The sequence below is a fragment of the Mesocricetus auratus genome, unplaced genomic scaffold (genome assembly GCF_017639785.1).
Source record: "Mesocricetus auratus isolate SY011 unplaced genomic scaffold, BCM_Maur_2.0 Super-Scaffold_100013, whole genome shotgun sequence".
Taxonomy (NCBI): domain Eukaryota; kingdom Metazoa; phylum Chordata; class Mammalia; order Rodentia; family Cricetidae; genus Mesocricetus; species Mesocricetus auratus.
Genome location: NW_024429196.1, coordinates 44,914,792 through 44,986,880, shown reverse-complemented (window position 1 = coordinate 44,986,880; position 72,089 = coordinate 44,914,792). Strand labels below are relative to the sequence as shown.

Below are 72,089 nucleotides of genomic sequence, written 5' to 3'. Positions count from 1 at the left end.
CTGGGAGGCCAGCATGGGACCGATCCAGACCCCCTGAATGTGAGAGTCAATGAGGAGGCCTGGGCTACCTATGGGGTCCTGAGCAGTGGATCAATGTTTATCCCTTGAATACTAACAGACATCGTGTGTCCATAACACAAAGAGGGTTGCTCTCTCTGCCTGGACTCTTAGGGAAGTGCCTGGACCCTACCCTGAATGAAATGATAGATTCTAGATATCCCCTATGTGGAAGGAATTGGCAATAGGGTGGGAGGATGGGGGGGGATGGGGGATACGGGAGGAGTGGAGGGAGAGGGAACTGGGATTGACATGTAAAACAAGCTATTTAAAATAAAAAAAAAGAAGAGAATGAATCACAGTTCAAAGAAAAATGATTCAAAAGAGCTGGAAAGAAAATCCCACATGATAAAATTTAGATGATACGAGATTCAAACCTAAACACATGGGACCATGGAGGACACAGTAAGAAGCTTGGGTTTTGCATGTAACAAAAAGATATTGCAGTGTTATATACACTATAACAAAATGTCGCAGGCTGAGACATTTGCAAGCATAAGAAATTTATTTCTTTAAGTTGTGACAATTCAAGATCAGAGTACAGCATCATTGTATTCTATTGTGAGACATTTTCTATGCTGCAAATTTCCACATTCTCTTCAGACACTTACACAGAAGGACGGGTTAGAGACTTCTCTCACTTCTCTCTTACCAGTACAATTATCTCACACAACAGAGCTCTGCCCCCATGCACCGATCTCCTCCCAAAGACCGTACCTTCTAATGCTGTAACCTTAGCAATTAAGGTTTCAGCACACACATTATTTGCCAAAGGCACAGGATCAGTTCATCAATAGGAGACAATTTAATAACAATGTATTTGTAAACATCACTCCAGTTGTAATTTGGAGAATGGGTGGGAAGAAACAGTCGATACAAGGATAAATACTACCATAGAAAACTAATAGAGAAATGATAATCATTCAAATTAATGTGGTACTCATGTACCCATGATGCCTCTTACCTGAGCCCTTTCTAGAATTTGGGCCAGTTGGTTGCACTTCAATGGTTCATTCTTCAAACTCATAAAGATGCATGAATGCTTAAAACTTTAGGAAACTAAATCAAATAATAAAAAGCATATATTCTAATTCATTATAAGCCTAATTAAAGATAATATTTTTCATCTAAAACATCCATTGTGCTATTTTATTTCAAATCATAGTTCTATAGATAAGCCTTTAATTTACACTTCAACCTAAATACTTGTGTTTTAAATTTTGCATGTTATAACCCTAATATAACCTTCAGTGTATTAGGAGGTGTATTTTTCAGGGTTCTTTAGAGGAACAGAACTGAATACATACATACATACATACATACATACATACATACATGCACACATGCATACATACATGCATACATGTGTGTATGTATGTGTTATGTATGTATATGGGATATATGCGGGATACATATATATACATATATGTATATGTATATATATGCATATATATATGGAATTTATTAGGACGGTTTACAGGCTGTGATCCCGCTAGTATAATTATGGCTATCTACCAACCGAAGGTCCAAGAATCCAGCAGTTGTTCAGTCCATGATGCTAAATGTCTCACCAGGTCTTCAATATATCCCAGAATCTCAAAGAAAAAGACTTTTTTGTTAGTGTTTGTTTTGTTTTTGAGACAGTCCTGGCTGTCCCGAAATTCTCTTCTTAGACCAGGCTGACCTTGAACTCACAGAGATCCACCTGCCTCTGCCTCCCAAGTGCTAGGATTAAAGGTGTGTGCAACCACTACCCAGCAAGAAGTAGGCTTTAATGCCAGTGAAGGAATGGACTTGAAAGTGAGGGTGAGAGCAAGCAGGCAAAGAAGCCAACATCCTTCTCCCATGTCTTTTCTGTAGGCTACCAGAGGATGGTGTGGCCCATATTACAGGTAGGTCTTCCCACCTCAAAAGATCCATATTAAAAGTGGTTATTCCTGTTTCAAATAATTTAATTAAGAAAAAATTCCTTATGGATTTTTGAACCTAGTTAAAACTCCCAGCAATAGTAGAAAGGATGCCTGAATTGGCCTAACCCTGTAACCAGATTGATGAATACCTTAGCTATCATCATAGAGCCCTCATTCAGTAATTGATGGAACCAGATGCAGAGATCCACAACCAAGAACCAGGCTGAGCTCCAGGAATCCAGTCAAAGAGAGGGAGGAGAGAATATCTGAGCAAGGGAGGTCAAGATCATGATGGAGAACTCTACAGAGACAGCTGAATCAAACTCTCGGAAACTCATGAACTCTAGACCTAGAACTGTGGAGACTCCAGGGAGCTAGGCCCTCCATATTGGGAGACAGTTGTGAAGCTTGGACTAGCTGAGGGGCCTCTGGCAGTAGGACCATGATACAAACCTAGTACACGAGCAAGCTTATTGGAGCCCACTCCCCATGGAGGGATGCCATGCTCAGTCTTAATGCATGGAGAGGAGCTTGGCCCTGACCAACCTATTGTGCTAAACTATGTTGACTCCTCATGGGAGCCCTTACCCGTGAGGAGGAATGGACTGGGGGTGGGCTATGGGGGAGGTGAGGGGGTGGGAGGAGGAGGGGAGTTGGAGGAGTGGTGGGAGGGAGAATTGTGGTTGGAAAGTGAAATAAAATTAAAAATGGGAAAAAGAAAAACGTTCAATCAAAAAAAAAAGAAAGAAAAGAAGAAAGAAAGAGGAAAAAACTCCTCACATGTGTACACAGCCACTTAGATTTTAGTTAGGTCCAGATGTGGTCAAGTTGATAACTAAGAACAGACATCATAGGAGGTATAGTCTTTTTTTGTTTGTTTGTTTTTGTTTTTGTTTTTTGAGACAGGGTCTCTCTGTATTGTTTTAGAGGCTGTCCTGGAACTCTCTCTGTAGACCAGGCTGACCTCGAGCTCACAGAAATCCACCTGCCTCTGCCTCCCGAGTGCTGGGATTACAAGCGTGCACCACCAACGCCCAGCAGGAGGTGTAGTCTTTAATAATTACACCATAACAGCAGAGTCCTTATGCGTGGGGTTAGTGCCTTTTAAAAACAAATAGAAAACTTTGGACTGGATAGACAGGCTAAGCAGTTAAGAGCATTTATTTGTTCTGTCATGAGGACTGGATTTCAGCTCCCAGCACCCACATTAGGCAGCTCACACACACCTATAACTCCAGCTCCAAGGGATCTATTGCCTGTTCTGAACTCTAGGGGCACCCTTGCATACATGGGCACATACCTTCATAGACTCATACATAAATGAAATAAAACAAATCTTTAAAAAATATTTGTTATTCTTACTACCATGTGAAAATACAACAAACATGCATCTGTTTATAAGTTAGGAAAGCTTTCTGTCATGGTTGCCCCTGGTCTCCCTGATCCTTGGATTCACTATTGAGATTTAGAGGAAACACAGAGCACAGTGAGTAAACAGCTGTTAAAGGTGAGAGTGAATACTATCTGATCTTAGGCTAGCTTTATATGACTTTTAAACCTCTGAAAAAAGATGCTTTCCTGAGGGACTTCATCCATCAAGAAAATTGACATGCCTATTTGCTTGAACTCCTCCAGGAGGGGCAATGATGTTGTCCTTGTTCTGACTTTTCAAAATGCCCTGTTCTGCTATTACCTACTGTAAGCCCCCATTCTATGTTTATAAAACACATTTCCACAGACAGGTCTGGTGGTGATGCACTCCGGTAATCCCAGAACTCAAGGGGTGAAGGCAGGAGAATCAGACATTCAGAACTGTCTTTGACTATAAAATAAGTTTGATTCTGGTCCAGGCTACCTGAAACTATATCTCCATACAAATTTCTTTAAATAAAAAGTGAAAATGACTGGAAGTTGCTATGGATTAACAGGTCATGCATAAAGACAATTGAATCTATAAGCACATTTGTCTTAGTTTTCTCTTTGGTGAGTTGAATTGCAAAATAACTTATTCAGGCAGTGAGTTGTACATAACTTAGAAATGAGGGGTATCTCTAATTCTGGAATGAAGCATTTATTAAGATTAGTCAAACTGATTCTTTCTTTTGTGTGATTATGTAATGGAACTATCTGTAGTTGTCTAGGAGATTGCTGAATTTGTTCCCTGGCATTAAGAATTGAGCAATCGGGAAAGACAGAAGAGAAAGTCACAGGAAAAGTATGAAATAACAGCTTAAACATTTGGAATTTGAGATGCTAAAGACTAGAAGTTGGCTAAGCAGACCCTATAATGGGCATTTTATAGGGCCCCTAGCTATTTCTTTCTCCCTGTTGGTCCTGTTTAGATCTCTGGCCTCCACCATGCCTTTCAGCCATTCTTCACACAATGTATTTGGAATAAGAAGCAGCCTTCTCAGGAAGCCCACCTTCCTAGTATAGATACACCCCTCTAACTCTTCTTCAATTGTGCCAAGCTGAGGTCAGAAAAATGAATGGATGACTTCTAAGTGTGCCTTACATGGCCTAAATAAAAGTGTTCTTTAAAGACTAGAGTGATGGGGAAGTCCTTTGTATATGTTGGCCAATAGGGAAGCAAGATAGGGGACTAGGTGTCTAGGAGAATTCTGGGAAATGTAGTGAACTGAGCTGTCGCCATATGATTCCCAGGAAGAGGGGAGGCAAGTCTGCATTCTCTGAAAGATAAGTCCTTATAAACATATATATTAGTAATTATGGGTCAATAATTAAGTCAGAGATAGCCAATAAAAACAATAGCAAATGGCCAACAGCAACAGGCAGCTGGCAGGCAGGAAAACTACACTAGAGTTTCACACCAGTGAGATGCCTCTGAGGGTAAAAGCGATCCTGGATGCCACATGATAGAAAGGATGAGTTCCTGCAAGTTGTCCTCTGACTCACACAGATGTACCCCCTCAACATATACAATAAAATGTAATAAAAGGTATAATTTCATTATTGTTATTAGTATAATTTTCTTTTTTGACAGATCAAACCTCACCTTTTTGCTAAAGTGCACTGTGGACCCAGGAAACTATGTCTATCAAACATTTTAATAGAGAAAGGTCACTTTGAAGAGAAGAAAACGAAAAGATATAAGGGATTCATTGTTTCTCTGTAGGAAGCAGAAGAAATCCCGCGTGAGCAAAGCCCTAAGTAAATGTGTATTGTTGGCATGGACAGGACCAGGCCAAGGACTCCAGGGCCTCAGACCCATGGGAAATTAGAAAAGCCATTTCCAATATGAGCCAGGCTGAGAGGGATAGCAAAGCTTTCTTTTGCGGTCTGAGTGTAATGGAGTGGCAAGTGTATACCAAAACTAGCAATTGTGGCTCACCTAAGACAACTCCTTTGGAGACTTACCACTCCCTCTAGCTAGACATAAAGAACACACTGAGACTAAATCCACTTCATCAGAGTGCACACACCCTACCCACCTCAGCTTTTCTGTACATGTGTCTGTGTGTCTGTCCTTTCTTCATTTCCTGTCCACCCCAGTGAAGGTTTAGGATCCAAGCCATATGGGTAGAGTACCTCAAATATTGTTCATTTATCATGAGGATTTTCTCTAGGTACTGCCTCTTTAAGGCATTTATAATGTTTTGTGGTGATTGTTGTCTATTTTAATTGGTTTTGGGCTCTTTGAGACGGGGTCTCACTTTGTAGCCATGACTATCTTAAAACTCGATATGTAGTCAAGGAATTCACAGCAATCTTGCTGCCTCGGCTTCCCAAGTTCTGGTATGAGCTATAGCATTTTGCCTTTGTGCATTCTTGTACAAGTTTTTCAAGCAATATAATAACATTTTCTGATCATCTCTTTTGTGACACTTTTGTTTTTCATTTCATTAAGCAAGGACTTCCTGACTCCAAAATGTGTTTCTTGAAATTTTTAAAGGTTTTGAGCTATCTGAAATTTTCTTTTCTGGATACTGAAAGCTACATTTCTAAATTTACCTTACTATTTTATAGCTAACTTAATCAAACTCTAAAATTCACAATAGAAGATAAACACATGGCTCAGTGGTTAGAAGCAATAGTTAAGAACGCCACCACCCACACAGTGGCTCACAACCATCTGCAACACCACTTCCAAGGGATCTGGAACTCTTCTTACCTCTGCAAGTACCTATATGTGTGTTATGAACATACAAGTGCCCACACATACCTACTAAAATTAATTACATAAATAAATAAAAGATAAATTTATAAAGCGAAATTCACCACAACATGGATCTTTATAGACACCCATTTCTGCCACATTGAGTTGTTTTCCCCTTTTGCTTTAATATCATAATTTAATTATAATTAGTTCCTTATTCTTATTTTTTGTATGCTTAAAGGGTTGTAACTCTGAATTTTGCTAAATAGTATAATGTTGGCTTATTAGGGGTTGCAGCTTAACTCAGTGGGAAAGCTCTAACCTGATGTATATTAAGCCCTCATTTAGTTCCACAGCACTGTAAAAAGCATAATAATCTCATTAATGATCTTAAACACAAAGAGGACATCAGATATAAACCAAGAGAATCTGAGCATAATATAGATTTAATAATATTAATAATAATGTACCTGTTTTGATTGTTCATTAACTGTGACAAATGGACCATGCTGGTACCTGATATTTATCAAACAGGTAACTGTATGTGTGGGTCATATGATACCTGTTTGTACTATCTTCACAATTTGAATCTAAAATTCAAATTTGAAAAGTTCTAATTTGAAAATTTGTTTGCTTGACAGATGGTGGTGGTGCACACCTTTAATCCTAGCACTCCAGAGGCAGAGGCAGAGTCAGAAAGATCTCTGTGAGTTTGAGGCCAGCCTGGTCTACAAAGAGAGTTCCAGAACAGCCAGGACTACTACACAGAGAAACTCTGTCTCGAAAGAAAAAAAGAATGCTTACTTTTGAGTTTATTACTGATGATTACCTTGGTTACCATTCCTAGAGCCTTGACCCCGTAGCTGATTGAAGCATAAACAGGCACCCACAACTGAGTACTGAGCCATACTCCGGGAATCCAGTTGCGAAGAGGGAGAAGAGATGAGCAAATGAACCAAGATAGAACTGGAGACACCCGCAGAAACAGTTGACCTGACCTAATGAGAGCATGCAGACCCTAGTCATAACGTGGGGGAACCATCATTGGACCAAACCATGCCCTCTGAATGCAGGTGCCAGTTAGGAGGCCAAGCCAGTCTATGGCACCTCTAACAGTGGAACCAGGGTTTATTCCTAGGTCACAAATGGACTTTGGGAGCCCATTCCCTATGGAGGGATACTATAGCTGCCCAGATACAGAAAGGAGGGTCTGGGCTCTCCCCCAAATGATGCGATCGACTTTGATGATCCCTCATGGAGGGTCTCACTATCCATGGAGGTTGGGTAGTGGGTGGGTTGGGTGGTTGGTGGGAAGCATGGAAGGATGGGAGGGTGAGGGAATGGAGGGATATGTAAATAAGAGTGTTTCTAAAAATTAAAAATGTAAAAAAAATTCACCATTAAGATTTCTCATTTAATTTTCCATTTATGCTTTAAAACTAATTTGACATTCCTATTGAACAATTCCGTAGTATTAACAGTTGTTGGAGGAGAAGGTGTGGCTCCTGATAAGGTTAATTACTCCAGTAATTAACCTCTCACCCACTTGTAGCAAGAAACTAATTCAATATCACAGGCCACACATAAAGAGAAGACATGAAAGGTAGTAGGATGATTTGCTGGAAAGAGTTTCAGCAGAAAGGGAGAGGAATGAGAGAGGAGACAAGGGTAGCTAAAATTCATTATCTAAATGCACAAACCTGCCAAGCAGTTTTTAATGGTAGGAGGAAGCAGAAAGAATGTGAGATCTAATGAGATACAGGGCTGTGAAACATTGTCTTTTGGGCATGACAACAGTCTTCGTGATGATGAATTCATGTGGTTGGAAAATGCTAGGTCTGCAAGAGACTGGATCTGTCAACAGTCTTCAGTGGGAGGGGTCTTTGTGATGTCATTTAAACCACCACAATCCTGAAACCCTATCATAAGGTAGGTAAGTTTGAGAGTTGATCTCCTGTCTCTACAAACTTTTCTACTTAGTGAATAAACTTTCATCTCTGCAAAGATGATCATTTGGACAATTGTCATACCATGCAGTGGGCAAAGAGAACCAGTTAAGCAGTCACCAAGATAAGATTGTGTGTGGCAGAGGCCTAAGTGGGCTACTTTGAGAAAGTATAGGGAGTGGGGAACTGTTTGTCCAAGGTAACTATGCTTGTATTCAGACATCTAAGCCATGAAAGCTTATAAGGATTTATATACAGCAGCACCAACAGATTTGTTATTTGTTTTGCACAATCATTAATTCTAATAGCTCAAGTAACAAAAGTCTTCCACTTTTTAAAGTATGTCATCATAGTGATTTTTAAAGATCAGGATTTTTTTCTCAATTATTTTTATTCTTCTCTTATACTTTCTCAGACTTACAAAGTATACATAAAGTTGACTGTACTATGTAGCTTCTTAAAAGCACAAAAGACAAATGCAATTTAAGGGCAAAGTTATGATCTCTAGACAGTGGCAAACACATCAGAAATACAAACTTTGAGTTCTACGTTGACATTATTGATCCCTCACCTATTGATTGTGCCGTTCAAATTGAGTTTTCTTGTAATTTGCCTATGTTTGTCTGACTCAGAGACCCATTCTCATAGTATAGAACATAAGTTAGTATCAGACTTTTCAGGTACAGGGAAGTTCAATCCCAAGAACCCATGTTAAAAAAAAAAACACTCCATAACAGATAATGCCCAAGGGAAGCAGTGCAGGAAGATCTCTGGACCTGGCTGGCCAACCAGGTGAATTATCAAGTTCCAGGTTCAGTGAGAGACCTTGTCCCAAAAAGTAAGGTGAAGAGCAACTGAAGAAAACACTTAACACTGACGTCTGGTCTTTACACACAAATGAACATGAACATACACATACACAAAAGAAAGAAAGATTTTTTATGTTTTAAAATTATACACAAATATATAAAATATATATAATTATGTTATATATACTTATATAAAGAGAGTAAAGATAGAAAATAAATATTTATTTGGAGATGAGTTTTTATTGAGAAATGTATTTTATATAGGTTTTTTTTTTACTTTTAAGCAGTGAATGCTTTAAACTATATTTTTAGATCTTACTTTTTATTTTTTTCTGAAGTTTCATGTGATGCAGGCTGGTCTCAAACTCACTATACATAGTAAAGGATGACCTTGAAATTTTGGTCTTCCTGTCTCCACCTTCTGAGTGTGGGATTATGGGAGCACATCACTACATTCAGTATTACATAGTTCTAGGGATCAAACCCAGGGCTTTGTTAATATTAGGCAAGTAGTCCATCAACTGAGCCCATTCCCAATCCTGTATCTGTAGCTTTCTTTGTTTTGGGGATAAATTCATCCATAAAACTGGTACTTTTTTGTCCTACATGATCTTAGTCTGACAATGATGTCAAGATAATTCACAGGAAACAAGTTGTCTAGTTTCTTGCATGTTTTTCTAATGCTCTTTCATAAAGCAATATATTGTGTCAACATGTCTGTCCAGTAAATAATACTCAACTACATGTGCATGTGTAAATCAGACGCATATATTTTATTGACTGATTAATTCTCATATTTTGATGACTTGAAATTATTGTGGGAATTAGTTGTTCTTTGAATATTTGATAAGAAGCATTCATAAAATTGTCTATGTGGCCCCTAAGAGACAGACTTGAATATCCAATTGCTTGTAGAATTACCTATTGAATATGTATTGCTGTTTCCATCAACTGTTTTCATTTGTTATGGCTATTGACTCTTTATAAGAATTCATTCTTGTCAATAAGATCAATAAACTGCATACCATAATTTGAAATCATTACAAAAATTTGAAATGTAAAAGTATGTCTGGGATCTAATGGAACCAGTGTTTGGTCAGCCCCCAGGCCTGGCTAAGTCTTTTCAGCATTGATAAAACTAAAACAGACATATATCTTAATCAAAGTAAGTTCCCAAACCAGGTAGTCTCACAGTCTAAAGGAAATACAATCTTAAAAGTTTTCTTAACTGTGTCTCACTGGTCTTTCTTTCTGGACCAGAACAGCAAACTTTTCTAATTACTACAATGGAGAGAATATTCCCAAAGGCCTCAGGGAATAAGACATTTTTAGTCTCTAATCTGTGTTTTATAAAAATTTTAACTATAAATTGTCTTTACTGCTTCAGTATCTTTCTTTAGGAGTCTTTGGATCTCCTTTCAGACTCCTGGTGTGGAATGTGCTGAAGCCCACAAGAGGCTTCAGGGCTACTTCACCAATGGAAAAAATGCACTGATTTTGTGAGAATCCTGCGTCTCTGCCCGAATAACATCACTGAGAATCTAAGTATCCTGAGGTCGAGATGTAGATGGAAACCATGCCATTTCTTTGGTGAGTGGTTGATTGCTCATAATGATCATCTTGTAAGATCTGTTCATGCAAGTTGTAAAGCAAAAGCACAGAAGGGAAAATATCCCCCAAGAACATAGACCACTGGCAAGCTTCCTAGGACTGGAACTAATTATCAAAACAGAGAAAATGGTCCAGAACAGAGGAAAAAAAGAGGAAATAAATGCTGATGTGACTTCCTTATATACCAGTGGAGGCAAGTAGCATGCTAATCCATTATTGTTTTTATTATTTAAAGTAACTAATGGCTTTTCTTAATTTTGTTTATTTATCTATCAACCATAAAAATATGACAGTCAGCTGTGCTTAACTGTACTGTTATGGAAGTCTGTTCCTGTGAAATGGCTAGGGAAGACAATGAGTAACTAGGGACCTACAAAGAAAAACTTGCTACGGTGGAGCATAATCTTAAACATAGCTGGTAATAGACACAGGATAGACCAGTAATTCTCAACCTTCCTAATGCTGCCATCCTTTAATACAGTTCTTCATGTTATGTTGACACCCTCCCAACCATAAAATTATTTCTTTGCTACTTCATAACTATAATTTAACTACTGTTATGAATCATAATATAAATATCTGATGTGTAGGATACATAATACACTGAACTCAAAGGGGTTGTGCCCCACAGGTTGAGAACCTTGTGGTTAGACCATCATGAAAGCAGAATTTAGGTAGACACATGAAGTGACTGACAAAATCATGCTTACGAATCTCCAACCATTAGAGTTCAGATCCAAGGATACCTTACAGAAGGTCTAGACAGCATACTGTGTGAGTCTAATCCTGGGGTGCATCTCTGTCTACATAGTGAGTTCCAGACCAGTCAAGATTACATAAGATCATGCCACAATTTTTTTAAATTTAAAAAGACAACAATCCTGCATACCCACCAGCTATGGATGATGATACCATTTGAACACAATGCTATACTAAAATTCTCTAATATTCATATGTAAAAACCATGAAAATACATTAAATATTAATGCTCTGAAAAGTTGGAAATGAGCTGGGCATGGTAGCTTACTCCTGTAATGCTAGCACTTGGGAGGCTAAGGAAAAAGGATTGTTATGAGTTCAAAGCCAACCTAGGCTATGTAGTTGAATTCTAGACTAGCCTGATGTCTGCTCTACCAGAGGTCCTGAGTTCAATTCCCAGCAACCACATAGTGGCTCACAACCATCTGTAATGAGATCTGGTGCCCTCTTCTGGCCTGAGGGGATACATTCAGACAGAACACTGTATGCCTAATAAATACATCTTAAGAACACTGTAAACATAAGAAAGAAAGAGAGAAAGAAAAGTTGTATTCTCTTGGCCCCCATATTAACCTCATTATTACTCTATGTACACATCTCATTTGATATCTGCACAATGGCCAGACACAAACCTGTAGCTTGGTCCCACCATCCCTTTCCTTCTTGCCTGATAAATGCTCCTGACTGTAGACTCTTTCTAGTATGGTTTACCCACCTGTACCCCAGCCTTTATGGAGGGCTCTTTTTCCATAGCAGATCACCAGTTTTGCTTAGGTTACTGAAGGTATTTTGTCGTTTCAGGATTAATGAGGCACAGCCACACTAAGTCCTAAATTCTAACTCTAACTGTATGCTGACTTTGAGTCATTCTGTGCTTATCATTTTTTCTTTAAAGACAAAACTTACCATGGACTGTAAGTTCACATGCTCTCCTATAGCACCTTGCCAGCTTGACTGGATAGTCATTTCCTCATCACACTCCACGTAACAGAGACTTTTAACATCTCCCATGCTTCTCTTGCCTTTGCTCCTCTCTCAGTAGAATTCTTATCTGAGTTCCCTTATCCTCCAAGAACATACCCCCCATCCCTGGCCTTTAGATCATTTCTCTCTGTTTGTATACCTTGCACTTACTCGATGTGAACACTCTCCACCATAGTTGCCTTATCCTTCTTTCAATCCCACTCTGAAGAGGCTCAGAACCATGGGTATCTTGGTTGTCACGTGAGTCCCAGTGTTGGCATCATGCCAGTTAGGTATGGTGGACACTCATGCTCCACTTTCTCAGATGCTCCTGTCTTCCATTCTATACAAGTAGGATACCTACAGTTGGTTAAACTGTTAGAGGTTGTTGAAAATGAATGCAGTAGAAAAACAAACAAATTATTTTGTTCAAATCAGAGGTTAGTGGCAAAAAAAGGTATAGACTGAGATAAAAAGCATTCCCATTCGTTGCTATGGGACAGGAAAAGAGTAGCTTGAAAAATATTTTTCTCCATTTCTCTACTGTTAGTGATTATAGGCGAAAAACTCACTCTATTTAGAGGCTCCAGGAACCTCGCAGTCTGGTTTCAGTGAACTTCTTTGATAACACAGATGATTGGAGAAGACTGCCATAAACAGTACATGCAAACATGCTAGGGTAAGCCCCATTAATCCCAGCTGCTGGGATTCATAACAGAAGCAAAATAACAGTTATGAAGAGGCAATGAAAATAATTTTATGGTTGGGACGTCACCACAACATGAAGAACTATATATAAGGGTCACAGCATTAGAAATGTTGAGAACCACTGGTTTAAGTGAAAATTAGTCTGGCTTAAGTAGACTGGCCTGGTACTCTTTATTGTCTTTCCAAATTGGTAGAAGACAATCACCAAGTTAGTGCATCACATCCTATGTTCGTAAATATCAGAATACATTTTACACCCAAATTTCCATAATAATTCTATAAAATTCTTCAGTGTCCTGAACCTAGCAATTTCACTTCACCTTAGTGATGAGCCCTGTGGTTGGTATAAAGGTGGGCATGTCTAAATTCAAATTTGCCTAAGGGACTAACAAAGTCCTAGTAAATAAGTCAACAAATTAAGAGAATACATTTATTGTATTTGATGTGTGTCATCTTAACCTAAATAGTAGCACGACAAATATTAAATTAATTCTCCAAAAACTTCTCAAAATAAGAACTGCCATTATCTGCTCATTTTACAGATAATACACACATTTTAGGCACAGAGTATTTCAGTAACTTATTTGAGTTCTCTTGGCTAGTCAGTATCATTTATTCAAGTTCTCTTGTCTACTCAGTATCATTTCTGGGATCCAAAATGATCCTTCTCAAGCTATTAGCCTCTCAATAAAGATATGAATATCCATACCTGCAATTCAACACAAAGATTTAAGTATTGATTTGGTAGTCATTGACTTGAAAGATATTTGAGTCTAGTGGAAATGATGGTATCATTCAATATAATGCATGTTTTGGAACCAAGTATGAAAGTATATACTCGTCAAAGTGACTGTCATTAATGATATTTTCTTTATTTGAACTATAGAAAGCAATTAATACTTCTCTATAGTTCAATCTTGAAATGTTTTATTTTATCTTATTTCATTATGTGATATATTAGAACAGATTGGTAAATATAATAAAAACAGCAGAGAACAACTTCATGTGAGTAAATAAAAATAATCTTTATTGCATGGTTGATATATAGCTTAATGTTGTCAGCCACGTGCTTTTCTATAAAATTCCATCCTTACAATGACCCTATAATATATACACTGCCCATTTCCCATTTCACAGAAAATGGAGAATGTGGAAGTTAAATAATTTCATGGTCATTCAATTAGTAAGGAAAAAAATGGTTAAAACTTGTCTGGCTTTTTTAAAAAATCACTTGAATTTGGTAGGGCTTGTCATATTCTACTACCCTGAGATATACATTTTATGGACATACATGCTTAGCTAAGTTACTACATTAATTATTAAAACATTTATCAAAGTAATACAGGAAAGAGTTAAAATAATAAGAAATATAGAAAATCGGTTATTAAAAGGAAAATAATTCATGTAGCACCTTCTGACACCAAAATGGAGACCCTGAGAACAAAATTTTTTGTCTTCGTGTCTTGTTTTGTTAATAGCTCTAAGTATCTTGATTCCTTTGGTCTACCAACCTTAGTATCTGCTGTTAAGTCATCATTAGTAATAGGGAACATTTTACTACGGCCACGCTTTCTTTGATTGCGTGACTTATATTATATACTCACACTTGTATATTTTGCTCAACACATCTGCAGCTGTTTCCTGCCCTTCTGACTTCTCTTTCACTTTAACCCGTATCATACACTTTCTGGTAATTACCTCCTGCCTTTGTCAAAAGTGGCCGCAGTTCTTCAACATTTCCAACCCTATCAATGATAAAGACTCTGAATTTCTTTAGAGAAAATTATGAGCATAAACTACTCCTCTATTATCTAAAGCAAACTAGCACTCAGTAAGTAAAGGGGAAGAGGACCAACAGTGTGCCCTACACGCACCATGCATGGTTCTGCTGCCCGTGCTATGGATACTATCTGGAAATACTGTTTTAATTTTGCAAATTTCATCTACAGGGTTGGAGTAGCATCTCAATTGCAAAGCGTTTGTGTACTGCACATAAAGCCCTGGGCTCAATACTTGGAGTTTTAAATTTTTTACTACATTGACTTATTGCACTGGTGTGTGTGTGTGTGTGTGTGTGTGTGTGTGTGTGTGTGTGTGTGTGTGTGTGTGTATAAAGATACGCACATGCCATAGTATGCACGTGGATGTCAGAGGACAACTTATGGCAGTCAGTTCTCTTTCCAGCATGGGAGTTTTTTCTTTAAATACAGCAATTTCAAAATTGATGAATAATTATATATCCTTTATTTGCCTTAGAAAACAAAATTTTGGAGACAATTCAAATAAACCATCAAGTGAAATACTCAAAGTGCTCTACTCACCTCAGTGGGACCCAGTGCTTCGGCTGTAGGACTAATTAACACGTTTTCTTTCTGGATTGGTAAAATGTGGCTTTCAAGTCAAACAGGCCTGTATTCAAATGTCACATCTGTAACTTCTCACTGTGCATTCATTGGTAAGTTACTTACTACCTGTGTCCTAAAAATGCAGGCACGAGGATTAAATACTGCAGTTCCAGGACGCTCCATGAAGGTGACAGTCACCATACATTCATTTTTGAGAGTTTTGATGGTTTTCTTTCTCGCACTAGTCTGCAAATCAGTGAAGTCAGTTACTATCTATTTTAATAATTTTTGTATCTCTGACATGGATATATAGATATATAAGAGGAGACTGACAAATATTTGCTGAATATTTATATCTATCAATATAAATCTGGTCTGAAGTTTGAACTGTATATTCGATGGATAACCTTGACTTCTCTGACCTAAAGTAGTATCAACACTTAACTTCCGCACAGTTGTCTTCTCTGACCACTTATAGTTGTAATTTTTGTTGTTGTTGTTTGTTTTTTGAATTTTTGAGACAGGGTTTCTCTGTGTAACAACTTTGGCTGTCCTAGAACTCACTCTGTAGACTAGGCTGGCCTCGAACTCACTGAGATCTGCCTGCCTTTGTCACCCAAGTGCTGGATCAAAGGCATGCACCACCACACCCAGCCAGTTGTAACTAATTTAAGCTGACCAAGATCAGTTAGCCTTTGTTGCCACCACTGCTCAGATTACATGCTACACTTTGGGAAAGGAACGCCTATTGATTGAAAATAAACAGCACAGACCTGATCTTTCCTGTCTATCATAGTCTCCACTGGTATCTGTAGGACAGTTTATCATGTGCAAGACACTTTATAAATGTAAATAGCGGTGTGGAAACAGCAGGATGTGTGAGCCACTGTATGAAGATGACTCCTTCACTCTAACCTGACTCTAACATGACAAGAAACGATGATTTACATAGAAGAAACTGTCATGGTTACTGGTTAGAGTAGTTACTGGTAGGACCATAAAGTTCTTTACCAACACTGAAAGCTCTAGCATCACATTAACCTTACAAAGTAATGAACTTGTCATTCAATTGGTAGACTATTGAACCAAATTCTTCTGGCTTCTGCACCACATTCTCTGATTAGGAGCTGGAAAGAACTTTCCTAATGCAAATGTTGAGTAATAACTCATTATATGGCAAGCCATTGATTTGTCTTTGAGAATCTTAAATTTGGCCATTTTCTTGATACATCAAAGGAACCTAAAACTTGCACTTCTTCAATTTCATAATGCAACCAAGGGGAAGTTTGGTTCCCGTGAGTGCTGAATGGATTTAAAGATTTATAAAATCTTTATCTGTGGCTTTGAATTTAACCATCAGTTTGAAATGTGAAAGAATGATTTACCTGGATTTTTCTATTTGACAAATAGCTCCCTTTTAACATAAGAGGCTTGTTATTTTTCAAAGTAACATGATAGCACTCTCTGGAAAAGTATTAAAGAAAAAAGTCAAGCTTATTTGGCTTATTTGGGATTGCGGGCTTTTTGGTTTTTGTTTTTGTTGTTTGTTTGTTATGATGATACAACTTTTTTCCTTCATTTTTATTACATTGTTTTAAAGAGCTTGCTTCACCTGTCAATCCCGGCTCCCTCTCCCTCCCCTCCTCCCACACTCCCCACCATTCCCTCCAGCCCCCGGCCCCCCACTTCCTTCCACATAGGGTATCTCCAGATTCTGTCATTTCGATCAGAGCAGGGCCCAGGCTCTCCCCCAAGAGTCCAGGCTGAGAGAGTATCCCTCTTTGTGTTAATGGACACACGAAGTCCATTTGTGTGCCAGGGATAAATACTGATCTACTTACTGCCCAGGGCTCCATAGGTTGCCCAGGCCTCCTCACTGACTCTCACACTCAGGGGGTCTGGATCAGTCCCATGGTGGCCTCCAAGCTGTCAGTCTGGGGTCCAAGAGCTCCTCCTTGTTCAGGTCAGCTGCCTCTGCTGGTTTCGACAGGCATTTTAAGATTCAAAGTAAAGACAGGTCATGGTAGCACACACCTTCAAGCCCAGCTCTCTAGTGACAGAGGCAGGCTGATCTCTGTGAGTTAAAAGCCAGCCTGGTCTACAATATGAGTTCCAATCTAGCTAGGGTTATACAGTGAATTCCTGACTGAAAAAAGTGTCCATTAAAAGTCAATGTACTGAGAATTATGGATTCTTTCATAAAGGGAATAAATGATTAACAAATAATAGTAACTGAAAACTTTGCATAATCATGTTTCTCTAAGTTTGTAATTTTATAATATGGGTGAGTATATTTTTCATAGAAAAGGTAGAGTAGAATCCATCATTTTCAGAAGAACTTGTATATTGCTGTGGATTCGATGGGTAAATAAAAATTGAAGGGTTGTGCCTTCAATTTCAACAAATAAAATGAAATCACATATTACTCCTATTTTTATTATGCCAAAAGTAGCTTTTGAGTTCTGTTGATAAACTGTTATAGGACCTGTGACATGCTAATTCAATGAAAAAATAATGTTTTCTCGAATACAGAAAGCTTGTAAGCATGAAATACTTACCCAGATCTCCACAAATAACTTTGCATTTAAACAATATATCTCTTTGGATCAAACATTTATCTTATATTTAGGAGAAACAGCTCAATAAAATAGACACATCTATAAACTATTGAGAGCTTTAATACACATGAAATATCCTTGGTAAACAACTACCAAGGAAAAGTGATAGAATTACAAAATACTGTTTTGTGGAATTTTAAAACTAAGGCAAATTCTCATACCCAGTATTGAATGAAGGAAATTTCAGATACGGGCCTGCAGAGATGGCTCAGAAGTTTGGAGCCAGGTTTGGTTCCCACTATCCATGTGGCAAGTCAACTTCTTCTGAACTTGAAGGGAACTGCACACAGATTCCCTTACATACATGAGCACACACACACACACACACACACACACACACACACACACATACACACACACACAATATTTTCAAAAATAAAATCAGTGAAATTTTAAGCACACTATGATTTGGTGCTTAAAAAATACTAAAAAAATACTAAAAGGAAACACATCAATAATGAGTATCAATCATATTTTCCTGTTCTTTCTACATGCCTGTGTTATTCAAATATTCTATAATGCTCCATATATCCTTGGTATCCAAAAAGAAAGAAAAGAGACCAATAAGAATATTTTCTCTCGGAGATGTACAGGTCTTCTCAGGATGTTGAAGTGATGTGTTAACTCTTTGGCATCTTGCCTCTCTACAGATGTCTTAGCTTGTCTCTCATGAACTTGATGTGTTTTCATTGGCTTTCCTGCAGGCGTGTACTGACCATTGATGCCATGATCAACCAGAGCTGCCAGGAACAGTTCATCTTGCTGGGATTCTCAGATAGACCCAGGCTGGAATCCATCCTCTTTGTGTTTGTCCTCATCTTCTACCTGGTGACTTTAGTAGGCAACATTGTCATTATCTTAGTCTCCCATCTGGACCCCTGCCTCCAAACCCCTATGTACTTTTTCCTCACCAACTTGTCCTTCCTTGATCTCTGCTTCACTTCCAGCTCCATCCCTCAGTTGCTCTTTAACTTAGGAGGCCAGGACAAGACCATCAGTTACCCTGGCTGTGCCATCCAGCTGTTCATGTTTCTAGGTCTAGGGGGCACTGAATGTGTTTTGCTGGCTGTCATGGCTTATGACCGCTTCACTGCAATCTGCAAGCCCCTTCACTACTCAGTTATCATGCATTCTCAGCTCTGCTGGAAGCTGGTATCTGTGGCCTGGGGTGTCGGACTCCTCAATTCCCTGGTCATGTCTCCAGTGACCATGAAGTTGCCACGATGTGGCAGATGTCAGGTGAGGCACTTCCTGTGTGAGATGCCAGCTCTGATAAAGATTGCCTGTGTGGATACTGTGGCTGTGGAAAGCACTGTTTTCATCCTATCAGTGATCATAGTGCTGGTGCCCCTGACTCTCATCCTAGTTTCTTACAGCTACATTGCTCTAGCAGTGATGAGGATCAAGTCAGCCTTGGGAAGGAGGAAGGCTTTCAACACATGTGGGTCCCACCTCACTGTAGTCTCCTTGTTTTATGGGAATATCATCTATATGTATATGCAACCAGGACACAAAGCTTCTCAGGACCAAGAGAAATTTCTTACCCTCTTTTACAACTTGGTAACTCCCATGTTAAACCCTATCATCTATACACTGAGAAACAAGGATGTAAAGGGAGCACTGAAGAGACTCATGACTAAGAAATAAGGTGGAAGCACTTCCCCTAAAGTTGCTTCGTTCGCTTACTCAACACAAAGATGTAATTAGTAGAATGAAAGTTTAGATTAACCCAAATACCTTTGCTTGTCCAGTAAACCCACCAGTGATGAGACTTGGGAGTTTATGTTATACAGAATAAAATATTATTCACCATGTGATCGATATGATTTGGTTCATAAAACACCTTGTGTCTGATATGCCAAAGTATGTGTTCTTTTCCCTTCTAAGTTGACCTTGTTTGCTTAAAACTCAGCCAACATCATGAATAAGTGCTACACACTTATAGATTAGGGCAGCAGTTGGAGGGAGGAAAAAAGAATTATATGAAGATCTTTCTCATAAGCCATTTGTGTAACATTGTTTTATGGTGGAACTGAACCAATAGAACCCCAAAACGCTTACTTTTGTCTTCTGCTTACTATAAATTTTATTGTGTGAGGAAGATAAAGTATTTTTCTAGATATGGTCTATAGTAACGTCTTAAGACATAGCCATGTAAGTGCCCCTGTCATCCTAGTATTCAGGAGGATTATGTTTGAGGTCAATCTGAGCTATATAGAGAAACCCTGATGTAGATATATGTTTTTAGTTACATGTATTTATTTGTACACATGCGCATACATGCACATGTATGCCACAGTATGCATGTGCAGGCCAGTGGATAACCTGCAGCAGACAGTTATTTCCTTCCACCATGTGTGTCTCAGATCTTAGCAGCAAACACCTTTACCCACTCTGTCATCTCCCTACATGTACTTCCTACTTTAAAATTTTTAACTAAGCAATGTATGGTGGAATGTACCTATAATCCTAGTACTTGTGAGGTCGAGAAGGGAGAATCAGGAGTTCAGGTTTATCCTCAGCTGCACAGGGAGTTCAGAGTAAGCCTGAGCTAAGTGAGACCCTGCTTTATTAAAAACAAAACAAAAAGTTAAATATTGTTTATCTTCCACATTAAATTATATATTTTTCCAAGTTAGAAACACAGAAATTCTGAAGTTTAATACATATAAAATTTTTCTATTATAAAAACTCCATGTTTGATTCTAATAAGGACTTGTTTTTAAAAACCAATCATCCATTTGCATCCTTTGGTTTTACAGATTAGGAAACAGTACTCCAACCACAAGTCACAAGACTAAGAATTTATCACAAGTGACTTGATGTAATAGGAGTTTTCATTCTTTATAAACCAATTTTCATTAAGGGACTTTTTGTTGTGGATAATTATTTACACTATGGGAAGATGTGTCACTTGGTTTAATAAGGATCTGAGTGGCCAGTAGCTAGGAATAAGAGAATAGAAGGGACATCTGGGCAGAGAGAGGAACTTGGGATGAATCTAGGCAAAAGAGAGGCCAGCAGGGAGATTCCAGTGGGAAGACACCAGTGGTACACTGAAGAAGTCAGAAGAATTAGCCAAGCCATGTGGCAGAACACAGGTTAATAGAAACAGGCTAATTTAAGTTATAAGAGCTAGTTGGGGGAAAGCCTAAGCTAAGTCCAAGCTTTCATAATTAATAATAAGTTTCTATGTTGTTATCTGGCCCAAAGAAAAGTTCAACTACACTTTTCAGTGTGGAAGCTATGAAGTAAGTATGAAAAGTATGTGTGGAGTGTGCACACCCCCTTAATCACACAGACATTAAGGTGCTTGTGCAAAGAAATGATTAATTTCTGTAATATATGGAAAAATCTTAAAGCCCTATTACTTTCCTAGTAATAGAAACATGTTTCATTTGCATATATCATCTCACCATTATCATTTTTAAAGCAATTGTTTTGGGGATGAACAGCTGGCTCAGCAGTTAAGAGCACTTACTGCTCTTGCAGATGACATTATTTGGTTCCCAGCACACACATTGGACAGCTCACAACTGCCTATAATCCACTTCCAAAAGATATAGTGCTACTTTCTGGTTTCCATGGGCACCTGCATGCAAATTGTGCACATAAAGTCATACAAGCACACACATAGACACATAAAAAAATAAATATATTAAAGAGTTCTACCTCCCTGAAGTCTTTAAAGTTGATTTTATAATCAAGTAAACCTCAATGTTTGGGAACACAAAGTGCTTACTTAAAAAATGTATGCAGGCAGGCTGGAGATATGGCTCAATAGTAGAGCCTGGGATATTTGATTCCCAGTACTAAAAAGATTACAGATGCACTATGTAAGTATTACAGCTCTGAAAGGAAAGTTATCCTGACTGTCTATAGCCTGGTCATACATATAGCTCTGTTCCTATGGGGGGGGGTTCCCCTCAGGAACTCAGCAGTTATGCTCCTCTCTGAGACAACAGCTCAGCTTTTTCCACTCTACTGAGGGAGTTTTCCTGCAGAGATGTCCCTTGCTTCTCTGGTCTGGTGAAAGTTGTTTCTTCTTTGCTTCACTCTGCTAAGGGAGACATCCCCCACCCCTGACTCTGCAGTTTACTCCTCCTCTGGTGAAAGTTGTTACCTCTCTGCTCCACTCCAGGAAAGAAGGTCTTCAACCAAAACTCATTCAAGAAAATTTTTTGGGAAGGAGGAATCCATGAGGGTGTCTGCCTCTGCCAATGTGGAAAAAGCCAGCCCACAACTAAACAGGCACGGGGCTTATGTAGGGCTTCTTATTGCAGGAGGAAGACTTTCAGGGTGGTAACTGGTCAGATTTCAATCCCTGAGCTTGGACAAGGCCAGAGATTGGTTGGATTTCATGCTCAGGGATTGGTTGGTTTTCCTGCTCAGGGACTGGTTGATTTTTGTGCTGAGTTGGTCAAGGCAGAGTATGTTTCTTTAGCTCTGGTTTAAGGGTCAAAGTGTGCTTCTTTCATGGGCCCTTTTTAACTTTTTGGTTCTGGCTTCAGGCCCAGGGCATGTTTCTTTCACTGATTCTGATTTCAGGGCCAAGTGTGTTTCTTCGGCTCTAGATTCAGGGTCAGGGTGTGTTTCTTTGACTCTGGTTCCAGGGTCAAAATGTGTTTCTTTCACTGACTCTGATTTTAGAGCCAGGGTGTGTTTCTTTCACTTTCTCTGGTTCTATGATCAGAATGTGTTTCTTTAGCTGGCCCTTTTACCTTACACACTTGTCCCCCATATAGTTTTAATTAAATTCCATGGTGGTAAAATAACAAAGAAGCATTGTTGTCTTAGTTTTGATTTCGTACCTTAAGGGAAGATCTCTTGGTTAATGTCACCTATAGGCACACATTAATGTAGGTATAAGCTATAGTAATTGATTGATGTTTATGATGTTGACCAAGACAGTGAGATTACATAGCAATTCAGTGAAAAGTTGTAGGTCTCAACATCTGAAATTTAAGGGAAAGAAGTAGATTTTGAAGTTTTATTTTTAGGGTTGGTAGAGGAGAGGGGATGGGGATGAAAACATGAGGGAACTGGATGGTTGAGATGATGGAAGGAGAGAGTAGGAGAGCAATGAAAGAGATACCTTGATACAGGGAGTCATTACCAGGCTAAGGAGAAACTTGGTGCTAGGGAAATTCTCAGGAATCCACAAGGATGACCCCAGCTAAGACTCCTAGCAATAGTGGACAGGGTGCCTGAACTGGCCTTCTCCTGTAATCAGACTGGTGACATCCCCAATTGTCATCATAGAACCTTCATCCAGTAACTGATGAAAGCAGACGCAGAGATCTACAGCCAAGCACTGGCCAAGTTCAGTGAGTTCAGTCAAAGACAGGGAGAGGGGAATATATGAGCAAGGAAGTTGAAGATCATGATGGGGGAAACCACAGAGACAGCTGACCCAAGCTAGTAGGAGCTTATGGACCCAAGCATCTGGGGAGCCTGCATGAGACCTAACTAGGTCCTGTGCATGGAAGGGACAGGTCTGTTTGTGGAGTCCCTGAAAGTGTGACTAGGATCTATCCTGCTTCAATTTAATGTGCCAGTCTCTGTTGATTCCCCATGAGAGACCCTACCTTTTGTGAGGAGTGGATTGAGGGTGGGTTGGGGGAGAAGAGTCTTCAGTCTGAAATCAGCGATGATCTTTTTAAAAAAATAATCTATTTTTATCTTATTTGTATTGGTGTTTTGTTAAGAGAAGCTTTTTCTTTGAGAGAGCCTTCCCGCCCGCCTGGTTCTAGAGCCGCATCAGTCCCAAATAAACACACAGGAGGCTATATTAATTATAAAGCTGTTGGACGTTGCTTGTTTCTTACTGCCTAGCTCTGACTTAAGTAATTACCCCATAATTGTTAATCTAAGTATTTCTCTTACCGGAGAATGGTTCCGGGCTTCCTACACCCATGGCATTACATCTTGACTCTCTTGTGTTTCTCCTTCCCAGAATCCTCCTGGACTCCTAGTCCCTCCTATCTAGATTCCCTATTGGCCAGACAGTAATTTATTGACAAATGCACAGGACTTCCCCAACATCTCCTCTTTTCTGTCTAAACAAAAAGAAAGGGTCTTAACTTTAACATAGTCAAATTGTATATAACAGAACAGTTATCAAATAAGAACATAGTTACAATATTTTAGTAAGATTTAAAGAAAATATCATCCATCCCATCCTTGTGAGTCCAAAGTTCTATATGTAGCTTATCTTTTATCATAACTAAGGAAAACTATAATTATAACTATCTATCTTCAACTCCATCAAAGACCACAGAAGGATAATATATAAACACTAGGATTGACAGAGATATCTTCCTGCCTGGACAGTCACCCGAAGTTCCTCTGTAACATTGGGGCATCCATCTTCAGCCCATAGGCCACAATGTGTCTGGAACACTTCTCAGCAAAGCAGGAAATTTCAAACTGTCCATCTGCATCAGCAGACTGTCAGTCATTTTTCTGTGTCCTGCAGAAAGTCTGGTAGACTCTTCTATGAAGCAGGAACCCTGTAAGACTGAGTTTAGTAGTCACTTTCCTGTAGGTCCTGCATGTCCAGTTTATACAGCAACAGTCAGTCTAGGCAAGGGCAGTTTCTTGCCCAAATGGCTAATCTTGCCATGTTGAAAGTAAACTCCATAACGAGTTTCTTCGATGCCCATTTTCCTCTCAGACATAATTGGTGCTGCCAGGAGCAGACATTTCTCATTGTCAAGAAAAACCCTAAACCATTTTAAATGCCATTTTCTGAAGATCTTTGAGAGGTTTGAAGACTGTCTATCTTAAATACATCTCTATATATCTAGAAAACCTAACTTACCTAACTATAAATTCTATTATAAGTAACTATCTGTATTCAATTATGCATTACGTTTTAAAAGATCAGTATAAGCACAATAATCAAGAGGAGAAATATACACATCACAAAATTGACCTTGAATTTGTATCAATAAATGAAAAACAATACCCATACCATAATTCCCCTTTTTACCATTAAAAGGAGATTGGTTGTGATCATTAACCAATTATAAACAATCCCATTTAAATGAAAACAAAGATTTATAAACAAGATGGGAATTAGGACGTCGCTCATTCCAAACTGCTTCCTGCTGGAAGGGGGCGCTGTTCATACCATGGGGATCATTACAAAACTCAGAAACCTGTATAAGTCCGTATTTTCGGGGTCTGTAAAGCTGCATCATCTTAGCTGTCTCAATAGTTGGAACACCTGGTCCACTGCTTCCGGGGGTCTTGGTTCGTCAAACCACAGAAGCCTGGAAGGAATCCTCAGCTTTTCATTTTCTGTAGAAACATAAGTAAAATCTCCTTTTCCAAGTAACATATCCTTATACTTAAATTTTGAAGTCAAGGCATTTTCAAAAGATAGAAGTTGGATTAATTTAGCAGCATTTATAAGCAAGTGTACTTTATCATTTGTTCCTTCCTTAGCAATGAAAAAACTGAAAAACACAATAGCATACAGTATCTAGACTCTCTGTGTATTTTCCATCTTTACGTGGCTTATTTATTTATCTATTATTACTTTATTTCTTTTACTTTTATTTCTTTTTCTTTGAGACAGGATTTCTATTTGGAAATCTGCCTGCTTCTGCCTTTGCAGCAAATCTTACTCTGCCTCCCGAGTGCTGGTATTAAAGGTATGTGCCACCAACGCCCGGCTTTTCTATTTATATACCACTTTGCCGTTTCATTTTCTCTCTCAATCTCACGTATATTTTTAAACACACTGTAAACCTTTAGAGGCTTTCCTTTATCCAAGTCTGACTTTACAGTAAATCTTTATGTTTTTCTGGCCACGTGTCTTATCTGTAAAACCGCGGCTGTTTTAAACTGACGTTTTTTCCAAGATGGCGGGCGTAAGCGTGACTCCAGCTTACCGCCTCAGTCCATGCTGACATCCAGCAAAAGCTGCCACTTCCAGCTGTACATACACACCTTTCAATCGTTAGCAGAGTCTCTTAAAACAACCTTGTTTTTTTTTTTTTCTTTTTTCTTTTTATGCCGAGTCAGGAAGACTCCGGTAAGCGAGCCACGTGAATCTCGGCTTGTCGCTAGCAAAACAGAGCCCACCTGAGAAAATGCTGCTACCAAAAATCTGTGCTTCTCTCTGTTCTTCTGTTTCTAAAATTCCTTTAAAGCTTTTGTTATTTTGCGTGGAAATTCAATCCCACTCCTGACAACCATTCTATTAAAGGAAACTTTTTCTTTTGATAGGGGGCCTTCCCTCCAGCCTGGTTCTAGAGCCGCATCAGTCCCAAATAAACACACAGGAGGCTATATTAATTATGAAGCTGTTGGCCGTTGCTTGTTTCTTACTGCCTAGCTCTGACTTAAGTAATTACCCCATAATTGTTAATCTAAGTATTTCTCTTACCGGAGAATGGTTCCGGGCTTCCTACACCCATGGCATTACATCTTGACTCTCTTGTGTTTCTCCTTCCCAGAATCCTCCTGGACTCCTAGTCCCTCCTATCTAGATTCCCTATTGGCCAGACAGTAATTTATTGACAAATGCACAGGACTTCCCCAACAGTGTTTTGCCTGCATGTATATCTGTGTGAGGGTGTCAGATCTTGAAGTTACAGACAGTTGTTAGCTTCCATGTGGGTTCTGGGAATTGAACACAGGTCCTCTGGAAGAACAGTCAGTGTTCTTAACCACTGAGCCATCTCTGCATCCCATTAGTGATAATCTTGCAATTCAGTTTTAGCAGGACTGGAAATTAACATTTTTATACTGTAGGAAAAATTTTCACCCTAAGGTGTCATCAATAAATAAATGGATTAAATTTTCAATGTACCTAATTGAAATTTTTATGTTGTTTGGTGTTTGCTCATAGCTTGTTTGTAAATCCTGGTCTTATCTAGCTTGCCCTGAAGTGGAACTCTTGATCCTCATTTCTTTACCTGCAAAATGGTAGAATCTGAGACTTGTGATACTGTGGTTGATATACGGTTGTCTTTCAGGCATTGAAAAATGAAATTTTGTCATTTGAAATTACGTGTATGTAATTGTGAAGTGACACGAGCCAGAAAAAGAAAGGTGCATCCCATAAAAGCTCAATTGCAAAATCTCTTTAAAGAAATAGAGAAGAGTACACAGTGGTTGTCAAAAATTTGCCAAAAGCTAGTAAAGATCAGAAATGTAGTGAGTGGATATTAGTCAGTGAATTCAAAGTTACAGTTAGATAGAATAGGTCCTGATGTTCTATAACAGAGAGGAAGTGATGATAGTTAATATTAATATAGTATGTATTTCAAGCAAGCCAGGGATTTCAGTTGATCACATCAATATGACTGATCAAGATTTGAGGTGATACATAAGCTAATTATTATTGTTTGATCACTGCATAGTATGCAAACATTATAGCCCATAAACGTGTATATATGTACATATATATGTACATATATATATAATTATCATTCCAATTAAAAGTACATTTTCAGGGCTGAGAAGATGGTTCAGTTAATAAAGTGCTTGCATTGTAAGCATAAGGACCTGAGTTTGGATCCCCAGCATCTACACAAAAGTGCCAGCAATTCCAGAACTAGGCAGAGATACTGGAGGATACCTGTTAGCCAACCATCTTAGCCAAATTAGTGAGATCCAAGTTCAATGAGAAACCCTGTCTCAAAAACTAAAATGGATAGTAAGTGAAAAAGACACTAGATGTTGACTCCTGCTCCCACCCTGCAAGCACGCGGAATTCAGCCAGGCACTGTAGTGTCCATCAATAATCTCAGCAACTCAGGAGGCTGAATCATGTGAATCAAGAGTTCAAGGTAAGCCTGGATAAGTAGTGAGACCATTTACAAGTAGAAAAATAAAGTGCTGTGGTATTGCTTAATAGGAGAACATTTCACTAACATCACAAAGGCCAGCTACAATCCCCAGCACCAAAAATAAACTGAGTAAAAATAAAAATTCAGAGGTTTGTGCCTAGCAAAGGAAAAAGCAGGTAACTCTGAGCCCAAGGAATAATAGAAGAAAGCAAGTTGTTATTAAATAATGCAATTTCTTGAAGGCTGGAAAGCACTGATAGATTACACCAGTTTTCTGGTCCACATAACCGGAAGGGTGTTAGAAACCTCACTAAAAGTGCCATTACTAAAGTAATAAGCAAAGAATTCATGACACATGGAATTTTGATTGGGAGGAGAAACGTATTAATATACTGTTGCAAGTTAATGGATGAAAAAAACTAAGACAGAATGAAATGAGCTGGACATAGTGGCTCAGACCTTTAATTGTCGTGTTCTGAGAGCGTGAGGTAGGAGAATTCCCATGAGTTCAAAGTCAGCTAGGACTGTATAGTAAGAAACTGCCATAAAAAAAAAGAAAGAAAAGATGGTGGTGGCTTTAATTCTGTTTTTGTTTGTTTGTTTTTTACTCCCAGGGATTGAACTTAAGGTATCAAACATATGCTCTATCACAAAACTACATATCCAGTCCCCTCTTTATATATTTATGATAGGAGACACTTGAACATATTTTAGGCTATGGATATAAGGCTGATGATGATAGAGTAGACCAGGTATGACTGATTGACAAGATCTCAAAACCCCTGGAAGATAATACAGTTGATAGGCCATCAAAAAATTTACTGGATCAACAGCACAAGCACAAAGTAATATGGGGGAAAGGCCCAGAATTTTATGCTTCAGGACCTCTTCTTTCTTAAAGGTAGAAAAAAAGCTATTTCTGAAAGATAAAGAATTTAAGGATTGACCACTGAAATGCCAACAATTCTACTAGGTATGTCAGATGGAAATGAATTAGAAACAATTGGATCACCATCAATTTTGGCAGGAAAAGATGGATTCTCTGTTGATAACACCTCTCTAGAGCCTTCCACTTCAACTGTTCCCTGGAGGCATCAAACTCTGGATACCTGAACAGGGGCTAATGAGTTACATGGGGCAAGACACTCTTGGGACTACTAAAAATAAGCACATCCTCAAGCATCTTGGTTCCCAAAGCAGGTCCTGGATCTTGGTGGCTCATAAAAAGATTCCTCTGATGTGACATTTGCCCTTATACTCATGGGCAGATTCCACATAATTCAGATTCAGTTTCTGTTTAGCTATAGGAGTCTAAAATGCATAGAGAGGTTTTCCAGGAAAGCCACAGGAGTGACAGAGGTTATGTCAATAATAACTTTTGAAGAAGTTGCTACCAAATGCAAAGGCCTGCATAGCATTTGATCACTATTCACTTTTAAAGATCATCCAAAGAACAACATATTTAAAACATACTTTCATATTTATGTTTATTCTAAGAATTCTATTTTGCCTGTCCCATCACATAACCCTACCCTGCAATTCCTGAGCCAAACTCACAGACTGGTAACCATAGGATATACCATATTTGAAGATGTGATGTTAATTTGCCTAATATTAATATTCCCACCAACACCAGCCTTCGGGGTTCCAAGACCACCTTGCTTCTCCCAGAAGGCAACTGGCTGTCTGCAATCTTTGTTTCTCATCTACAGAAGATTCCATATTTTGTATTCAACACCAGCTCAGTTGCTCCCTAAGCCAGCTAAGGTTTTTCATTTCACTTCTGATTTAGACACCATAGAATCCTGGGTGTTATCTGGAGAAATAATTAGTTTACTAATAGAATATATTCTAGACCAGAGTAGGATTCTGAATTCCAGATTAGATGAGTATCCTTGCATTCTAGAAATAAAAGGATGTAACTATTTTCTATCCCATTCAAACTAAATACCATGGGGAAATTCCACAGGTCTTAAAATGTGCATTCTCTATTGACTTCAATCTTTCAGTTGTAGCAAAGATGCATTATGAAGAGCTTTAGCTAGGTGTTTCTGGAAAGTGACTTCCATCATGTGTGAAGCAGAAGAAATAAATACTAAGCCATAGTGTCAACAATGATCATGGCCAATTTTATCTCATTTATGAATCTGAAATAGACTAAAACTACCCTCATCTTTGGTCTTATACTATGCAATGGGAATGAATTTATAATAAGAAAGCATCACAATTTGACATATAATTGAGATCATTTCATGAGTTGACACTCCCCCCTGAAAAAAAGCCCAACAGAAATCTAACAGAAGGGTGCCTACTTTGCATATATAATCAAGTTAACATGACATTATAGTTAATTTAGTGAACCTGAAGCAAATATGATTACTACACTCAGAAGAAGAACAGAAAATGTCATTTTCCATGAAGACAGAGATTGAAGCTCCCTGAGAACAAACCACAGGATTCCAGGAAGTGCCAGCAAACCACCAGAAGGACAAAATGACACAAGAAAAGATTCAGGTTTGTAGAGGTTTGAGAGGGATCCAGCCCTGTTCATACCTTGATTTTGGATTTACAGCCTTCACAACTATGCATTTCTGCTGTGTTGAGCCCTCATATTCATCATGGGCAACCTTGAAGAAATAGCACAACCATATGGAAACATAACTTGCAATAACCTGTGCCAATTTGATTCTGCCTTGTGATTATAATGAATTGCACATGTATGCTTTTCTGGTTTCAGATTATCTTCTGTGCAACAGTGAGAACATTTGAAGGTATGTGCCAAGAACATTCGATAAAAACAAATTCTTAGGTTGACACTATGTTTAGAATTCTGGATGTCTTGAAACAAGCCCTGCTAATCTGAAAGAGGAAGAAATTATAAACCCTATTATCATTGAAGAACAGAACTGGTTTTTGCTGATGAGTTCTTAGAAATAGGGTGTTCGAGCTATTGAGACTTCCCGGGTTCAACTAAAGGACAAAAGGGCAGTAATATTATCTCTTCCATTTAGAAACAGTTGGAAAAGGGGAGCAGAGAAGCAGACTTTAAAATCTCAAGACTTATTAATTGCAGATTTAAGTTTAGAATGCAAGTATTTTGTTCCAATTTTATTAGACTTTAGAATTTACTCCAAATTATCTTCCTTTTTTGTCATGACAGTAACTGCCACTAAAGCAATCACTGAAGAGAATATAAAGAATTTGGGACCTAAGTATCCAACAAGAAAAGCACAGTAGACAGAAGGTAAAGTTTCTCCTCAGTCAGTTAGAAACCTTGTGAGTAGAGAAATTACATGTATAAAGGATTTACAGTCCTAAAAGATTCCACACAAGACAACAATGAAAAACAGCTTAATGTTTGACTATGCATGACTGCTTATCAACAAATACTTCCAATGGATGAGAAGAAATTGAAATAAAACTGAAAAAAAAACTTTCCAAACAGACTGGGTTTTGCAACTATTGCACAAACAACTATTGCATAGTTATTGTTCAAGATTTTCCTCCAGGACTTTCAGTAGCTTTCAGTAACACAAAATTAATTACTAATAATCTATGGACATTTTAAGGACATGGTCTGATCTAGTCTCACCCAGTCTTTAACTTTCTATGTAACAGAAGATGGCTTTGAAAAACTAATCCTTCTACCCTGAGATTATTTGTGTGCACTACCATGTCCAGCTAGCCTGTGACCATTTTAAGCTTATATTTTTATTTTATTTTATTTTTGAGCTTTTATTTTTATTTGCTCAAGAAGTTTGCCCAATCCCATTTATTTGTATTTTTACATTATGTAATATTAAAGACTTTAACTTTTTAGGTAAATATGCAAAGGAATTGATTTCTTTATGGCATCTTCATACATATCTGTCATTATATTTTGTTCTAATTTATCCCCCTCTTCTATTGCCCAGACCCCTTTGTAGGTTATAGTTGTGCTGCTGTTAGGGCTGGAGATATAGCTCAATTGTAGAATGTATGTACAGCATGCTGGGGACCCTAGTAATATGTAATACTAAATTTGAATCATTGGAAGTCTTTGAGAGAAAGAAATGCATGATTGACTTTCAGGATTGATTATTTAAGTAGGAAAGTGGATTCTTTCATGCAGCTGATTTTTTTTTAAAGTTCAGGGTAAAAAGTTGGAAAAAATTCTGTTACACTGAGAATTTCTCAAAATATAAAGTGAGAGAAAAGAAAAGACCGAGCATTTGACAGACAGTCCCCAGCTCTTTGTTGGATGGCACTAATGAGGAGGAATCAAGGCTGATGCCCTGAAGTCTAAACACATTTAAGAGTAGTGGCTTTCCAATCATTAAAATGCTTCTAGGTTATGGGACCTGACAATATACTATTTGTGATTATATTAAAGTATGGTGCTCCACTCTAAGTTGTCAAATGCTGCATATCCTTGCATTTTTCAGAAAATAAATGTTTTCTCTGAGCAGATAAGAACTAGAAAACCCATTTTAAATGTTTCAATTATTTAATGACACCAAAAATAAAAGAATCAAGACAAAAGCAAATTTACATCTCATTGAGGGAAATTTGATTTAATTTTGAGACACTCAAGTTCATCTGATCACAAAAAGCCAGGGTCCTTGGCAGTTGTGAGACCATACTGTAGATTCAAATTAAACCCTTTGCCATTTCTTAGGTGACAACATCCAGAGAAAGAGCCTTTTGTCTTACAGGCTGTTTAAAGCTCAACACACTCATGTTCTCAAGGAAGGTAGCAATAGCACAGCTCTTGCAAGAAAACACACAGGAAATTCTGATCCCATGGGAAAATGCAACACAGAAGCTGCTTTCCAGCAAAAAAAAAAAAAAAAATGTGAGCAGTTTCCCAGTTAAGCTGCATTTTTCTCAGGACAAGAACAGGAAATAAGCCTCCAGGTAAGTGCTCTCTTGTTTCCCACAGGTAGACTGTAATGGACAGAGCTAATGGCAGCCTTTTTTCTGGATTCATTCTCCTGGGCTTCTCCAACAGGCCTCAGTTGGAAACAGCTCTCTTCGTGGTTATCCTAGTCATCTATTTCTTGAGCTTCGTAGGCAACAGCACCATCATACTGCTGTCAGTTGTAGACCCTCACCTCCATAGCCCCATGTATTTCTTCCTTTCTAATCTCTCCTTTATGGATCTTTGTTTGACTACTTGCACCGTCCCTCAGACACTGTTCAACTTCAAGGGGAAGGACAAGACCATCACTTACGGTGGCTGTGTGACACAACTCTTTATTGCCCTGGGACTTGGGGGAGTGGAGTGTGTTCTCTTAGCTGTGATGGCTTACGATCGCTATGCCGCTGTCTGCCGTCCACTCCACTACATGGTGATCATGCACCCACAGCTTTGCTTACACCTGGTTGTAACTGCGTGGCTCACAGGGTTTGGCAATTCTATGGTACAGACAGCATTGACCATGACTCTTCCCCTCTGTGGCAGAAACCAACTGGACCATTTCTTCTGTGAAGTTCCAGTGATGCTGAAACTGGCCTGCACTAACACCTTCATTAATGAGGCTGAACTCTTTGCTGTCAGTGTTTTCTTCTTGGTGGTACCCCTCTCACTTATATTAGTGTCCTACGGCCACATTACTCATGCAGTTCTAAAGATAAAGTCAGCCCAGGGGAGACGGAAGGCCTTCGGAACCTGCGGCTCTCACCTTCTGGTAGTGATTATCTTCTTTGGCACCCTCATATCCATGTACCTCCAGCCTCCCTCCAGTTACTCGCAGGATGTGAACAAAAGCATTGCACTTTTCTACACTCTGGTGACACCTTTGTTGAACCCCCTGATTTACACTCTGAGGAATAAGGAAGTCAAAAGTGCACTAAGGAGAATAATGGGGAGAACCACAGATTGAAGAAAGAGTTAATGCAAGACATGCAGTCCTAAACACTTAAGCTTTGGGAGACTTCTGTGTATCTAAAAACCTAGCTTTAACTTAAGCTGGTAAAACATCTATGGACCAAGCACTGTTTTGGGAACTCAACTGGGTTGGTAGATGAATAAATAATTAGAGATAGGTGATAGGTAGATAATCAGGGATCAAACCAGAGAGAAATCTTGTTACTGTTGAGTTAAACCTTATAGAAAGCATATAAAGAAGATAACATAAATTAGATACACCATATATTAGACTGCTATGTTGAATAAACAAATTATAAGTACATATAATTTCTGTATAACCACATGGATTTTTTTTCACAAATGCAATCTGCCATGTGTGGTAGCACATGCTTATAATCCCAGAATATAGGGATCACTAGGTTCAAAGCCAGGCTTTGGCTTTCGAGTAACAAGTCAGTCAGGGATACATAGTAAGAGTATCTTTAAAGAAATGCAATCCAGTAAGCAAATTTGAACCAAAATTTAAAGTGAGAAGTTATCATTTTTAAAGTTTTACTACTTTAATTGCCATGAATTAATTATATAATGTCTTAAAACAGTCTTTAGTGCATATGTTTGTATGTCTGGTGTGAATAAATGTTTTCCCAAAATCAAAATTTAATAAAAACCTAGAAATATTTTAATTAAACAATGATTATGATTTTAAGGTATTTAAACATTTTATGTATACAAACATAGTAGCAAAAAACACAATCAAATTATCTGGAAAGCTGAGTGTTCATACACATTTTCTTGAATATTTCTTACTTTGAAAACAGCAAGTTTGAAGGTTTGTTGTTGTTCCATTCATGAAATGATAGAAGATTTCTTTGTATGGCCTAAATTCAATTAGCGAATGTTGAGTTCTCTAGTGTTTTGTCTCTGTACTCATAACTTCTAATGATTTCTGATTGATTTTAGTGTACAATACAAAAGCTGATTTATTTTAACATCAATTTATTGGACTTTTCTTTACATCTATAACAACTAGTTTTATTGAAAACATATTGGTTTTATTATACGAAAATTTCATACAAGTTGTTTTGTTTTGCTTTTATGGAGGTACAGTTTAAGATCTGTGGAGAATGTCAAATCATAGATATTACCAAGTCTGGAGCAATGGCGCTGTGTTTTAAATAAAAAACTATAACACTGATGCTTTCCATGAATCCTGACATTTACAGGACTTTAAATTCGAAACCTCTCACCTCCACTGATTTTTTTCACTCCTGGGATGAAACTTTTCCATAACAAAATTGTTGCTATCTACTTTGTCTGATTATATTGGCACAACACAGAGTTTTTATTTCCTTCTTTGTTTTTTGTTGTTGAGTTGGTTGTTTGTCTCTTTGCTTGTTTTTGAGTCTATGTATCTCTGACTGGCCTGGAACTTGATATATAGACCGGGACAGTTTCAAACCCACAGAGATTCCACTTGTTCTGACCCCTGGGTGCTAGAATTAAAGATTGTAACCATACTTGGTCAGAGATTTTATTTCTAAGAGTCTATGCTCTGGATATGCGTCCTGAAGCATGTAACATCATCCTGCGTGCAGCACAGACACACAATACCAGAGCAAACCTGTCCCTCCCTGTCCTGTGTCTTCTTTGCACCTTTGTGGTCTACTAATCATCTTTCCTGAAACTGTCCAGTTGAATGATATTTTTCATCCTCTGAAATGGTCTCTGGTAACTTCTGTATTTTTCAGTCCAAACATATTCTTGACTTTGTGTTTTCATCCCTTACTCATATGGAGTAACTAAAAGCCACTTAATTTGAGGATAATTTGCTGTATACTTACATTGGTACTTTGGAGCATTGCATTGTTGTAAAGTGGACACTTCCTCTGTCTTGCCTTATACCCACAATCTGTTTTTTCTAACTCAGCTCAGCATTAAACACACACTGTATCTGTATATTTTGCAGTCTAGGGTGTAACAAATGCTGGTTTTCTTCGTCACAGTTTTGCCTGCAGAAGATTTTTTTTAAAGATTTATTTATTTATTTTAAAGATTTATTTATTTTTATATTAATTGGTGCCTTGCCTGCATGTATGTCTGTATGGTGATGCCAGATCCTCTAGAATTGGAATTACAGACAGTTGTGAGGTACCATGTGGGTGCTGAGAATTGAACCTGGGTCCTTTGGAAGAGCAGCCAATACTTTTAACCACGGAGCCGTTTCTTCAGCTCCAAAGATAGATTTTTATTGTAGCAGCTCAGCATGCTTTCTTTTCGTATTAAGAACATAGCTCTAAAAAAACAAACAAACAAAAAAAGACCATAGCTCTATGATGACAATTAGGGTAGTCACCAATATGATTACAGGAGAAGGCCAGTTCAGGTACCCCGTCCACTATTGCTAGGAGTCTCTCTCCATGATGACCATCCTTATGGATTCCTGGGAATTTCCCTAACACCAGATTTCTCCCCAACCCCATAGTGGCTTCCTCTACCCAAATATCTTTCATTGCTCTCCCTTTCTGTCCCTCCCCCAACTGGACCACCCTGTTCCCTCATGTTCTCATCCCCCATCCCCTCTTCTCTACCCCCCCACTGCCACCAGTTTACTCAGGAGAAAAAAAAAGACCATAGCTATCACCTTCTCACTTAGGGAATATCTTTGTCTTTAGCAAGTCTCTTTTTCACTTTGTCAGGTTGAATACTCTTGAACTTTGAAGCAATTATAAAATAAAACAGGGTTGGCTTGAAGACAAGTACTGCAATATTATGGCAGTCCATCCCATAATCAGTAGAGCTACTAAGTGACCAATGGTTGGTAATACACAGAGTGTATATATACTAAAAAATGGTTGGTTCTTGAGCCAAGAAGGTCAGCATAAGACACAGAGAGATGTCATCACTACTCACAATAGCACCAAATTGAAAACCTATGGGTTGTTTGCTGCTGCTTGTTTTCACAAAAACTTAAATGGCAGAAAGCAACCTGAACTTGAGTTGAATACTGATAATCTGCCCAGATAGATCATCCTTGCCATGAAAGTGGAAATAAGCACAGTATAATTTAAGTTTACATTGACAAATTGAAAACTTAAGAGTTCTTAAAAATGGCCAATGTATATAGAAATTTGCTGTATTCTAGAGCTACATGAAAATCTCAGATATATAGTAAAAAACTTTCCAAAGATAGAATGAAAAATGCAGTTTTACTGTGTTTACAAAACAAGGCCTCTCTAGGGAAAAGGATCTTTCTTGTCTCTTTATTACAGTTTCTCCTATTAGGACATCTGGAGTTGGGAAGATGACCCAGTGGGTACCATGCTTACTGGGAAACCCATCACCATGTAAAAGTTTCACATTAGCATGATGGGCAACTTCTATGATCTCAGCTCTGTAGGATGGAAATGGAGAATCCCAGGGTCTTACTGACCAGCCAGACTAGCTAAAATGACGAGTTCCAGGTAGAGGAAGAAATCTTGCCTCAAAATAAATAAATAAAGTAGAGAAACAACTGAAGAAAACATCCCAACATTATCCTCTTACCACACACTTGCTCACAAGCATACACAAAAAGACACTTGACAAAATTTGAAGCAAATTTTGAGTTCAAGACCAGTCTTAACTACATGAAACACCACTAGAAAATGAAGGAGGAAGAGACATAAGAGGAGAAGGAAGAAAGGAGGAGACAAAAAGGGAAAGGCAAAGTGCTAAAGAAGTTTTAAGTGGGATTAGAATTTGCATAGGAGAACTGAATGGACACTGTAGAGATTTAAATACATTTCTATCTACAGGAACTCTCCATGATGACCACACAATGGACACTGTAGACATTTAAGTACGTTTCTATCTGCAGGAACTCTCCATGATGACCACACAATGGACACTGTAGACATTTAAATACGTTTCTATCTGCAGGAACTCTCCATGATGACCGCACAATGGACACTGTAAAGATTTAAGTACGTTTCTATCTCCAGGAAAACTCATGATGACCACACAATGGACACTGTAGAGATTTAAATACATTTCTATCTGCAGGAACTCTCCATGATGACCACACAATGGACACTGTAGACATTTAAGTACATTTCTATCTGCAGGAACTCTCCATGATGACCACACAATGGACACTGTAGAGATTTAAGTACGTTTCTATCTGCAGAAACACTCATGATAACCACACAATGGACACTGTAGACATTTAAATATGTTTCTATCTACAGGAACACTCATGATGACCACACAATGGACACTGTAGAGATTTAAATACATTTCTATCTGCAGGAACTCTCCATGATTACCACACAATGGACACTGTAGACATTTAAGTATGTTTCTATCTGCAGGAACTCTCCATGATGACCACACAATGGACACTGTAGATATTTAAGTACGTTTCTATCTGCAGGAACTCTCCATGATGACCACACAATGGACACTGTAGACATTTAAATACGTTTCTATCTGCAGGAACTCTCCATGATGACCGCACAATGGACACTGTAAAGATTTAAGTACGTTTCTATCTCCAGGAAAACTCATGATGACCACACAATGGACACTGTAGAGATTTAAATACATTTCTATCTGCAGGAACTCTCCATGCTGACCACACAATGGACACTGTAGACATTTAAGTACGTTTCTATCTGCAGGAACTCTCCATGATGACCACACAATGGACACTGTAGAGATTTAAGTACGTTTCTATCTGCAGAAACACTCATGATAACCACACAATGGACACTGTAGACATTTAAATATGTTTCTATCTACAAGAACAGTCATGATGACCACACAATGGACACTGTAGAGATTTAAATACATTTTTTATCTGCAGGAACTCTCCATGATGACCACACAATGGACACTGTAGACATTTAAGTACGTTTCTATCTGCAGGAACACTCATGATGACCACACAATGGACACTGTAGAGATTTAAATATGTTTCTATCTGCAGGAACTCTCCATGATGACCACACAATGGACACTGTAGACATTTAAGTACGTTTCTATCTGCAGGAACTCTCCATGATGACCACACAATGGACACTGTAGAGATTTAAGTACGTTTCTATCTGCAGGAACACTCATGATAACCACACAATGGACACTGTAGAGATTTAAATACATTTTTTATCTGCAGGAACTCTCCATGATGACCACACAATGGACACTGTAGACATTTAAATATGTTTCTATCTGCAGGAACACTCATGATGACCACACAATGGACACTGTAGACATTTAAGTACGTTTCTATCTGCAGGAACTCTCCATGCTGACCACACAATTGACACTGTAGAATTTTAAATACATTTCTATCTGCAGGAACTCTCCATGCTGACCACACAATTGACACTGTAGACATTTAAATATATTATCTGCAGAAACTCTCCAAGATGACCACACAACGGACATAAAAATTCTAGCTCTGCTTTGGGAACATTGTCCTCCTGAGAAAACACACACACCTTGAAAGGATTCTCAACAGACCATATGAGGATCCACACTTTTCTTTTACAATTAACAGTGAGCAGGATTGAAATTCAAATTTAAAGTGGGAAGCAAGGTGGCTCAGCAGGTAAAGGTGTCTGTGCCCAATATTGACCACCTGAGTTTGAGCCCTAGAATTCACATAGTAGGAAAAATGGTCTCCACCAGTTGTTTTCTGACTCCTCTCTCTCTCTCTCTCTCTCTCTCTCTCTCTCTCTCTCTCTCTCTCTCTCTCTGGGTGTGTGTGTATGTGTGTGTCTGAATGAATGATTACATGAATAAATGAATGTTAAAAAAGTCTCTTGGAATCCAAAAGCCCAAGACAAATTCTAGGCTTCTTCTTTTTTCATTATTTTTTATTACAGTTTTTTAGAAAAGAGCTTGCTTCACATGTCAATCCCAGCTCCCTCTCCCTCCCCTCCTCCCGTCTCCCCTCCACCATCCCCTCCCCCATCCTCCCACCCTGTCCCCACTCCCTTCCACATAGGGGATATCCAGAGTCTGTCATTTTGCTCAGGGAAGGGTCCAGGCCCTCCCCCAAGAGTCCAGGCTGAGAGAGCATCCCTCTTTGTGTTATGGACATATGAAGTCTATCTGAATGCCAGGTATAAATACTGATCTACTGCCCAGAGCCCCATAGGTTGCCCAGGCCTCTTCACTAACTCTTACATTCAGGGGGTCTGGATCAGTCCCATGCTGGCCTCCCAGCTGTCCATCTGGGTCCAAGAGCTCCCTCCTGTTCAGGTCAGCTGTTTCTGCTGGTTTCATCAGCCCATTCTTTATCCATTTGCTCATCACTCCTCTCTCTGTGTCACTGGGTTCCAGGGGTTCCATTCAGTGTTTAGCTGTGGGTGTTTGACTCTGCTTCCATCTGTCACTGGATGAAGATTCTAGGATGGCATATAATGTAGTCATCAAATTCATTATCAGGGATAGGCATTTAAGGTAGCCTCTCCACTATTGCCTAGTTTGCCAGTTGGTGTCATACTTGTAGATCGCTAGAGGTCTCACTGGTGCCAGATCTCTCTTCAAACCTATAATGACTCTCTCTATTATGGTATTTCTCATCCTGTTCTCCCTTATTCTTTCCCCAACTCAACCTTCTTGCTCCCCCATGACTTACTCTCTCCTCCTCTTCTCCCCCTCTCTTTTTCCCAGCTCCCACTCCCTCCCACCCCACCCCACCATGCTCCCAATGTGTTCAGGACATCTTGCCTCATTCCTCTTCTCTGGGGTACCATGCATATCTGTCTTAGGTTCTTTCCTGTTTCTTAATATAAACTGAATTTGAACATGTGAGATTTTAGAGGCAAAGGCTAGCACCTGTTTTCACGATGCCATGAGTGAAAAGTATAGGGATGATTTTCTGGTGTATCACTATAAAAATTTTAAAAAGAGAGATGCCCATTCTTCTCCCCCTGGGCTCCACACTACGGCCCACAGCCCTGCAGCTTTACTCAACTCCGGAGTAGTTCTAAGAACTCCAGGTAAGACACCACCCACCACCCACCCGTTAACACTCCTTAAAACCTGCCCAAGGACCACAGATGGTACCCCTTTCCTTTGGCTACTTATCCTGCCATACAACTTCAGAAGCAGATCAGCTTTACCAGAGGCCAGGCCAGATCTAGGGATCCCAGGGAAGGCACTGCCCACCACCTGATAATACTCCTTAAAACCTGCGCAACAACCCTAAACTGTACCCCCTGCCCAGGACTCCACACCAGGCCCCACAGAGCAGGGAACCTTATGGAGTACATGGTGGAACTAGGAACCCCAAACAAGATACTGCCCACTAAACCCCAGACCTGTATGCACGCGCATGCGCGTGTATACACACACACACACACACACACACACACACACACAGCCTCATATCCTAGCCTACAACTTCAGAAGAATTCCACTTTACAAGAGGTCAGGTCAGATCTAGAGACTCCAGACTTTCATTTCACCAGAGGCGAGGACAGTTCTAGGAACCCCAAACTGCATCCCCTCTCCTGGGCTCCATATACTTACCTATAACTTTGGAAGAGAACTTTGGCTTTATCAGAGGCCAGTCTGGATCTAGGGACCCCAGCACCAAAAATCCCAGAAGGGACACACTACTGGATCCAAAGACTCACTAGTCACCAGAATTCTTGAACATGTGGGTCAGAAGACCAGAAGGCAAAGAGAAACCAAGGAGCAAAACACTCATCCAGCAAAGACAAACACAGGAATCAACACCTGGACCTATAATCATCCCGAATTCAGATGCCTAAAAGTCAGTGTAAGAACATAAAACAGAAAGGGAAATATGTCATCATCAGAGCCCAGCTATCCTATAACAGCAAGATCTGAAATGACTTTATGAAGGTGATAGAGTTCCTTAAAGAGGATATAAAAAATCCCTTAAAGAAATTGAGAAAAAGGCAAACAAAAAATCTGAAGAAATCCATAAATTCCTAAAGACAACCCAAGAAAAAGCAAACAGATGAAGAAAACTGTTCAAGACCTGAAAATGAAAATAGAAGTAATAAAGAAAACACAAAGGGAATCCTGGAAATGGAAAGTATGGGTAAGCAAACAGGAACTACAAATGCAAGCATCACCAACAGAATACAGGAGATAGAAGAGAGAATCTCAGGCATTGAAGACACGCTAGAGGAAATAGATTCATCAAAGAAAACGTCAAATCTAAAGAGTCTTAGCACAAAACATCCAGGAAATCTGGGACATTATGAAAAGAGTAAACATAAGAATAATAGGAAAAGAAGAGAGGAAACCCAGCTCAAAAAACCCAGAGAATATATTAACAAAATCATAGAATAAAATTGTCCAATCTAAAGAAGGAAATGTCTACAAAGGTACAAGCTTACAGAACACCAAATAGATTGGATCAGAAAAGAAAATCCCCTTGCCACAAAATAATCAAAACACTAAACATCTCAATTTGACTTTCTTTTCTCCATCTATTGTGATTAACAGTTTTGTTGGGTATAGTCCTGTGGCCTGGCATCAGTGGTCTGCACTGATGGTTAATTCCTGGTTTTTTGTTATTATTGGTGTGTGTGTGTGTCTGTGTGTGTGTGTGTGTGTGTGTCTGTCTGTCTGTGTGTGTGTGTGTGTGTGTGTGTGTGTGTGTGTGTGTGTGTGTTTCCCTTCTTTGGGTTTTGCTGGTATGATATTATCTATTGCCTGTTTTGGGGAGGTATAGCTAACTTCCTGGGGTTGGAGTTTTATTTCTAGTACTGATTAATTCCAGGCTATTAACACTACTCTTGGCTAGCCTCCAGAACATGATGGTAAAACTCTATTGTTGAAGACACACATAGTTGAATCACAGAATATGGAGAAATCAATCTCACACAGCTGTGAACCTAGAAAACTACAGTGACTGACCTAACAAGATATATTCACTTGTGTAATAGTGGCACAATGGTTATGGGAGTAACCAGTAACTTTATGTTTGGGTCTAAGAACTGTTCCATGAGGTGGAAACCATACCTTACATTATTAAAAGAGCTATGAATTTGTGACTAAGGATAGCCCTATGGAAGAACCCAATACTGTTATTCTGAAATGGACATAGTGTTATAAAGTCTCCTAATACCTTATTGGTATACCAATAAATCAAATCATCTCTCAACCCTCATCAAAGAAGCTATTTCTTGCAGTAGATGGCAATTAACACTGAGACTCTCAACTGGTCAACATGCAAAGAATAAGAGACTATGGGGTAGGGTTGCAGAGATGGTTCAGTGGCTAAGACCTTCTCCTGCAGCTGCCAAGTCAGTCTGTAGGATGAGGTCCCTGCCTAGCCTTGAATTTAATAAAGAAACCTTGTGCTTGCATTCAGTGAGTTGGCTCCTTGGTGGTCTCTCCTGGGGTCTTTTGGACTGGGCATAACACATGGCATCCCAGAAACTGTGATAAATTATCTCTTCACTCAGCTCAATTACATTTCAACTTTTTCTTCACATTTCTTCTTTAGCATGGATGTTATTATGAAGTATAGTTTAGAGCTAGCAAGACCACTCAGCAGTTATGAACTTTTGCTGCTCTTCCAGAGGACCAAGATTCAGTTCCCAACATCCATATGAAGAAGCTCTCACAACTGTAACTATAGCTCCAATTTAATATGCCACCATGTGGGGTTCTTTCAGTTATCTTTCTCTTATTAGGTTCTAGTTTACACTTGATTGACTGTGATCTCAGAGTTCACATTGTACTATTTCCATTTCTTTAATTTATGAAAGTATGTTTATAGTTGAGAATATGAACTCTCTCCTTGCATATCCCATATGAATTTGAATAAAATGCATACTCTCACATTCTTCAGTAAATAGTCTATAGCACCAAGTGTGATACAGTTAATTGATAGTGCCACTGAATTCAGGTACGTCCTAACTTACCTTCTCTCTTCTAGAACTGTCTACAATGATATCAATATCATAATAAGTCCTGTTTGTCAGTTTGACTATATGAAGAGACACTTAGAAATAGGCAAAGTAAATTTTAGGGCACGTGCATGAGGGTACTTTCAGAGAAGATTGACATATCAGTTAGTAAAGATCAATTCTGATATGGACAGCACTGTCCAGTAGGCTAGGGGCCTGGGTGAATCACTAAAACAAAAAAGAAGACCTCACATTCAAGCACACTTGGGCCTTTAACTGATACTTTTTTAAACTGTGGCCACAGACTCCATGTTTTCCAGCATCCTCAGCCTCTAAATGCAGACTTGCACTAGCATATCTCCACAGTGCTTCCAGATCTTCAAGTTGGGATTGCATCACTGGTCACTCTCACACTCTACCTGTTCTCACCCCTCCCTTTGGGGTAGTCATTGTAGGATTTGACAGCCTCTAATGCTATGAATCAGTCCAATAAATCCCTTCTCATAATTATATTTATTCTGTTGGTTCTATTCATTTGGAAGACCTTAATATAGGTATCTAGCCATCAGTGATAAAGTGATTGAATTATCTGACTATAATAGTAGATTCACTGATTTCATCTTACAGTTTGAACAATGTTTGCCTTATATAATTATAAAACTTTGTTTTAAATGTGTGCATTTGGGCTTCTTGCGTATTTAATCCTTGTATCATTTTACCACACCCCTCATTATCGCTGGTAATTTTTATGCTATCGACTTTTCTGTATCTGAATTAATATAGTCATTAGAACTATATGTTTCTATGCATGTATTCATAATCAGTGTGGGATATTTATCGATATTAGTTGGGCCTTAGCTTTGATCCACCCTATCACCCTCTATATTTTCACTGGCACATTTATATCATTGAGATTTATTTATATCATTATCATATATATCATAATTGGGAGGTATCTACCATATTTTCTAATGTTTTATCCTCATTGCTCTCATCCTTTGTTATTAAATTTGTTTTCTACCCTAACTTTGCCTTCTATTTTTTATTCAGCTTTTTTTTTAAATTTTACATACCAACCACAGTTTCCCCTCCCTCCTCTCCTCTCATTCCCTCCACCCAACTCTCTTATACTCCTCCCCCATCCACTCCTCCTCCAACTCCATTTAGATGGGGTAAGGCCTCCCATGGGAATCAACAAAGTATAGCTTATCAAGCTGAGGCAGGACCAAGCTCCTCCCACTTGCATCAAGGATGAACAAGGCATCCCACCATAGGGAATAGGTTCCAAAGAGCCAGCTCATGCATCAGAGACAGGTCCTGGTCCTACTGTTAGGAGCCCCACAAAAGGCCAAACTACACAACTGTCACACAAATACAGAGGGCCTAGGTCAGTCCCACGCTGGCTCCTTAGCTGTCGTTCCAGAGTCCATGAGCTCAGGTCAGCAGTCTCTATGGGTTTCCCCATCATGAACTTGACTCCCCCTTGCTCATATAATCCCTCCACCTTCTCTTCAACTGGATTCCCAGAGCTCTTGCCTTCTGTTTTTTCAAATGAACATTTTATATATCATGATGTTTTTCTGTATTACAATAATACATTTTATGATTGAAATATTTCATAATCTTGAACTGATACCCTAATGTTTGCATTATTCATCTACATGTGATTTAAATATGCTTTTCAAAATATTCCTTCACAGATGTATTAGTATCCTATAACAGCAAAAATATTCCTAATTCCTTCTTCCTGTCTCTTGTATCATTACTACAATTTATTCCACATATTCATAGGCATATATAATATGCATACTATGTGTATGTATACAGATATGCTATGTATCTATAAAAGAATGCATGGTTTCTGGGCATGTTTTTCAGTTGATAAAGCATGTGCCTAGCATGCATGAAGCACTATGTAAACTAAGGAGAGGGCACAGAACCATGATTCCGTTACTCAGAAGGTGGAAGCAAGAGGATCAGGAATTCAAAGTTATCCCCAGTTACATAGAGAGTTCAGGACCAGCCTGGGCTGCATGAGAGCTTCTCTTTAAAAAATGAATTGTTGATTCCCAAGGTTTAGATAAATATTCTCCAATGGCCTGTGTATTAAAAGCTTAGCCACTAGCTATGATGCTAATAGGAAGTGTTAGAACTTTTAAAAGGCAAGGTCTAGTGGGAGAAATTTGGGTAACTGGGGAATTTCTTTGCCGGAGATATTGGCTCGCTCTCTCCCCTTCCCCCTCTCCCTCCCTCTCCCCATCCCTCTCCCCATCCCTCTCCTCCTCTCCTTGCTCATCATATGAAGATCCCAAGCTATTCTGCTAAAAGATGTGGAACAATATTGCGGAGACATGGATAATGATTCACAGGACTAGGTTCAAATACAGGTTAAATATAATCTATTTTGGGGAGAGGTCACTTACACAAGAAGCAGATGGCCGGTGCAGGTTCCTGCTTTAAGGATCAGCACAAGCTGCTCCATGTAACCCGATGGGATGCAAGAGAGAGCACCAGCCTCGACCCCAGACCTAAAGCTCACTCTCCATCATGTTTGCACCTGTGACCACACCCAAATGGGCATTGTCAGTACTACAGGTACTTGTGGGGTGGATATCTCACTACACAATATCAAGCAGACCAGGACCAGTCATTCCAAGCTGACTTTATATCTATCTAAGTCATGTCAGAACTACTCAGTTTGGTATAGCTCAAATTTCTGAAACACCTAATTGCACAATATATAAATGATTAGTATTAAGCCATTTAGTTTTGCAGAAATTTGTTATACAGAAAACCACTTGCTGGTGTAGACCTTTTGACACCTAGAGTCATTTATCATAAAAATAGCAGCAGTAGGGATGTACCAAGCAAACTGACCCTCTTTTTCATGTGTATACAACATCCTGGAACAGAACATTTCCAAAATCCTTGGTTATCCCAGAAAAACCTATGCACTGAGCCTTTAAAGTCTCATTCTACTGTTACATTAGTACCGGTACCAGGGAATAGAATATATGATAAAATGCATGCATCCTTGACACATGTTCATGGTCTCATCTCCTGTGTCACAAAATTTGTCCTTGAATGTTAGGCACCATTGAAAGATCAGGCATTGGTAAGCTGGAGGAAGATATTGCTAACAGAATGCTTCATTCGGGTAATACAGAACCTACATTTAGGGAACTGGTCAACCCTACTAAAGAAACTTCACACAGTTGTGATGAAGGGAGATGAGCCACAACCCTCTTGGAAGCATACAAACAATCTCTAGATGTTTTCTCTGAGTCGCCCTGGGGAATCATCTTCCACAGTATTGTCCCTACAGTTACAATTGAGAAAACCACAAAGGAGATGAAGTAATTATTGCTGAAGTTTAGGGACCTTATCAAGATTGGAGCCCCACAGGGCACAAAGAAGCCATGAGCTTTAATAGGGAGAAGTCCTTTGGTCACTCTCATTTACCTGCACCATTTGTAATCTGCTTAAAAAATTGTCCCTTGCCTCAACTGTGTGCATTATAAGAAAAGGACAACAGTTTCACATTTTTTATTTTTCATTACCTCCAAGTAAGACTAAAAAATTCATTCATTCACTGAAGGAAATCATATGAGCACCTGGTAAGTGAATATTGGAAGTGAGCAGGGGAAGTGAGCAGATCTGGAAAATCAGGGAGAAAATATGTCATTTCTTAGACAAGTTCAGATTGTAGGTCAGGTCCCCACCTAAGCTATAGTTGGTAAGTAATAATCACCTGTGAAATACATTAATCATATCTGAAAATATGAAATCCGTGACTCTATAGAGGGATAGTGAAAAATGGACTCGATTTCAAGTCAAGTTCTATGTCACAGACTGTGAGAATAGTAGCTTAATGTCAGTGAGTGGGAGGTCAGTCCCCAGAATCACAAAAAAGAAAGGGAAAGAGAAGGGAAGGAAGAAAGGAATGAAGGAAAGGATGGAAGAAATGGAGGAAGGGAAGAAGAGAGGCAGGAGGAAGGGTGGCAAAGGGAAGGGAGGGAAGAAAGGAGAGAGGGAATAAGGGAGGAAGGAAGGGAGGGAGGAAGAAAGGAAGGAGGAAAAATATAAAATATATTTCCTGCAAAGTAAGAACATGATATACATGTGACAATACTCAAAATGAAGACATAAAATTAGAAGGTTGCTGTGGTTATTAGCAAATGATGAAAATGTGTGGTGCCGCACAGAGTGCTGGATAGTGGTGATTACTTTGTTTTCCATCTTGGTGAAGAATTAATGATTAACTTAATAACTGCAGAATTTATTCAGTTGACTTTGTGTTCTCTTCATTGTTTTATACTAGTAAAAAAAAACACTCTGTCTTGAGGAAAAGTGAATTGGTGTTGCCTTTAATGAACAGTGATCATTTTATTACCCTTTAAGTCTTAGCATGACAACATATGACTCTGCAGCAGAAGTGTCTACAGCATAGTTCTACTTCTTCATGTGTACCATAAATTATTGAGAATTTGTAGGATGGTGTTGTAAAATAAACCTTTTGCATTCTCTGTAAGCAACTACTTGGATATTTAGATGCACTCTAGCAGAATCATACTAAGCTAAAGATAATCACTAATAATAGGCATGAATAAAAATATGGGAGTTAGTACTAGAAAAAGATTAGCTGTTGTTGACACTTGTAAATAAACAACAATGAGTATGTATTTAGCCTAAACCATAATCATAATGAAGGCACATCTGTCTTCAGAACTAATTGGAATTAGAATCTAATTCAGTATTAGGTCAAAAGTATGCAGAAAGATTAAGGCACGAGGCATAGATGAGTACACTGTAATTTTTCATCTTTTTATAAATCTGCTTTTTTTCTTACCTCTCTGCAAGCAGGTGTCCTGTTGTATGTAGTCCACACAGCCTAAAGTGACCATAGTTCAAATCTTAAATATTCATACCTCCTCTATCTAAGAACTAACCCTGTTTCACCTGGCCAGTCCCTGCCTTAAAGCAAAGTCTCCCAGGCAATAGAGTAGAGACTTGTATAGAAGAAAAGAGAAAATAAGTATTGTATTCTCTTGGAACCTTTTCTTGTAAGTCAAACTAAAGGATTCACACACTAGAAGTAGTTACTCTCAAGGCAGAGAATATTAAAACTAATATCCCAAATGGAGCTGATACCCCAAATGGAGAAAGGGGCTGGTGCTGTGTAGTCCAAAGGCTGCCTGTTAGCCATGAGTGTGGAAGGAGTGAGGCCACTGTCATTGAGTTTGCAGATGCAGGCCCTGGTGGAACAGTAGCAAGAGCAGACTGGTTTAGAACAGAAAAGAAGAGGGCAAGCAGCTCATAAGAAAACTTCCTGGGATCATAAATGAAATCATGCTAAGAGGTAAAGGCAGCCATTTGGGACAATGTGATGTGGAAATGGAGAAAGGCACAAGAAGAAACCTTCCATAAATTTGTATTTTATTAATTTTGCTTCCTGCAAAGTGCACAGTTTGCCTTTCTCCTCCTCATCTGTGGTCTCTTTAGAGACTATTGTGAAAAATCATACCCCTTATGCTCTTGCAATACACTAGAGAACATCTATTCAACTAAAATTTTAAGTGCTATGTGGAAGAACTGCCAAGTGATCCAAGTGATATAGTACTAATAAAACATATGCTTCCTGAAAGCATATCTGTCTTTTAGATATAGCATGAGAGCAATTGGAAGAGTAGGTTGGTATTTTACCTACTGTGTTAAGCCTGTGGGTTGTAGAAAGAAGTTTTAATTATTTCTGGGGGTTCCCAGGAAATTGTCACAGACTAGATATCCCCTATGTGGAAGGATTTGGCAATAGGGTGGGAGGGTCGGGGGGGAAGGGGAGTACGGAAGGAGGGGAGGGAGAGGGAACTGGGATTGACATGTAAAACAAGCTATTTAAAATTAAAATAAAAATGATAAAAAAGATTCTAGACTGTATAAAGAAAAGAAAAAAAAAGAAAAACAAATGTATGATCTGGGTGTTGGTAGTGCATGCCTTTAATCCCAGCACTTGGGAGGCAGAGGCAGGGGGATCTCTGTGAGTTCCAGGCTAGCCTGGTCTACAGAGCGAGTTCCAGGACAGCCTCCAAAGCAATACAAAGAAACTCCATCTCGAAAAACCAAAAAAGAAAGAAAAACAAATGTATCATGCTCACACGAAAATAGATGAGCTAGTGGTCATCATGTTAAATGAATTAAATCAGACTCAGAAAGACAAATAAATACTGTGTTTTCTCCCAAGCAGAAATTGGACTATGAGAAGAGAGGAGTGTTTAAAGGGAGTGGAGACAAGAGACAGTAATGCCATAAAAGCAAAGGGGATATTATTTGTGAGACCATCAAGAAAGAAAGAAAGGGAATTGAGCAAGGCAGTAAGGATGTGATTAAGAACAAAGTATAATGATGATATATGTATGAAATGTCATAAAGAAACCCATTTCTTTATATACTAACTGAAAAATTAATTGCAAAAAAATCAGAATAGTTTAAGAAGAAAAATGGACAAACCTTTTAGATTGAAGGATAATCCTCCAGGAGGGATGAAGTGGAACTCACAAAGGGAGGACTCCGGCAGCCTCCAAAACAATACAGAGAAACTCTGTCTCGTAAAACCAAAAAAAAAAAAAAAAGGAAGAAGAAGTTGATTGCGGTCATCTAGGGCAGAGACAGTATCTAATTGAACAACGCAACCCATGGGTGATGGGACCCACCCATGACTGGAGCCAACAGGTGACTGGAGCCCACAGGTGATGGGGTCCACAGGTGATGGGGTCCACCAATGATGGGGTCCACAGGTGATGGGACCCACAGGTGATGGGACCCACAGGTGACCATGCCAACAGGTGACTGAAGTCCACAGGTGATCGGATCCACAGGTGACTGAAGCCCACAGGAGACTGGGGCCCACAGATGACTGAAGCCCACAGGTGATGGGGTCCACAGATGACTGGGCCCACAAGCCCATTATCTAGAATCTTTCTGCTCTTGCAAAATCAAGTGTTTTCTTAATACAATTGTCTTTGGTGAAGAACTCTTGTGTTACTACATTGTTTTCTACAATTCCCAGAAGTGCAGTCACTGAAGTAATACTATGATGATACTTGGTGTGCATGAGCCCCTTGTTTGCAGTTAGTTAAAACATCATAAAAACATTTGAAGTAAACCTTTACACCCATGTTCTCCTTTAGCTTTATCTATACCCATTGTACAGTCACATGTGCTATATAACTATTAGACTTATTTAATTTTTTGGTTTGTAGTTCAAGTAAACCACATTGGAGGCTTAACTTCATAGATTTGTTGAGAAATGAATTTATTTTTATTTTGAATCTTAAGGAGATGAGCTACTTAAAACCTCAGCTTACATACTCTAAATGATAGATAGGTATCTGACTGGTTTTCATGGTGATGGACAAATATCTGGGGAAGAGAATCTCACTCAAATATCAGTGTTGGGAAAGGGGCCATTAATCATGTCAGACCTATGGATGTGTTTGAACACAGCAGATAGTCAGGCAGCCACACACAGTGCTGATTGTATAAGAGGAGTCTAGGGGAAGAAATGGTTGTGAAAAGTTTAGGAGCATAATTTGATATTTACAGGGGGGAGAAGAGGAAGAGAAGATAGGGTAATTTAGTGAATATAAGTAAACCAGGCTTGAATAGAAATGTCATAATGAATCATCTTACTTTGTATAACTCAGATACATTAATAAAAAATGAGCAGTAAAAAAAACCTCGGCCTACTGAACAGGGAGAGATGAAGACACAAAAGCTCTCTAATGATGTGAGCTTAAAGCAAAAGAAGATAGGCATAAAGACACCAAATGAGGTAGAAATGCATACTCAGTGTTCACTGACGTTTGGCAGAGAGCATCAAAGAAGAGACAGAATGGCCTAAAAGAAGACCATTTGGTAAAGGGACTAAGACTGGGTTGATACTTAAAGAAAAAAATACCAAGGGGAGTCATGATTTACCAAATGAAACTTTATTCTCTCTAAAGTTCTTCATACAGGTACATCCAATGGAAACAGAAAACCAAACCAGAATCTCTGAGTTTCTCCTTCTGGGCTTCTCAAGTTGGCCAGGGCAGCAAGGGCTCCTCTTTGCACTCTTCCTGTGTCTCTACTTAACAGGACTATTTGGAAACCTACTCATCTTGCTAGCCATTGGCTCAAACAATCATCTCCACACACCCATGTATTTTTTCCTTGCCAATTTGTCCTTGGTAGACCTCTGCCTTCCTTCAGCTACAGTGCCCAAGATGTTACTGAACATCCAAACCAAGTCTCAATCTATCTCCTACCCTGGATGCCTGGCTCAGATGTATTTCTGTATGATGTTTGCTAACATGGACAATTTCCTTCTTACTGTAATGGCATATGACCGTTATGTGGCCATCTGCCATCCTTTGCACTATTCCACCATTATGACCCCATGCCTCTGCACCTCTCTGGTGGCTTTGTCTTGGGTCATTGCCACTTTGAATCCTCTCTTGCATACTCTCATGATGGCCCAACTGCATTTCTGTTCTGAAAACATCATCTACCATTTCTTCTGTGACATCAATTCTCTCCTCCCTCTCTCTTGTTCTGACACCAGTCTCAATCAACTGATGGTTTTGTTTGTGGTGGGACTGATCTTTGTGGTACCATCAGTGTGTATTTTAGCATCCTATGGTCGCATTGTCTCTGCTGTGATGAAAATTAATTCTATTCAAGGAAAACTGAAGGCATTCTCAACCTGTGGATCTCACCTTGCCTTAGTTGTTCTCTTCTATGGTGCCATCGCAGGAATCTATATGAGTCCTTCATCCAGTCATTCAACTGAAAATGACTCAGCTGCATCAGTGATTTTCATGGTTGTAACCCCTGTATTGAATCCCTTCATTTATAGCTTAAGGAACAGTGAGCTGAAGGGGACGTTTAAAAAGATTCTTGGCCAAAGCAAGATGCTTTCCCAGTGATTTACACTTCTCTGAGAGGAGTCCAATGGGCAGGAAAGCCAGCTGACATCATTATTTTTATTGTCAGTTTAAAAGCTATCATTAAATACTTAATGAAACTTGTCATCAACCTCAATTTGCTACATAATCTAAAACTGACATAACCACAGATCTTATCCATTTGAGCACCATAATATGTTATTGCTGCAGACAAATATGCAGATCTTAAATCCCTGAAAAATCACAATAAAGTATGAAATCAACATTTGACTGTATCATTAAGGCGTCCAAATTACCAGGTGTGATGGTGCACACCTGTAATCCCAGAACTCAGGAGACAGAGGTAGAAGGATAATTAAAAGTTTGAAGCCAGCCTGGTCTATATATTGAGTTCCAGGCCAGGTTATATAATGGAATCTTCTCTCCAAAAAAAGGGAAGGAAGGAAGGAAGGAAGGAAGGAAGGAAGGAAGGAAGGAAGAAAAGAAAGAAAAAAGCTAACATTCCAAATTAACAGAGGTATATGCCACAGGAGGTACAGAATTACTCCTTTCCCCTGGACTCAATGCCTCTTATAGTGGGCAGAAGTGACAGAAGTATATAAGCAAATTGTCCTGAATGAAAAAGCATTAAAAGATAAAGACACTATTATGAAAGGCTCATTTTGGAAGGACAATATGAACTCAAATGATGAAGAGATTGGTGAGGCCAAAGAAATCAGGTGAAGTTGCAAAAGACAGCACTTAATCTGAATCATCAAGAAGCCAAAAAGGAAATATTTAATACATTGGCAGAAAGAGTTCGAAACCTATGAAGCAACAAACGTAGTATCTATAATGTACACTCATGGTAGCCATCTTTACACAGGAAAGCATGTAGGCAAGATGTGTAGGTAGGAGCATGGCATTTAAAAATAATGATGTTGAATAAAGTAACCTGTATGGAGTGAAAATTCACCTAAGAGATTGATGAAAATGGCTATTGGATAGTCATTAGGGTGCTTTATATTTACTTTATATATTTATACTTTATAAATATATACTTTATATAAATATATACTTTATAAATATATATTTATATTTTATATATGCTTTACATATTAGGATGCTATACATTCTTGGATGATGTTACACACATCTTTCTATAACTGCTTCATTTTCATGTATAAAAATGCAGAACTTGGGCAAGGGTCTCATGGAGCCCAACACTTAGGAGGCAGTGGCAGGAGGATCTTTGTGAGTTCAAGACCAACCTGGTCTATATATATGGTGACTCATGTTTGTAATCTCAGTACTAGAGAGACTGAGGCAGGAGCATCAGGAGTTTAAGGCAAGCCTGGGCTACAGAGTGAGTCTGTGAACAACTTGAGCTACATGAGACCCTATGTCAAATGAATTAATGAAATAGATATTGATACAACTCATTGTTAAAAGTTTAAAGAAACCAATAGAAAAATAAACAAAGATATGAACAGTTATACCATAGTAAGAGAAATACATAGAAAGGAAAACATATTTTGAGACAGGCTCTCACTACATGGCCGTGGCTTGCCTGGCACTCATTATGTAGACTATACTGGCCTCAGACTCACAGAGGTCTGCCTACCTCTGTCTCCTGAGTGCTGAGACTAAAGACATGCACATCACATCCCACTAGCAAAAAATATTTTAAGCACCTAGTTTCATTAGTAATCATAATAATTTATCATACCTATTTAATTCAAATTAATAAATCTTTCAAGCCAATCATTGAAGAGTACTAATAAATAGTATTGCATAAGCCTGAGCAATGGGATCACAAATTAGACAGACATTCTGTAAGAGACAAGGTTTCCTACTCATATATTCCACCCAGTAATTCTACTCCTTGAAGAAATGCTTCTGCATACATTACAAGAAGATTCATAGAAGCAGATGTTCTGTATGTACATACACTGATCTATGATAGCCACTCTTTCTATTTGAATTGAGTGAGTATATTAATGACACCACCCCCCATCCACTTCCCAGGGAGGGTTCCCATGAGTGTTCTTAATGTGGGCAAAATTTGTCATCATTTAAAAACTCCAACCAACTTAAACTCTAACCAAAGAATATGAGTAAAATAGTCCCTTCTAATTTAGTTCAGTTTTGAAAGAAGAATCAACTGTTACTTCAAAAGGCTTTAACCTGGTGTGTTGTCTTATGTTTATAATCCCAACACTTAGGAAGGCAACGCAGGAGATTTGCCCTGAATTTGAGTCCAGTTAGGGTTATAAAGAGACTCTGTCTTTAAAACAAAAAGAGAAAAAGAAAGAAAGGAAGGAAGTTAGGAAGGAGGAAGAGAAGAAGGAAGGAAGAAAGGAAGGAAGGAAGGAAAAGAAAGAGAAAGACAAGCCCTTTCGTTGTTTCATTTGTGACCTGTGACCCAAGCTTGCCGATTCCTGATTGAACGCTACCTCTACCATCTGTTCTAGATTTTCGCTTGGTCATTCAATATATGACATTAGGCAAGACATTCAAATTTCTTCTGCCTCATTTCCCCCATATGAGAATTGAAACCCACCAGCTCTGTTTTGACAACTTAAAATAGATAATAAATCATTTTGAAAGTAAAAAGTAAACGAATGTTGATTGTTTACCTCCCGCCGTTACTAATAACCTAAATATACTCTTTAGATCTTAAGACGGGGTGTAGTTATTTTGTGAAACTTTTGTTTTTTCCAATGGTAAGAGTATCAGTCAAGGGGAAAGCAGTGGTCACTGTGAACTGTACTGTAAAGGCTTACATTCTTTAATTTGAAATGAATGTTGGAAACGGAGTTATTCATAAGCATTAACAGGAATCTAAGCACAGGTAATTTAAGTGGAATAAAGAGAAATTCGTTAGGCATAGAAAGCGCCCTCCTGAACCCAGCCGAGATCTGTCATCGGCCACCCAGCCCTTACCCTCGCCAGCTAAAGTCCGAGGCTGGCCAGGCGCAGAAGTTTTGACACTCCTCGGAATGTCCACAGTTCCCAGCAGCAACAGCAAAGCCATCCATCCACCTGGAGCTGCTGACAGCCAGGAGGCGCGGCGCTCCATCCCTTCGCCGGCCGACCATAGAGCTGTCAGACCTCCGTGCTTCCTAGAGAGCTTCCGGAAGTGGCTGTGGGGCAAGATGCGCGCTGGCCGGTTCTGCGGCTCCGAGGGTTTGGAAGTTAACGGCTGGAGGGGTCCCGCCCGGGATCGGCGTCTGTCGCATCTCCTCGCGCGCTGCCCGGTCCGCGCTGTGCCGCCTTCCGCCCTCGGGCAGCGTGCGGAGCTCTCGGTGAGTGCGCTCGGCCGAGCAGGGGCGCGCGGGCTGCGGAGGCCGAGCGCGGGGAGCGGGTCCGCAGAGGGCCTGCGCCAGCTGAGCAGGCCGACCCCGGCCCCAACTTCCTACGGGGTCCCTCTTTCATCGCCAGTCGCCGTGTGCTGTAGTGCAGCCGCTCTTATTTGCAAAGCCGGCCCGTGTGTCAACTGTTTCTACTCAACAATTTTGCCTTTCGGTCTCAAAATTCATTTTTTAAAGATACTTTTTTTGTTTTTGAAGCCTCTGCTACTCGCGGAAAACTCTAATTTTGTTGTTGTTACTCCTTGTTTTCTGCTCAGAAAATGGTTGATGTGCTAACTGGGCATTTGTGTGCAATCCCGGGGTAACAAGATTAAACCGAATTCAGAATACTTTGTTTACTTAATTTATTAAAGCTAACTGAAATAGATGCTTGAAAACTCCGTGGGTTTCCAAAACTCAAGTCGGGGTTGAGTAATCTGTGTCAGACTTCTAAGATGTTGGCCACCACTTGAGAACATACTTTCTGTTTGACAAATACACTGAATTTGCAGCAGTCATTATTTTAGTGAAGGAGCACGTTTTGAGTTCCTCTTGTGGTTAAATATAAGAATATGGTAAACCTTAAAAGCATTCATCAAAGCAACACCCTTGAGGAGGTCATACCCACACTTGTTTCTGGCCCTCTCCTAAGTGCTGTTTCTCTTAACCCCCATGCTTAAGCCTCTATTAAAATAAAATTTTAAAAATTCAGTGAATTCAATTTGACATAACTACAAAGCAAAGTGTTTGTTTCTTTTACTTTTCCTTGATTTCTAAAGCCTGGAGATTGTCTCTCCTGGTTTGCACTCAGTAACAAGACATTTCTCAAGTTCAACTTAATCTGAATGGAAAATACTTCTACATTTATTGAAAAGTCAGTATTATTCAAGTTGAGTTGTCCCTTCTTAGTTGTAAGGACTTTAACATTTTAGATCCAGAAGAAGTAAGATTGTTGCCTTTACCTTCATAAGTCGATAAACCTGACTGGATGTTCTTTAAGGATAATATGTAAGGGTCAGTGTTTATCTATTGATGCTTACCAACATTGCAATTTATATGCACAAAATTACTGGAGGGAAGAATACCTAGAGGACTAATTTTTCACTCAACTCTGGATTTAATATTGAGGGGAAAAAACTTACTGGAAAAGAAAGATATTTTTTTAAAAAATAATATTAGTCATTAAAAATAATGAAAGGGCTCTGTTCCGCTGGGGCAGACAGGACTTTTCCTGTCCCCCCTCTCTGTCTCTTTACCTCTTCTTTCTTTCCTTTCCCCCTCCCTTCTCTTTCTAACAAAATTTCTCACTTTAAAAAAAAATGAAAGGGCCATGTATATTGATGCATGCCTGTAATTGCATGCAGTACTTAGGAGACTGAGGTTGAAACCAGCTTGAGATATAGAGTGAGAGATTTGTTTTGTTTGGGGAGGATGAGTAAGGTTCACTTATGCCACAGTGCCCTAGTGGAGATCAGTGGACAACTTGCAGGAGTCAGTCCTCTCCCTCCATGATGTGGGTCCTGGGAATCTAAACTCAGTGTTGTCAGGCTTGGTAGCAGGTGCCTTGACCTCCTGTCTTGCAGACCCCTGTGTCTCTTTAATAGTAGACCAGCCATACTGAATTAAGGACCCATCTTACTCCAGTTATAACTTAATGTTAATTTGATTATATCTGCCTACTATTTGCAAATAAGTTTACATGAACAGTTTTACAATCATATTTGCTTCCTTAAGGTAATAATAATTAGAATAATTGCAGGTTTGTTCCTTTACTTCATTCTCCTTCTGTCCCCCAATGTTCCCACCCATAACCATTACCTACATAGTTCATAGCTCTAATGTTAAAAGCATAAGCAGTATAACAAGCAGTAAAGCAAGTTTTCTAACTAGGAAAACTTACAGGTAGAACAGTGTATCCAGTTGGCAGCATTTGCAGTTACAGCATCATGCAAAATGAAAAAGAATTTTAGCTTCTATTGGTTAATGTTTACCTCTAATCAAATCTAAACTCTCACAATCAACTTATCAGCCAAGGCTGAGTCACTTCATTCTTCATTCTCTATTACTCTATCTCCAATCATCCTATAAACTACACAACTTAAAAGCTTACTCTTAGTAGTTGACACTCTTGTCTCTTGTTCTCATGTCCCCTTCCTCTCAGCTTCCTACAGTGTTGTCTCCTACAGTATTGGCACAGTTATAGAAATGAGGGCATTGTAAGTTCCTGTGAGTCTGCTTCAGTCCCTGTTCTTAGACTCTTCCCATTAACTCTTAATAGCATCTATTCATTTGCATTACTCTTAGACTCTTGTAGCTAGAATCTTTCTCTCCAGGACAGTTATACAAAGTTTTTAATATTGTCAGGAACTTCTGTGACTCTTTCAGGCCAGCCACAAGGTGTGCAACATCGTGTTCTTGGTCACACCTGAAGCATCAAAGACTTTAGAAGCTGAATCAGATCCACTATATATTTTTAACAACATCTCCTTTGGCTTACCAGAAGAGAGTCATTAGGGGAAAGTTTTCCTAATTCAATAGCCATGTCATGTATGGTTTTAAGAAAGTGGAACTAGGAGCAGCCAGCAATATCATTTGTGTAAGGAGAGCAGGTAGCACATATGCTCCTGGGGTCATGCCCAGAGTTACACAGCAAACTCTCCATTGGCCTTGCCAAAAATGTGTTAAATCCTACTAGGCCTTGCCAAAAGGAAAACTTGTTCATGCTATTCTCAGGCCTTGTCCCTCAAAGAGGTCACATGGCTCCCAGCAACCCTTGACTTAAAAGTAAAACCTAAAACTACAAGCATTTAGAAGAAAACCTTGCAGACATTTCTTGGATTTGATATCAAAGGTACAATTCTTAAAAGAACATTGATAACCTATGCTCAAAAAAATTACAAATATCTTCTTCAAAGGCGACTGTTTAAAAAAAATAGATGGAAGTCAATATTTCTATATCACATATCTCTTGTATCCAAAATATATAATGAGTTCTCAAATCTCATAAATATACAAACAATATAAAAACTCAGTTACAAAATAGTACTCAGCAAAGCATGATGACACATGCATGTAATCCTAATATTTGAGCAATAGAGGCAAAAGAATCACAAGTTAAAGATCAGCTTGGGCTACACATTGGGTTCCAGACTATACTAGGCTATGATAAGTGTCAGCAGTTGAAACAAGTTAAATAAATACATAAATCAAGCTAATCATAGTGGTGCATGCCTAGTCCCAGCACTTAGGAAACTTAGTTTGATGCTCTTTGATTATAGAATGAGACTAACAAAAAAAGCAAGGTGAGCCAAAATTTTTAAATAGACACTTAACCAAATTATGTGTTCAACATTGTTACTAAGAAAACAAGTTACTCCACTGAGTTAAAAACTGTACATACAGGAATGTGTATTCATATAACCATAGTGGTTTTATTCATAATCAAGAACAGGAAACAACTCACCTGGTGGGGAGTAGATAAATTCTCATTTGTAGAAGAATAAACAGACACAACATTGATTAATATTAGGTGTCTTGTGCTAAGTGAAGTTGTCAGACTAAAACCCTACTATATTTTATTTCTGTAACATTCTGAAAGGTCATTGGTGTGTGGGCTTAATTTTGGCCATTGTAGATGTTAATAAAACATTCTGGTTCTTTTCAGGTCCAGTGCTACAGATAGATTTTTAGGAGTAGGAGATGGAGTCCAAGAGTTAGCCTTGAGGTGGGGAAGATAGGGAGCATTAGTAGGATACTAAATCTTAGGTAGTAAAGAGAAGAGGGTTAAAAAGGTTATTGAAGTAAAGGGTAGAGAAACTAACCTCATCTGCTGAGAATAAGAACACGGTTGAGAGCTGAGGTAGAAAAAAAAAGTTGGCTGGGAGGTGTACGAGGTGCTATGAGGAGTTCAGTGAGTGGTGCTGAGAATTGCCTGATACTAAGTACAGAATTTCAGTTAGGCTGAGTCTCTATCCTCCACAATCCTAAACAGGAAATCAAAAGGAAGGGTTTGTACCCTGGGTGGGTTTGTCATGGCAGATTGCTTAGGGGAGTTTATTGAGGAATCTGGGTAAGTTACTATGACTTTTGCCTTACCTTAACATATTTCTCATTTTCTGTTCTGGAAGAAGTGCCCTGGAAGCCCTCGGAAGGCTTTTAGGAAGATACAGAAGGTAGAGGAAAGGGGCCTTTAAAGCTTTTCTGGCCCTAAATGGCTGCAAAATCAACAAAGCCTTCGTCGGCCCCATCTCCACCAGACCAGGCTCCTGAAGAGGATCTTGTCATTGTCAAGATAGAGGAGGATCATGGTTGGGATGAGGAATCTACTGTGCATGAAAATAATACTCCTGGCCAAGAACTGTTCCGCCTACGCTTCAGGCAGCTATGCTACCAGGAGACATTAGGACCCCGCGAAGCTATGATACAGCTCCGTGCACTTTGCCATCAGTGGCTACGGCCAGACTTGAACAGCAAGGAGCAGATTCTGGAGCTACTGGTGCTGGAGCAGTTCCTGAGCATCCTGCCAGGGGAGCTGCAGACTCTAGTTAAGGAACACCGATTAGAAAATGGAGAGGAGGTGGTGACCCTGTTGGAGGACTTGGAAAGGCAGATTAATATCCTAGGACAACCAGTAAGTAGCTGTGCATGTTGTGACTGTGAATTCCTAGAAGCTGGGTAAGAAGTCATTGGCTTATTTTGAGGAATAAATCCTGTGCATTGGTTTCTGTTAAATGTGGATGAAAATTAATGTACTATGTATTGCTCTTGTAGTTTTGTAAATGATAGAATCCATTTTTTTTATCCTCGTAAGATCCCCACAATTGTATGTTTTATTGCCTTTGCTTGCTAAATGGAACCATGATACACAAAGAACTTTACATTATTTTTCTTCTGGGGTACCAGTGGACAGAGCTTATTGGGTCAAGTGTTTCCACATTTTTTACCTCTTATTCAAGGAATTCAAATACAGATCCACACAAATTGTACAAGTAGCAAGGAAACTTTATTCAATGGTAGAACAATGGTTCAAGACATACAATCAAGAGTGACAGGCCACTTGAGTGAGAATACTCAAGGGCTCCAGTTATTTGGGGCTTCTTTTTATGATGTTTGAGAGAAAAGGAGTTTGCTAACAGGCATGATGAGGATAGTTCTTTGTTTTCTCAAATGACAGTTTCTCTTATTGCTCAAGCACCCAGTATCAGCCTAGGTCTACTTAGCCTCCTACCTTCTTTACCCAGATATAACTGGAATATGAATGTGTACAAGCTGTCTTGGTTTCATGGTTGTTAGGGGAAGAGAAATTTATTCCATTGTTCAGAGTAAGATGTGTGTACAACTTAATGCAGGTGCAGTCCTAGATCAATAACAGGTGCTAGGTGCATTGTTAACAGGGGGGAGGACGGGAGTGGGGGGGGGTACTTGTAACAAAACAAGTAAAGCCCAGCTTGCTAAACTGTTTTCTGTGTCTGTTTGCCTTGCCTGGATAGTTAAAGATTACTGCTTACTAGGTTCCTTGTCAAAAGAGTTTTGGTATTGTATGACCCTGTTTTGGTTTTCTCTGTTATTCATTCTCTTGTTATTTTCTGTCCTAGAGTTGGAGCATTAATGAAAGTCTTGAGTACTGAGCAGGAAAAAGTCCCTTCTCTTGCTAATGTAGTGTTTCTTGTTGCCCTAGGAAGTAAATGAAATTATACTGCCATGCTTTCCCAAATGTGAACACCCATCAATGGCCAATTGGCTCTATTACTGCTTCATTTCTCAAAGGAATTCTTTGTAAATGAGCTGTCCCATTGTTTCTAGGTCTCAGCTCGTACACATGGGCATGGAGTACTCTGGGAGGAAGTCGTATCTTCAGAAGCTGCACCAGAACCTCCAAGTACTCAACTCCAACCTGTGGCAACCAAGCATAAATCTCCAGTGCCCCAGAAGCCACAGGACAGAGGAGAGAGACCAGATTTCACTTATAAGGGTGAGAAAAGTAGAAAGGAAAGAGGCTTATATTTGGGGTACCTGTCTGATTCAGGAACTAGCATCTTTGTTTGAGTAGTTCCAGTCTTCTGGTTTTGAATGTTGATAGAAGTAGTATATGAACTTTTCCTGTGGGGATAAACATCTATTCACCCCAGGTAGGACACAACAAAGAAACAACTTTATTGAAGACCAACTTGTGAACCAATGATTTTAATTAGGAGTAGGATAAAGGATTTTTTATAGGAACGTGGGTAGCTTAACAGCAGCTACACCACTGAAGAAAGCTCTAGCACTACTCAGTTGCCTACATGGGGATGAGGAAGGAAGATTGTGATCCTTCCCCACTCTGTGGCAAAAGTTAATGGGCCCAGTCTTTTGCAGGTCTTATGCATGCATCCACAGTTCGGGGGGCAATGGCCATATCATGCCCAGAGGACAGTAGACCATCAGTTCTAGTGGTAAACTTATAAACAAAGAACTTTGTTACCTCAGTACATTTACAACAGAATCTTTTTATATTTTTCTAGTATCATAACATTTTATTTGCAAGTACTTCAGTATGCTTTTCTTTAATGAGAGCATTTTCGATAAGCACAGTAAGATGACATAGTTAAGAATTGTGGTGCTGGTGTGGCACTGATCCAATCCACAACTCATACTCATGTTTTGCCTATCAACTCAAATGTTTTTTCTGGTCCAGAGCTACCCTATGAATAGTGCATTTCATTTAGTCATAAATCTCTTCAATCTCCTTTAATTTGATAGGTTTTGGCATTATTTCTTAGTCTTTCTTTTCATGACTTTAACAGTTTTGAAGAACACAGATTAGAATTAGAATAGCTGTCGATTAGGTTTGCTTGATATTTTCTCATATTTAGGTTCAAGTTGTATATATTTGACAAGAACACTCCAGAAATTTGACCTATTGTGATGTTATCTTTCATGATTTAAGACTAATCTTGCTAGGCTAATCACTGTAAAGTTACTGTTCTTCCTTTATAATTAAGAAGTAATCTAGGAGGAACTTCTCATGGAGGTGTGTAAATATCTTAACCTTTATCACACTTGTTGCCAAAACAGGAGTTTTGATATTTATTGATATTTCTTTTTTACTTTGTTGATGCTTCTCAACTGAGTCAGTGATTGTTACTAAACCAGTTACAAATGGTAATTTCTTGGCCATTCCTTCTATTTTGCTGCATTGTTAATCTTAAGAGAAAATATTACTTCTTTCCCTTTTAGCTTACTTCTAGGTGGTCATGTGGAGACTAGAAGTCATGTTGGGTGTCCTCTGTTTCTTCCTACCTTGTATTATTTTTATTGGTGTGTGTACATAGACATGCACCTGGAGGTCAGAGAACAGCTTTCTTCAAGAGTGGCTTCTGTCTATCCACCATGGGTTCCAGGAATTGAACTTGAGCCATCAAGTTCATGGAAAGCACTTTTATCCCCAAGCTCTCTCTGGCCTCTCTACCTTATTTTTTGAGGTGGAGTCTTTCCTTGAACATGTAGGTCTACCATGTTTCAGCTAGACTACCTGATCTACAGACCCTAAGGATCTGCCTGTCTCTCTTCTTTTCCAACCCCCAACACTGGGGCTCCAGACATAGGGCTTTTATGTAGGTGATGGGATTCTGAACTTATCCTCTTACTTCCACAGCAAGCACTTTACCACTGAGCCATTATTCCAGCCCCTAGTGTGTGAAGGTTTGTGTGTGTGTGTGTGTGTGTGTGTGTGTGTGTGTGTGTGTGTGTGTGTGTGTGTGTGGTGTTGTTTTAGGCAGTGCTAAGTAGCTAAGTACTAACTCAGGGCCTTATTTATCCAAGACAAGCACTCTCCAAATTGAGCTATGTCCTCAACCCTTCTATTTTGTTGCTATTATTTACCCACGAACATAAAAATCATTTGTTTCAGAAACATTGTGTTAACTGTGCTTAAATCATATTTGGCCAGATGAAGCCCCTTAAATCTGGTTTTCCTGGTTGTTTGGTTTTTTGTTTTTGTTTGTTTGTTTTGTGGGGGGTGGCATTTTCCTATCACTTTTTGAGAATTACCTTATTTTATACAGAATAACATATTCTAGATTATTTGTCTTTGTTGTTTTGGGTTTTTTTTCCATTTGTGGGATTTATAATGCTTTGTTTTCTATAAGTGAATATATTTTGCTTTTTGAAACAAGTTCTCTGTGTAGTCTTGCATGGCATAGAACTCACCATGGAGATCAGCCTGGCCTCAAATTTATGGTGGTCCTCCTGCCTATACCATAAGTGCTATGGCTATAGGCATTTGCCACCCCATAACATATGAATGAATTTTTAATATTCCTGCACTTGTTCTTAGTAAAAAGGCTAAGAATTTTTAATGCTTCTAAAAAAAGTAGCATAGAAACACTTTATTTAGTTAATTATGTAATTTTTTTCTGAAGTCCTAAATCTTGCTGCCCACGACATATGTTACTAAACTGTGAAGCTGTGTTTTTGGTGAGAAGATGCTCACTATCCATGAAAAGCAGACACCAGCAGTCATGGTAGACAGCAGAAACGTAACAAATTGGTCAGTTCTCATGTTCAGTTTTCTTCATGATCTAAAGAAATGCTACATACAAACACAAAGATAGTACTTTGGTAGAGAAGAAATTAGAAAACAGCTCCTGTTAGGAAATCACTATACTTTGTTTAATTGGCTATGTAAGTTCAGGTATATTAAAGTACAGATGTTCTATGGGCATCCATGGACATGGGCCAGAGTCCAAAATGTCAGCACTTTATGTGCAAAATTCTTGGCATGTGTATGCTAAAATAAAAGTAATTTTGGATAAGTGAATACTGGCTCCCACAACCGTACAATAAGACTAGTCGATTCATAGCTGCTTTCTCCTCTCAGCCATGTCTACTTCTCAGAGTCCTACTCCTTCCCAGAAAGGAAGTTCTGGAGATCAGGAGGTGGCAGCTAGACTTCTCACTGCAGGGTTCCAGGTGAGTTGTGCTCCTTCTCACTAAAAGCCCATGTCTCTGACAATATTGTGGAAGATGCCCGTATCTGTCAGTAGTGGTATCAGTTTACGAACTTTCCCTGAATCCTTTTCGCTTAGTAACAAACCAATCTTTGGTTTCCGCCAATAAATCTAGTGCACTCTCCTCTTCTGCCCAGCTCTTCACATCCCTTTGCATATCACATTCCTGCTTCTTCACCTCTTCTAACACTATAGTTATCTCAAACACTAGTGTTGAGCTGTGGAATCTTTCTAGGCCCCAAATGAGGGTCTTCTTTTGTTTCAGACTTTGGAAAAGATTGAAGACATGGCTGTGTCTCTTATTCGAGAGGAGTGGCTTCTTGATCCATCACAGAAGGATCTGAATAGAGATAACAGGCCTGAGAAATACAGAAACATGTTCTCCCTGGGTAAGGAGAGCTGTAGTTATTATAATTTAAGAATTTTCTCTTTGTTGTGTGTCTGGTTGCTTTATAAGATTTCTAGAGGATTTAGTTGAACTTAAACTCAAGATTCAGGGCTGTAGAGATGGCTCAATGGTTAAGAGTGCTTCCTGCTCTTCTGGAGGACTGGAGTTCATTTCCCAGCATCCACATTAGGTCCCTTATAAGCACCAGTAACTCCAACTCAGCAGATACTTTACACATGTGACACACATAGACATAAATTTGCTTTACATTTTTTTAATAATTCTTAAAGGAAACTCAGAGTTCAAAAAATAAATATTAGCTTGAGATTCCTGAGGTCTGAAATGAAACATTTTGTTCTCCAGTCCAGAATTCCTTACATTTTGTGTCTGTATAGGGAGTACTGTTCTTTTTGCCAGCTAGAAATTGACATCTCCGTAGTACTCCCTGACTTCACACCTTTCTCCCCGTTCCCCTTGGCCGTCCTATTGGAGCTTCTGTCGTATGAGCCAGCTGTACTTCCACGCTTTCAGGACTGCTTGGCGCAGTCTGTCCCACTCAGTAGATCTTATAGTTCTTTATCTCCTCCTACTCCCCAACTTACACTTCTCAGTAACCCTTTCCAACTTTACTCACCTATCAGGAAACTCCTTTTTCCTGGCACCTCATTTGGTACTTCTGCTTCACCAGCCTACATATATATCTCCCTATTTTGAATAGAGAAGCTTGTACTTGCTTATAGCTTCCATGAGAACTTCATTTCCCCCTTTCTTCTAGTATAGAAAATAGAAAGTGTCTTTGAGAATGATTGTTTACTACATGTTTATTTCAGATGGTGAGACCAGGAGTGAGAACAAGGAATTATTTTCAAAACAGGTAATATCTTCTGGAATCCAGCCACATGGACAAACAGCTGCTAAGTGCAACAGGGATGCTATTGTGGGTCTCGGACATGGAGAAACCCGAGACCTTCTGGGCAGATTAGAGAGGCAGCAGGGAACTCCCACACAAGAGAGACGGCATAAATGTGACGAATGTGGGAAAAGCTTTGCTCAGAACTCAGGCCTTGTTCGACATTGGCGAGTACACACTGGAGAGAAACCCTATCAGTGTAATGTGTGTAGTAAAGCTTTCAGTTACAGGTCAGCCCTTCTTTCCCATCAGGATATCCACAACAAAGTGAAGCGCTATCACTGCAAGGAATGTGGTAAGGCCTTCAGTCAGAACACAGGTCTGATCCTGCACCAGAGAATCCACACTGGGGAGAAGCCCTATCAGTGTAATCAGTGTGGGAAGGCCTTTAGTCAGAGTGCAGGCCTTATTTTGCACCAGAGAATCCACAGTGGAGAGAGACCGTATGAATGTAATGAATGTGGAAAAGCTTTCAGTCATAGTTCACACCTCATTGGACATCAGAGAATTCACACTGGGGAGAAACCCTATGAGTGTGATGAGTGTGGGAAAACCTTCAGGCGCAGCTCACATCTTATTGGCCATCAAAGAAGCCACACTGGGGAGAAACCCTACAAATGCAATGAGTGTGGGAGGGCCTTCAGTCAGAAATCAGGCCTTATTGAACATCAGAGAATCCATACTGGAGAAAGACCCTATAAGTGTAAAGAATGTGGGAAAGCTTTCAATGGGAACACTGGTCTCATTCAGCATCTAAGAATACATACAGGGGAGAAGCCCTATCAATGCAATGAGTGTGGGAAAGCTTTTATTCAGAGATCGAGCCTCATTCGACATCAGAGAATCCACACTGGAGAAAAACCTGAAACTACGGGAGTTTAGGAAAATCTTTGGTTGTCATTTGAGCATTATTCAACAGTAGAGAAACCCTGTCATAGTGGAAAAGTCTAGTGAAAAAGGCAAAATCTATAGTGATGACAAAGCTAAGAATAGCACTTCAGTACTTTGAGCCCAGTCCCTGATACTAATTGATTAGCTTGACTGTCTTTGGAGGCATCTGGTGAAGCAGAGCCCCAGCAGCTTAATGTATTCTTCAGAACTTTAAAATAAAAGCAATTTCCTTGTTGTGACTTAAAACACTATATTTTGTCTTTCCCAAGAGTAGTTTTAAGTTTGAGAAGGGTCACTCCTCTAAGCTTCTCATTCCCTCTGAATGTGCCCTTGTAAATGTTAATCTAAGAAGCTGCTTGAGTCCAAGGCAACCTCAATGAGACTAAGATTTGTATTTAGCTTTCTGATACCCTAGTAGAGGGAAATTGTTAGACATTTAACATATTATTCTAATACTCTTAGATGATAGAAATCCATATTCTTGTACAAACTCAATGCTAAATTGTTAACAGCACTGTAGCATTTCTCTTCATTTAGCACCTTTATTGACTCCATTGAGTCCCTGAGCATCTGTGCATATCCTTCACCTCCCCCAGTCTCAGTATCTGTGTCAACAAAGGAAGTGGATGCATTAGTGATAATGGTGGGAGTGATGCAAAGAGAGAGGTGAGTGGAGATTCAGCCTGGCTCTTCTTGAGCATAGACATCTGTACCTCAAGTGACTTCTGACTCTCCTTCACCTTCCCACTGTACATTGCTTTGAAAAATATTTGCACTATCAAAGCTTTGGCACCACATAGGAGACAAAGGAGCTAGAAAAAGACATCAAAAATCCTTACAAAGAATGTGCATCATCCCTTTGGCCCATTACAATACTGCTCTCAGGTTCCTACCTATATAAACTCCGTGAGTACATGGTCAGTTTGGACTGACCTTCTCAGATGACCTCTGTAGCTCCATAATCATCTTCCATCTGTTTCCTTTCATTTGCATATCTTCAGTATCCACAGTGGTAATCTGTCAAATACCTCACCTCTGATCCGCTTTCTGAATTCTGGTACACTCCATCAATCATCTAACAACAAACAGATTACTAAACTCATTGTCACCAGACCCTATATTTCACCTCTAAGGCTTTTAGTATAGCATAACATAGGATATTGTGTAAAGTAGTGAGACTGGTTTTAAAATAACACACCATATCATGTACATCAAAAACATAGTGTCCTTGCAGATGAGTAATTATTCTTCATTCTAGTAGTGCTACTAGACATCCAAATATGAGGAACATTCTTAGAATTCTCATCTAATGAAGAGCTAGAAAACCATCTATTACTATTGTATTTCATGTTTGGCTATTTGATTAGACAGTGGACTTGGAGTTGAATAACTTTTGCTTTGCATCATTAATCCTCACACTTAAAATTATTCCGTTAATTTACTCAGAAGACACATAAGTAGGTTATGGTGAAATCTCCAAGAAAACAATTTTACATTGTGACTATCCTGAAAAGGATCATCTTAGTTTCATTGGTTAACTCTCTCAGACCAGTTCTTTTCATTCTTTATTTTCTTATTCTCCTTTCTGTTTGTTTCCTTCCTGTTCAATATAGATTACCATTCCTAACTCTGCTCTAACACTCTTAAACACTGAGCTGTCTCCCCAGCCCCAGTAGCTTGAGTTGTGCCTTACCTTCTCTAGGTGACAGGATTTCTGCATAGGTCAGTGCTACCCTGTGTGCAAAAGTTGCATAGGATGAGTACATTGTCAGAGAAGCTGGATGTCTGTGTGAGTGCACATATGCATGCCCACTCATCTCATACACTTTTGTGGAGTGCCTGCCTTCATTTCCGATAAATTGCCCTGTAAGCATTTGTATCCACAACGATATGAAGCAGATTACTTCAGTCTCAGAACTACTAAGAACTACTAAGCATCTGAAAGAAGTCCAAAGAAAAGGAAATAATATGGTTGGAAAGATCAATATTACACTGGAGGTAGATATGGAAAAGGTTGTCATTTAAAAATGAGTTATTAGAGCCATTACTGGTGATGCATATGTTTAATCATAACACTCATAAGCCAGCCTGGTCTGTATAGCAAATTCAAAGCCAGCCTTAAATATGGTGAGACCAGTCTCAAAAAAAAAAAATGGTAATTGGGGCTGGAGAAATAGCCTAGAGGTTAAGATTGTGGACTATTCTTTCAGAGAACCATTGAGTTCAGTTCCAGCACCCATGTTGCATGGCTTGCTACTTCCTGTAACTCCAATACCAGGGGATCCAACATAGCTGACCTCCACAGGCACCTGCACACAGGTACACATAGACATATATACAATACATAATTGAAAAGAATAAAAAAATTTTAATGAGTTATCAAAGCTGATTTAGCACATGTATAGAAAAGGCCAAGTATTATAGTATTTGACAATAGAAAAGGCTGTGGAATCTTTGCAGAAGTACATACAAGTCGTTTTTAGTCTTGATTCACCAAGCATTAATCTATATTACATTTTTTTAGAGCTCTTAACTATCAGTGGCATTCATTAGGCTTTTATCCTATAGAGTCAGTTTTTTCCTTCAATCTGAGATGGATTATTCACCAGTACTTTCTTGTACCATCCTCAGCTGCTCATTTTAGGATCTGGTATGGTAAAGTAGTTCTTCTGTAACTCACTTGCCATCAACATACAACTGGAAGAAACCTCTGAGTGTTTCTCCATGCGGCCAGATATGTATTCAAGAATGTGGTGATTGATTCCAACCTGGACCAGTACAGCTTTGCTCTTGTTTCTACATCTCCAGAATTACAGATTTTGTTTTGTCTTATTTTGTTTTGAGCAGTTACTGTGAGCCAAGCCCTAACTTAAACGTTTACCCTACTTAAAAGCTAATATCACTATATACCCCATTTATAGATGATAGAAACAGAAGCTTCGAGAACTAACCAACATCACATAGCCAGCAAATGACAAGATTCTAACTAGAGCCTGTGATAACCACACTGCTATGCTACCAACACTGACTAAACTGTGGCCTGCCAAATGAAACCATGTACCCCTGGTCATAAGAGATACCAGGTAAAAGAGTGCACAATAGTATAGTGCGGATTCATTGCAATTACTAGAAAATTGGCTTTAAAATACTGTTTGGGTTGAGCACATCTTTAGATGTTGATAGTCTAGATTTTTTTAGTACAAAAAAGGTAAATTTGTCAATAAAATGTGCTTAAAGGAGTAACTAGGAGGGTAAAGCAGTAACAGCTAACTGATTCAAATACATTTCTCTATAGACTGCATAAGGGCAAGAGAAATGAGTAGATTCCAGGCCGGGCAGTTGGGCAGTTAGGGTGGCAGTAGTAAGTTTATCCACAGTAAGAAGTGCTTCAAACTTCTTGTACATTTCCAAACACTGTTCTGTATGTCTTGCATTTTTCTTGATTTTTCAAATTTGTTACTCATTTAACCCATTTCTGCCTTAGCTCTTAAAACATTATCTGGCTGGCTGTCATAGTCAACATTCCACTAAAATGTATGTAGAATGGCCAATGTATAAATTAAGGCCTTTTATTGTTGTTGTTGTTGTTGATGTCATCCCTAATCTCATATGTCATAATGTTGAATTTTCCCATCACATATGGGATTTGAGTATTACCAGATTCTTGGGTCTTTTGTTGGTAGACAGCCATTGTTGGACTAGCTGGACCACAGCCTGTAAATTCTGTTCTTCTAGAAAACCCTGACTAACACAGATTTTTTTGAACCAGAAGTGATTCTAAAGCAACAGAAATATAAGGATGAAATTTTTAAGTATCTGGAATACACTTTCCAATTTGCCAACACCTACTGAAGCCTCCTCTCAGAAACCCAGGGTGTATTGAAAGCCCATGGTGTGAACTAGTTTGCAAACTTAAGGAGACAAATGCATTTGGTTATTCTGATTCACTGGCTGTAGAAGGCAAGAGATTTGGTGACTTTGTATGTCTGGATTTAAAAAAAAAATCAGATCCCAGCCCCAGAGGGTATCAGTGGTTCAAGTAAGAGCATTAATTAGTAAAGATTTGGATCCTGTAACTTGGGATGAAGATGTGTGGGAGGACCCTCAGATTCTCCAGGGTGTATCTCATTTGAGAGAATAGTCTCTCTACTCTCAGCATAAGATGTACTCCCACCCGCTAAATATTGCTTTTTCTGCTTTGAGGAAATACAGGATGGGTAGTGAAGGAAGGTAGTTATAAATACCAGTTATGGTCATGTAACCAATTGCAGAAATGAGGACTATAATTGACATGACTGTTTCTGCCATGCTTTGTTAAGAATGTGTTTGTACAGATACTTATGTTTCTTTCCTCAATTTCTATCATGTAATACAACATCAATTAAGAGAATATCTGTAGTTACCATAATATTTAAGTTTTGAGATACCAATAGAATGTCCTCCAAGGAACATTGGCATCTATTCTGAAATTTATAATGGGCTTGTGATTGTACAAGAGATAGTAATATTGTGTTAGATGTAATTATGACCTGGTTAAATATATAATGCATTTGCAACTGTACTTGAGATAGTTATATCATGTTAGGTGTAATGTGACCTGGTTATTATTTTCTCTTGGAAATTAAGCATGGCAAAAGGAGATATGACTGTGTGTCAAGTTGACAAGGGGTGGATTGTGGTAGCTATTCTTGGTTGTCAACTTGACTACACCTAGAATTAACTTAAACTAAACTGCTGGGTACACCTGTGAGGGATTTGTTTTAAATCATTTGAAGTGGAAACACCCACTTTTAATCTGAATCTTTTGAGGTGGGGAGATCCACCTTTAATCTGGGTCAAACCTTCTGATGGCAGCCTGTGTAAGGGTATGAAAGAAGGAAGCTTTTGCTCTTGCTTCCTTGATCTTGATTGCAAGTCCATTTCTTCACTGGAATTAGATCCTACTTCAGGATTCTGGCATATAATGAAGACCAGCTGAGACATCCAACCTGGTGGAATAAACAGGCCATTACTGGACTAGTGGATGACAACCTGTAAGCCACACTAATAACTTCCCATTCTCTACATATAAATATATATATATAGATTATATAGATAATATAGATTCATTCTATAAGGTTCTCTAGAGAACCTTGACTAATACACCATTCAAGAATTCTCCTTTCTTTGTCTTGCGGGATCTTTTTAGGTCATTTTTCTTCAATATCTGGCTTTCTTTATTAGGCTTTTTTTTCTCCTCTATACTAAAAATAATC

The 72,089-nt window shown here is 39.0% G+C and overlaps 4 protein-coding genes across 7 annotated transcripts in view; all 4 read left to right on the top strand.

The window, feature by feature from the left end:
* The first annotated feature begins 18,467 nt into the window (after window positions 1-18,467).
* Window positions 18,468-19,660, top strand: LOC101842753 (olfactory receptor 2W3-like). The gene has a single exon (XM_005086683.4). It carries the CDS (start codon window positions 18,513-18,515, stop codon window positions 19,488-19,490), a length of 978 nt encoding a protein of 325 aa, XP_005086740.2. The 5' UTR covers window positions 18,468-18,512; the 3' UTR covers window positions 19,491-19,660.
* Window positions 19,661-32,514: 12,854 nt separating this feature from the next.
* LOC101843015 (putative olfactory receptor 2B8) lies at window positions 32,515-34,255 on the top strand. Its single transcript, XM_005086684.2, has one exon. It carries the CDS (start codon window positions 32,581-32,583, stop codon window positions 33,511-33,513), a length of 933 nt encoding a protein of 310 aa, XP_005086741.1. The 5' UTR covers window positions 32,515-32,580; the 3' UTR covers window positions 33,514-34,255.
* A 17,003-nt stretch (window positions 34,256-51,258) lies between these two features.
* LOC101843281 (olfactory receptor 1F12) lies at window positions 51,259-52,347 on the top strand. Its single transcript, XM_005086685.4, has one exon. The coding sequence runs from the start codon at window positions 51,406-51,408 to the stop codon at window positions 52,345-52,347; it is 942 nt and encodes a 313-aa protein (XP_005086742.1). The 5' UTR covers window positions 51,259-51,405.
* Window positions 52,348-55,464: 3,117 nt separating this feature from the next.
* Zkscan8 (zinc finger with KRAB and SCAN domains 8) overlaps window positions 55,465-72,089 on the top strand; it is a 17,636-nt gene continuing 1,011 nt past the window's right edge. Inside the window, exons 1-6 of one of the 4 annotated variants that reach the window (XM_021223402.2) lie at window positions 55,467-55,613; window positions 59,786-60,288; window positions 61,461-61,629; window positions 64,516-64,607; window positions 64,911-65,034; window positions 65,864-72,089. The exon at window positions 65,864-72,089 is cut by the window's right edge and continues 1,011 nt beyond it. In XM_021223402.2, coding sequence (XP_021079061.2) covers window positions 59,869-60,288; window positions 61,461-61,629; window positions 64,516-64,607; window positions 64,911-65,034; window positions 65,864-66,825 — 1,767 coding nt within the window. In that variant the 5' untranslated portion in view covers window positions 55,467-55,613; window positions 59,786-59,868 and the 3' untranslated portion in view covers window positions 66,826-72,089. Of the gene's footprint in view, window positions 55,614-59,785; window positions 60,289-61,460; window positions 61,630-64,515; window positions 64,608-64,910; window positions 65,035-65,863 lie in introns of all 4 variants that reach the window. The other 3 variants (XM_021223396.2, XM_021223401.2, XM_021223397.2) reach the window with 3 other exon arrangements.

What these genes read in the sequence shown, in the direction of transcription:
- LOC101843015 (XM_005086684.2), top strand. Translation starts at nt 32,581, where the DNA reads ATGGACAGAGCTAATGGCAGCCTTTTTTCTGGATTCATTCTCCTGGGC.
- LOC101843281 (XM_005086685.4), top strand. Translation starts at nt 51,406, where the DNA reads ATGGAAACAGAAAACCAAACCAGAATCTCTGAGTTTCTCCTTCTGGGC.
- LOC101842753 (XM_005086683.4), top strand. Translation starts at nt 18,513, where the DNA reads ATGAACTTGATGTGTTTTCATTGGCTTTCCTGCAGGCGTGTACTGACC.